A 71,666-nucleotide genomic window follows, 5' to 3' on the forward strand; every position below is an offset into this window, starting at 1 on the left:
CCTTTTACTGAAAACATCACTCAGAAAGAGGGGAGCACCCTGCTCTTTGATATCCATGGAAGCATATGTGGTAGCCACACTTCATACCGCACTTTGGTCAAAAAAGCATTCCAGTAAGGATTCTATTGGCCTACGGTCCTCCAGGATGGTTGCGAGCTGGTGAAACGGTGCGAGCTGTGTCAGTACCATGGCCGACAGACCAACCTACCAGCCTAAGCACTACAAACCATACCACTCTCTTGTCCTTTCACTGTTTAGGGGCTCGATATTGTGGGACCATTCTCCAAGGCCCCTGGCAGCTTCGAATTCCTGTTCGTGGCAGTCGACAAATTCACCAAGTGGATTGAGGCCAAGCCAGTCAGGAAGATCACCACCACGACAGTGATCAAGTTCATACGGGGGCATGTTGTGTGGTTTGGCATCCCAAACCGTATAATTACAGACAACAAGACTTAGTTCGTCAATAGCGCTTTTACAGACTACTGCGAAGAAATCAGGACCAAAATGCTACGCATCGGTGGCACACCCCAGAGTAACAGACATGTTGAGATACCGCAAGGAGTCAAAACCCGAGTCTTTGATCAGCTTCAGGGCTATTCAAGACGTTGGGTGGATGAACTCCTCATAATACTTTGGTCGCTGCGAATGACCCCTAGTAGAGCCACAGCCAAAACCCCATTCTTCCAGGTCTTTAGCGCTAAAATAATGCTCCCCTATGAGATCACCCTCTAGTCTCCTCGATTAACCAGCTACTCGGATGACGATCAGGTGGCTTGATGGGAGGATGACATAAACTTGATCTAAGAGCTCCGCGATCGTGTTCTGATTCGAGTAGCTCGATACCAGCAAAGCCTCAAGCGCTACCACAACCGCAGGGTGCGGGAGCGAACCCTAGTTGTAGGTGACCTCGTCCTAAAGAAAATCCAGAATAAGGCAAGCCGGAACATTCTCTACCCCAAGTTGGAAGGGCCTTACACAGTGGTTGAGGTTACCCGACCTGGTGCGGTCCAACTAGCCATGGAGGACGGCCGTGAATTACACAATTCCTGGAACATAAACCAATTGCACAAGTTATATGTGTAAGGCTGCTCGAGCACGAGCCCATTTTCTCTATTTTGCTAGATTTCTCGAACAAGAGTGGGCTTTCCTCAGCTTGTAAGTTTTTCCGATTCAAAGGTTCTGCCCTACCAGACGCTCTATTTTGCATGATCTCTCGGATAAGACCGGACTGCCATCGACCTATAAGTTTTTCAAAATCATAGGTTGGACTGCCTGGTTGGCATCCCTTCTGCCAACCAGACGGTCAGGGGCTAGAGTAATATTGGATTTGTGCTCCTAGATTATGTTGCTTGTGCACGCATGTTGTGAGCACTAATGTTGTGAGTACCAAGTCGCTTAGGGGGGGGGGGGAGAAAATTGCTGCCCGCGCAATGTCAGGGATGTGGCCAAGATGCCACAACTCTCATTTCGGGTCGAGCGTTGGTTGGCACCGAAGGGCTTGCCATGCTAAAAGCTGTCCCATGCACCATAGACCTAACTAGCGAGCGGTATGGAAAACCTTGACCTCCTGTTGGCATAACAAACAATCAGAGCCTACTCACCACATGGGCACAGGGAAAATCTGTTTAGGAGCAAGTCCTTAGATTGCAAAATGATCTCTCGGGTAACTCCCGAGGGCTAGTTCTAAAAATTTGTTTAGTGTGCCTAGGATCCGAAGACACTTCTTGGCAGTTCGAACCGGACAGTCCAAAGAAGGGAGTGAGCTGCAAAAATATATGAGTCTGCAAGATCATAAAGCTCCTATGTGGTTTTTTGACCACCGGCAAAGCCTTCAGAGATTGTCGGAGCAAGGTCGAGGTCGGGGAACTGCTCATCGATGCAAGCAAGGGCAAGGCAGGTGTTGTAGACTCCGACCTCGAATAGGTGGTCGCCGGTCATCTCGCAAAACCTATGCTCGATCACTCCTTCCTCCTCAGAGGCCACCAAGAGCCTGTCGATGTGACCAGTCACAGTGTCCCCCGGAGTTGTGCAAACTTGAACACCGGCGAACCAAAGCAGCGAGTCGAAGGGGGAAAATGTCTGATTAAGGTAATATAGAAATATGCCCACCGCTGGTTGTTTTCCCTCGTCATATGCTCTAGATCCCTTTGCACTGCCAGCAACTCCTCCCGACTACTTGGCAAAACACGCTGGAGTCAGATGGTCGAGTCTTACTTGGCTAGCCTGAGACTACACGTGATTTTGCTTGTGGGCGCACCTCGAAGATTGCTCTGCAGGTTCTCTCGCTCGACCGTGAACGTAAGTTCACACTCATTCACCGCTGCCTAGCTACGCTAGTCGATGAAGTCATCGATGAGGGTGGTCGAGGGCTTGGAGCAAGCAGAAGGGACAATCAATGCAGGAGCACTAGGACCACGGCAGCAACATAAGCCCATCAAAGAAATGAAAAACTTCATTCAAATATATTACAAGCCTAAGGTACAGTACGATATTTACTATTCGGTGGTTTCCACCTAGAAGAGAGAACCTACGTACTCCACCGGCCCTTGGCACTTCACTTGCAGCCTCGCCTCATCTACAAGACCGGCGGTCACAACACCCTCCTGAACAACCTTGAGGTTGAAGTTGGGGTCACTGCAGTGGTTGCACTGGAGAACATACTCTGCCTCATCTTTTGTTGCCTTCGCCACGTCCTCCGCGATCCTCGCCACCCGAATGCCTAGGAGCCGGGCGAACTTCTCTGCCAAGACGCTGATGGCTTAGGCCCAGCCATGCACGGTCTCTTCCTAGGGCCCGGTGAATTCTATATCAACACTCCTCAAGGGCCCCGGCATTACCAGGAAGGCATCCCTCAGAAAGCCACGGGTTGTCCTCTCGACCTCCAGCTGTTGGGCGCTACAGGCGATAATCTCGACTTTCTCCTGCTGAAGCGCGTGTCACGCCTCCTTCTCATCGGCCACCAGCCTCTCCATCTCAGCGCATCTACAGTCTGCTGCCTCTTTCTCTACGATCAGTTTTTTGATAGAGGTAAAGAGGTTGGTGACCAGAGAGAACGGGTTGGAGGAAGGAGCTGGCGCCACGAGCAAGGCCACGGACAGCTCTGCGGCTGTGGAGGCCTCAACAGCTGAGGCCGACGTTAGGATCATGGTTGCCCCAGGACCTGTAGCATCTTGCCAGGGCGGCAGAGGAGGGTTTACGGCGAGAGGTTTGATGGGGTCGAGGACCTGCAGTGACCACGAATTGCGGAGTCAGGGAAAGAGCTCGAAGTGTCTACGACTAGCCGGAGAGCTTAACACATGGTCAAAACGGTGAGCACAACTCTCATCCTCGTGAAGCCACTAAGAGTAGAGGGGTGATAGCTGCTAGAGAGCCACCGGTGGTCAGCATCCCATGGGCGCATTTGGACGCTTCTAGGGAGGCCGAATCTGCCGTTGATCTCTTCCCCCCTTGCCCTGAGGCTTGATGAGCATAGCCTGGTTGTCCCCGACTGGTTCGAGGAGAGGCTGGTCATCTCTTTGCTAACCGGCACTGCTCGCAAAGCCTCCACCGGTGGTTGATAGTCGACTCTGAGTAGCCTGATCGTCGCCATGACTAGATGTGTCTGTACCGTGACTAGATTGGTTGCTGGCCAGGGTGGTGCCAGGCGATGGAGAGATTGTTTGGGCGCCAGGATTGATGCCCCGGATGACCCCCATGACCTCACCGACTATTAGACATAGGATATTGACCTTAGGAAGATCCTGTAGCGATGCAAACTATGAAACCCTAACTAGGGAGAAGGCTTGGAGGTGCGAATTTTGGGAAAATGCTGAACTTACCCTCCCGAGTCATGCCCTTTTAGTCAAAGGGAGATCGCACAATGGAGGAGCGTCGAACGGAAGGCTATCTTTCCTCAGGGCAGCCAACATTAGGATTCAGACCCGCCAGTCGACGGCCTCGTCAGTAAGATCTAGATAATAGGGAGACTTGAGAGGTCGTGCACCTAACAAAAAAATGCCAGGGAAACGGCTGCGGTATTACCTGCAGAGCTTTCCCGGGAAATGTCGTTAGGCCCGACGTATTGGAATGCCAGATGTGCTCTCCTCCGAAAGGGGCACAACCAGAGTTGGCATTTTTGTCTCTGAGTTTAGGAAAATTTGTCTCACTGCATGGTCCAGCGTCCAGTGAAATGAATACGACGGATGGTCCAACGCTTAGGCAGATTTCACACTGGAGGTGTTTGACTCAGCAGAGAAAATCCATTGAAACACCAGATGGTCCGGCGATGGGCAGCATAGCACACTGGACTAATTTTTTCAAAGATGTTGCAAAGCGTGTCTGGTGTGATGCTATACGCCGGATGGTCCGACGATGGAGGATCTACATGCTGGACTAATTTTTTCAGAGAGGATGCAAAACTTGTCTGGTGAGGATGTACACGGCGGATGGTTCAGCGATTGAAGGTGTACACACCAGAGGGTTTTCCAGGAGTGTGTTAGTGAAGGAAGTATTGCACACGCCCGGATGGTCCGGTGATCAGAGGGCAATACACGTCGGATCACCCAGTGTTCATGATTTTTCTGTGCTGTGCTTTCAACTGAGGATTTTGATTTTGACTATTCTATAATGGAATTGGAGATATGTGTTTGCTTGTCTTATTATGTGTAGGTGATGGATGCAACTTGACGGTCGATGGCGGGATGATCAGGACCAAGGAGGGTGCTTGGTGCCGAACGATCAAGGAGGCTGGGTGCAGTCAAGGGTGTTCCTAGTTGTACATGTGATGATCAAGCAGTGTGTGAGAAGGTGGATGAAGATGGCGTGTTGACAAATTCAAGTAAAAAAGATACCGGTGTAAGTGACAAGGCGACCTAAGGGATCGAGAGCGGGAGAGAGTTGTCGGCGGTCAAGATCGCAATATGGAGTACACGTGTCGACATCGAATCGCTCGCTTAAGGTGTAAGCAAGTGGCGGTGAGTCACGCTTTGAGAAGCGTGCAAGGCAGTTTCGTTGTTTGACCTTAAAACCGTAGGACGGAAGAGTGCACGTGGTATCATCGTGAAGCTTATGTCGAGACGAAGTTAAGTCATGAAGAAACCACGACCGTTCAATGGACGAGGAAAAAGATGGACGAAAATGCTCTCGGTTATATGTATGAGTGTATTGTAAGAGAGTGATATTTTATGAACAATCTAGGAAATTTAATGGTCAAAGAACCTAGGGTATATATAGAGGGGGGCTGGTTGAGCCCTTTTGAGCCAACCATTTGAGAGTTATGTGGTAGGGTTTTAAGAGAGAGATGAGTTCTTAACCTATGTATTAGGTGAGCGTTTTTTTAATTCTTTATAATCTGCCAAAAATAGATTGTACTTTGCAAGTAATGAAGTTTATATTGCCTCTTATGTTTGAGTTTATCTCCTATTCTTCTTCTCTTAGCTCCCTTGTTTTGTCCAGATTTTTTAGTTTTTCTTCGTGATTTTTGTTTTGCTTGGGAGCTGAAAATTTTCAATTACCCTGAAGTTGTTCTTCTTGTTGTTAGAGACATAAAATTCACATACAGGTTGATTTTGAATCTCCCTTACTTCTAGTTTTTTAATTTGAAGAATTTCTTCACTCGATGCCTAGATCTAAGTGCTTCACGTTTTAAGTTACGAGTTTTATAACTACGACTCTTAAAATAATGTTCTATGGAACGTAGTGTTCAATTCCATTCATAAGAGCTATGTTTTACTTACAACGTCACCAAGCGGTTGGAGTAGAGGACGTGGTTGTTCACTGGCATCAACGGTGGTGGAGGCTCTGTAAGCAAAAAATCATGGAAGTTATACAAGATCTATTAGCACAAATTGATTTAACCGAATAAACTAAAACACCCTTTTATGTGTGCATTGCACAACTCGACCATTCATGTGCTATACGGCACAAACCTACCCGTTTGCAAATTAGCGTCTTGCATCTTGGAGGTATTTCTCTCCTATCTTCCTTCTTCCTTTCGCGTTCTCTCGATGATCAGAGAAAAATTACTCTTTTTATGTGCTATGAACATTTGCCTTCTTCTACTGATTATGTGCTAACTATGCATTTTTCTATGCTGCAGCACACACATATATATACTTGATGTGCATGAGCTTCAAAGTCCTCTACGTTTCATCTTGCATGAAAGTGAACATTAATGGTCCAATTTCTACTATGTGAAACTGAAGGGTTAATGTCCACAACAAGCATTATGATCTCTATTGAACAATCTAGTAAAACAGCCATTAGCACTTAGTGTATGCATGCCGATTCCATTACAAATGCTTAATGCATTCAGTTTTTCTTCGAGAAACATGCACAATATACTATTAGTTCTTTTGAAGGGAGAGGAAAGGGTATTGTAACCCCTTGATTCTCATTCTTTAAGTCTAGTAACCATCATACTAAGACCTTTTTCATATAAGAACCATTTTTTCTTCATTAGTTACATGGTACATTTTCTAACATTCTCCCACTTGGCCCATGTGATAACTTGAGTAATTTTGCCTCGCTCCATCGGTATTCTGACACGTAGAGGACCGTCGAGCTCAAGCCTGACTGGGCCAATGGCTACTCACGCCTCTAAGCGGCAAACCTCATCCTCGGCGCCGCCGCCTACGAGAAGGGCCTTACCCATGACCCCAGCAATGAGGACCTCAAAGCAGGGCTCGAGGATGCAAAGAATGTCGTCGTTGCCCACCGCGCAGCGGACCGTTCGGCCCCGACACCATTGGGCAGATGTTCCAGGGTCCCGAGCTGTGGAGCAAGATCGCGTCAGGCCTAGCCACGCACCCCTTCCTCGAGTAGCCTGAATTCATGCAGATGTTGCATGAAGTGCAGAGGAACACCAGCAGCCTCAATATGTACCTCTCTGATCCCCGCATGATGCCTGTGCTCAGCCTCATGCTTAACATCAAGATCCAAAGGCTCAAAACCTCCGAGTCCTCACAGTCTATCCCACCACCTTTTTATTGTAACTTTTTCTATCATTTATGTTACTTCCGCTCTTATTTTTGATATACTTAGATGAGAAAATAGGAAAAAATTATCTGTTTCAAAAAAAAATTAAGATACATATTCACATCATCTAATCGTTATTCTGGATCCTTCGTATACCTAAAGTGCCCAAAGAAGATGCCACTCCATCGTATCGTTGGATAGAATTTTTTCTTTACCTGCTTGACACAATCTTATGCTAAGCACATTCTAAAACTCAGTAGCTCACAACTTCGGGCCGCTAAGAACGTATTCACGGTACTCTAATATAATTTTCGTTGCCTTTTCTCGGTACAAAGCTATGTTCCTGTTTGGAACATAGAAATTCCACAAAGTATTGGTACGGAATGAAAAAATCCCACATTTCGAAGCAGGCCTAAAGCATGGTGAAGGACAAATATATATAAGCTTCGTAGTCATTTATTTAAAGTACATTGTGCGTTGGATACTTAGACTTAGATCTAGAATAATCATATACACAAAACCAAATCGTATCAGGGAGATTACAATCACTCCTAACCAATTCTATCCTACAGTGACAATGTATAATCAGAAATGTTTTAATACTCAATGCAGCTTTCGCCGGCCAAACAACAGAAAACATGATTAAAATTTTAACAAAATTTTACGAATTTCCGGAATTTCATAGGATGACAAAATATCTAATTTTAGATTTTTTTTCACTGATATGTGAAACCTGTGAGGAGCAGAGGAAAAAAGACTAAAATTTTAATGATTTTTACAAATTTTGATCTTTTCACAGTTGAAGAAAAAAATTATAAAACGAAATTGAAATCCGAAAACCACCTCTCCTGGAACGACTACTGGTACGAGACAACAACAAAAGCAGCACCAGCGCCAGCGCCACGCCCCACGGCGACGGCCCCTCGCACCGTACCGGTAATGGTCCCCTGTCACCAGCTCCGCGAGGAGGGACATGAGACCCCCGCCACCAACCCGGCGCTCGCCGCAGCTCGCCACACAGTCCTGCACGGCGAGGATGAGCGGCAGCGGGGCCAGGATGAGGAAGAGCCGGAGCTGGTCGAGCATGCTCTCCACCGCCGACTCGCACCACGCGTACAACGTGGTGGCCGCGAGGAGGGAGACCATCGCAAGGAGGAGGAAGACGTGGACCGACGACTGCCCGACGCCGCCGCCGCCAGCTCCTCGGGCTCGCAGCTGCTGCTGCGAGTAGTTGTAGTAGTAGGGCACCGGCTGGTAGTACGGCGAGTAGTAGCCGCCGCTCGCCATGTCCATGCAAGAACTGATTAATCCTATATAAAAAAAGAAGCTTCTTTCGTTTTGTGAATCCAAACTGGTCTTGTAATTTGCGCTACTTGGTCACTAGCGAGTGCCACATGCTCTGTGTGCGACGAAAGGTGTTTTTATATATATGCGTTTGGCTCGCAGAAGGAAGCTGGAGATGGGGATTCCTTGGGACGAAAACACGAGGGGATTCCTTCACAACGATGCTGACGTGCCACCAATGGAGGCCCAACACGTGGCGCCGACAAAGCGGCGATGAGGAGTGTCATGGACGATGCCGCTTTAGGTGATGGCAAAGCTGGGATCTTCGTCACTCCGTGGAGCTTTGTTTCGGATGATTGATTCGAGCACTTTTGGCACATCATTAGTTCGTGATTATGCACTCCTTTTTCGTGTTAAACGAGCCAATTGATTGCCGGTTTCTTTTGGTCATCAATCACTAGGCGCCCTAATGCAGTGGTTACCTGGGACAACAAGCGCATATCGTGGAAAACCGAGCGTTACTCAGGTGGGTTGGTGCGAGGTTGTTTGTCCAGTTTGTCTGGGTTCTATCTTAGGGTTGCCACTAGACACTGTTAGAATGTATATAAAATAAGTTGTATATTTGGTAGTATATCATTCGATGTATTTTTTCTTAGAGATAATTCTGTTATAATCCTACCATGTATGAGCCACGCCAGAGGCTCTTCCCATCATATAAATAAAGCTATGTCGCCTCCTAACGGAGGTGAGAATGCTCCTAATTTTATATGGTAATTAGAGCATCCTCTTCCATCTACATCTAGGTTAGTTTGTTTCTCGTCATGGCGATTGCATCTTCCTCAACGGTGACTTCTGCAACTTCTATCCTCGGCCCTCATGTGACTGAAAAGCTCACACTGGACAACTATGTCCTGTGGCGTGCGCAGGTCCTTCTTGCGCTCCGCGGTGCTATCCTGACCGGCTACATCAATGGCTTGGTTCAGGTTCCTCCGAAGATCGTTGTCATCACCAACGCTGACAAGAAGGAAGAAACCATCACCAATCCTGAGTATGCGAAGTGGGTTGCTCAGGATAAGCAAGTCCTCACCTACTTATTGAACTCTCTATCAAGAGAGATTCTAACTCAAGTGACAATGTTGGAAACTATGGCTCAGGTGTGGGCCGCAATTCAGGAGATGTATTCATCTCAATCTCATGCGCGGATTGCCAATCTATGGCTCAGCCTCGCAACTACCCAGAAGGGAAACATGACCACTGCTGCGTACTTCTCCAAGACGAAGGTGCTAGGAGATGAAATTGCATCGGTTAGCAAACCCCTTGATGATGAGGAACTAGTGTCTTATATATTGTCAAGCCTCGACATCGACTATAACCCGTTGGTATCCTCTGTTGTCAATAGATTTGATTCTATTTCATTGAATGATCTTTATGCACAGATGATAAGCTATGACACACCGGCATAGGAGGATAATTTTAGTCCTCTGCAAACTCGGTGTCTCGCGGGCATGGTGGGGACTCGCGGGGTCGAGGGAACAATCGTGTCAAACATACGGTTGTGGACGAGGTGGCCGCAACAACAGCGGCAGAGGTGGATAGGGAGGTCCACATGCGACATGTCAACTCTGTAACAAGAGTGGGCACACGGCTTTCAAGTGTTGGAACAGGTTTGATCCAAATTTCCAGCCCAAAGAAAAGGTTGCAGGATCTGCGATGACATCCTACGGAGTGGACATGAATTGGTAAGTTGATACGGGTGCCACTGATCATATCATGGGGGAGATTGATAAGCTAACCATGCGTGAGAAGTACAATGGGCAAGATCATGTGCACACTGCAAGTGGTTTAGGTATGGAGATTAGTCATGTTGGTCATGCTATTGTTCCTACCCCAAGTCGCAAACTTTATCTCAATAATTTTCTACATGTGCCAACTGCTCATAAGAATCTAGTCTCTGTTCATTGTTTGGCAACTAATAATAAAGTCTTTCTTGAATTTCACCCAAATTTCTTTGCTATAAAGGATCAAGCAACGAAGAAGGTAATCCATCTATGCAGATGTGAAGGAGGCCTTTATCCCTTGGTGCCGCATCACTCCTCTGGTCAAGATCCCAATAAACAAGTTTTTAGTGTCATCAAGCTGTCCTCATCTAGATGGCATAATTGTTTAGGTCATACTTCATCTTCTATAGTTTGTCATGTCGTTCAGAATAATTAGTTGCCTTGTTCTACAGAGTCTAGTCTTGAAACTATTTGTGATTCATGTCAAAAATCTAAGAGTCATCAGTTACCATATTCGAAATCTATTAGTATGTCTACAACACCTCTTGAGCTTGTTTTTTCGATGTCTGGGGACTTGCCCATACTTCTGTTGGTAGACATAACTATTATGTGAGCTTCATTGATGACTATAGCAAATACACTTGGATTTACCTTCTTAAGAAAAGATCTGATATTTTCCAAGTGTTTCATAACTTCCAAAATTTTGTTGAACGTCAGTTTAGCAAGAAAATCTTGACCATGCAAACAGATTGGGGAGGAGAGTATGAAAAGTTAAATTTTTTCTTCCAAAAGATTGGCATTGCACATCATGTCTCATGCCCTCATGCACATCGGTAGAACAGGGGTTCTACTGAAAGAAAATATCATGGTATTGTAGAAAAAGGTCTTGCTATTCTTTTGCGTGCATCTATGCCATTAAAATTTTGGGATGAGGCATTCTTAACCGCTACTTATCTTATCAATCGTTTACCTAGCAACGTCATCAATGTTCAAACTCCCTTAGAATGTCTTTATCATCAAACACCAGATTATAGCTCCCTTTGGATTTTTGGTTGTGCTTGTTGGCCACATTTGAGACCTTATAACTCTCGTAAGCTTGCTTTTCGGTCCATGCAATGTGCTTTCCTCGGTTATAGTTCTCTTCACAAAGGGTTCAAGTGCCTTGACATCAAAATCGGTAGGGTCTATATATCTCGCGATGTTGTTTTTGATGAATATGTTTTTCCATTCGAAAAACTTCATCCAAATGCCGGAGCATGTCTTCGTACTGAAATTCTTCTTTTACCCACTCATCTTATGCCTAGTTTTGATCAAGGGGGCAAACAATCTGCTGATCAAATGACTAACTTTCCTAATCCTGGTGTTATTGTTGATCATGTGCCAGGATTGCAGGGACAAAATCTAGTGAAAAATAATGAAGAATTGATGCCAAACTGTGTTGAGTTGTCACAGGAATCACATGAAGTAATAGAGGAATTAGGCGTCCAGGGTTCTAGCACAGAAACTGCTGATCCCGTTGCTCAAGACTCTGTCTAGCCTGCGTCATCTTCGACACACACGCAGACAGGCTCGCAATCTCATGCAGACTCGCATTGTTCCACTTAGTCAGGTACATCGCGAGGTGGAATGCAGGGATGTTCATCTGCCTTAGGTCCAGGAACGGATTCAAGCGCCTCTATACCAGAGACAGTTTCGCCTCCTATACATGTGCTAGCTCCTGCAAGACTATGAACACGACTCTAAGATGGTATTACTAAAACTAAAAATTTCGCAAATGGTACCATAAGGTATGGATATATGTGCACAACAGGTGAACCATGTGATTTGAAAAAGGCCTTAGGAGATCCAAAGTGGAAGAAGGCTATGGATGATGAGTATGATGCGCTTATCAGAAATAAAACTTGGCATCTTGTTCTTGCACATCAAGGTAAAAATCTAATAGACTGTAAATGGATCTATAAAGTAAAGAAGAGAGATGACGGTACCATTGATAAGTATAGAGCCCATTTAGTAGCAAAAGGTTTCAACCAAAGGTACGGTTTGGATTATGAAGATACCTTTAGTCCAGTGGTCAAGATTGCCACTATTCGTCTTGTTTTGGCTATTGTTGTTTCCAAAGGATGGTGTCTCAGACAATTAGATGTACAAAATGCGTTCTTACATGGTGTTTTGGAAGAGGAGGTATATATGAAGCAACCACCTGGGTATGAAGACAGAAGAACTCCACATTATGTTTGCAAGATTGATAAAGCTACATATGGATTAAAACAAGCTCCAAGGGCATGGTACTCACGCTTGAGCTCAAAACTACAAAAACTCGGCTTTATACCATCCAAGTCAGACACTTCTTTATTTATTTACAATAGATATGGCATCTCTATCTACGTTCTTATTTATGTTGGTGATATTATTGTGACTAGTTCATCTGGTTAGGCTTTATCGGCATTGCTCAAGGATGTAAATACTAATTTTGCACTCAAGGATTTGGGAGACTTGCACTTCTTTCTAGGAATTGAGGTCAAGAAAACTTCTGATGGGATATTTTTTAATCAAGGAAAATATGCAATGGAGATTTTGTCTCGTGTAGGGATGGAAGAGTGCAAAGTCTCTTCTACACCCCTATCTACCTTAGAAAAACTCTCTACCTAGGATGGTGATCCTCTTGGCCCTGATGATAGCACAAAGTATCGAAGTATAGTAGGAGCACTTCAATATTTAACTTTGACTAGACCAGATTTGTCTTTTTCAGTAAATAAAGTCTGTCAATATCTTCATGCTCCTACTATGGCGCATTGGACTGCAGTCAAGAGGATTCTTAGATATATTAGAGGTTCTGTAAATATTGGCTTGAAAATTAGAGGATCAATGTCTACTTTGATAAGTGCTTTTTCATATGTGGACTGGGTAGGCTGTTTAGATGATAGAAGATCAACTAGTGGGTTTGCAGTATTCTTTGGACCAAATTTAATTTCTTGGAGTGCTAGAAAGCAGCTCACAATATCAAGATCAAATACAGATGTTGAGTATAAAGCATTGGCTAATGCAACGGTAAAAATTATTTGGGTTCAATCGATGCTTACTAAACTTGGAATTCATCAAAGTCAAGTACCTTATCTATGGTGTGATAACTTAGGGGCAACATATCTCTCAGCAAATCCTATTTTCCATATAAGAACTAAACATATTGAGATTGATTATCATTTTGTGAGAGAAAAAGTTGCACAAAGAATGTTAGATATTCGGTTTATCACTTCCAGAGATCAAGTTGCAGATGGTTTTACAAAAGCTCTTCCAGTGCGGGATCTTCATGAATTTATATGCAATCTCAATTTGGTTAAGTTGTGATTGAGAAGGACTATTAGAATGTATATAGAATAAGTTGTATATTTGGTAGTATATCATCTTATGTATTATTTGCTTTTCTTAGAGATATTCTGTTGTAATCCTACCATGTATAAACCATGTTGGGGTTCTTCCCGTCATATAAATAAAGTTATGCGGCCTCCCACGGGAGGTGAGAACGCTTCTAACTTTACAAACATTTTATTTTTAGCGGAAAGGGTATTCCTTTCCGTAACTAATTGGCAGGAGTTTGTAGTTACTGTCACTTTATGCTTGTCTTCGTCTTGCTTTTTACTATAATACTGCAAGAAAAGTAACTCATAAGATGGTATGGATACACATGTTATCTCGTTTGTTCATCTCTTCCACTTGATATCTATTTATCTATTAATTCTTTTATCTACCTTATAATTTTATCATTATATTTTTAATACAAATTTTAACATAAATAAACTGTCTTCACAGCTTATGCATGAGTAAGAGTTAGTGGAATTTTCTCCGCCAGGTACTGCAACTGCAAGGCGCCAGGGCCGGTACTCGGGTCCTGGCCAAGATGTTAGTACAAGACATGATCGTCAGATGCCCAGGTCAACCACGAGGCGTGCCAAAGAAAAACTCTCACAGTGCAGCGCGGATCTTTTGTCCAAATGCATTTATATACGTGCTGACGCTCGGCGCTGTACTTTGCACGAGTCAGTCCCTGTACACATGGAGAAAATCTGGGTCATATAAATGAAATTTATCAAGCCATTGCTCGTACCCTCTTATTTTTAAGGGCAGAGCAGTGCCATAGAAATTTCGGCACCGGTGTAGCCTGTTACGATAATAAGAGATAGCATTCTGACCATACAATCATCATAGAAATCTTCAGAAATTATATCGTGCGCGCATTGTTACCATTACAAAGAAACTGAATGTCAAATCACAATATCACATGGGCATAACATCCAAGCGTGGTTATTGTATTATGCAGCCCAAAGGAAAGAGATGATTAAAAAAAGAGGCAAGATGGCCCACCAACTATTTGTTTCATCACACAGTACCAGCATATTCACATTCAGCATTTGCTTTGGAGGCATCATCAGACTTCCGTTTGTTTCAACCGGACAAACTGTAGTCGAAATGGTTGAAAGCCCTCGACAAACCAGACCGGCATGACAATCCTCAGAACGAAGTCATAACCCTAATTGATATATACAACACACTGATTCTGATACAACTAATTACAGTCATATACACTGATTCGCACTGGGGCAGAACCCCCACACCCAAGCAAAGTGCAATGCCGAAGCTGAGATGATCAGACAATTGTTTTCTACAATGATCCTTTCCAGTGTCATGATCTGTTAAATTTGGCATCCATATCATCTTAGTCAATCCCCTGAGTCTTCTTCAATTTCGCCACTAGAACCCACACATTCGCAAGCTCTCCTTCCAGGAAGGCTTCCTTCTGCTTCGACTCCTCGATTTTCTTCTGGAGTTCCGCCTCTCTTTGGTCCTTCTCCATAAGCATGATTTCCAGAGCCTGTTCTCTCTCGTAGATACCATGAATGTCTCTTCTGCTAGCTGGCTCATACCGTTCGATATGGCTACCCCTCCTAGCAACCCTTGGACCATTGCTTGCACGTCGTCGAGTTGAATTTCTTGCTGATGCCAACTCACTAGCAAGCCTCTCATTGTGGTTCATGAGTTTGGTGACCTCTCCAGACAGTGCTTTCAGTTCAACGCCTGCAGCTGAGGCCAGGCCTTTCGCGTACATACTTTCCTCTTGCAGCTTCTGATTACGGGCCTCTAGTTGATCTTTGGCTTCAGTGAGCTCATGCAATCTTTGCTTCAGTTCATTAATCTCTGACTGAAGAGAGAACAAAAGTAAAATAAGAGCATGTATATTTTGGTCAACAATCAGTCGAGATACCCCAAAAAAAAAATGTGGCAGGTAGAATTACATTAGCAGCATCTTAAACAATTCTTATCATAAGAAGCAGTACAAATCCGATTTTATGTGCCAAATACCTGGCTACAGCATTCCATTAGCAACACATACAAATTGGGCTAGTTACGGCTAGGAATAACAACTTGTATTCCCTACAAGCTCTGGGCCAGTATATGTACACATGTATAGATGACAATATGCAAAGAATTCCTAATAGTTTGGGATGTTACACAGAGTAGTATATTTATCTAACACTCCTTTCAAACTCATGGGGATCAACCACACTGAGTTTAGAAAGATATAACCTGTGATGGCCTGTACTCTGTGCTTTCATGAAGAAATTAGCCAACTGAAACTCAAAAAGAACCTATTGAAAAGCAATCACCTCATCTTGTACTTGTGTCTGTGTGTAAGAAGCATCAACACCAATATGCTTGGTGAGCTCATGCTTCACCGGATCCCGAGCAATATTGATAGCACATATACTGTCTGAGTAAAGAGGAATAGGTGCAAAAAAAGAAACACCAAAAGTCTCAAGTAACCATTGTAAACTAAGCTCTGCTGTCAACAATACCATGTCTCGCAACTTAGCCTCTGCACTAGAACAAGAAACAACATTCTATTTTTTAGTTTTCCAAGCAATAAGAGAACCACCCAGAAAAATATAGTAGGCAGAAATAGATCGGCTATCAGAAGGATCACTAGCCTAAGTAGCATCAGAATAAGTACGAAGCTATAAAAAGTTAGAGTGTAGAAAGAAAAGACGAGGAGAGATAGTCCCATGAAGATAGCGCAAAACACGCAAGAGATGACTATAGTGGAGCTGAGTGGGAGCAGAAATAAATTGGCTAAGGATGTGCACCGCATGAGAAATATCAGGACGAGTGACACCAAGTTAAACAAGACTCTCAATTAGATAACAGTAGCAAGTAAGATCCACAAGAGGCTCACCATTAGCGGACCGAAGCTAAAGATTAAGCTTCATAGGAGTCTTAACAGTGCACTCATCAGTGAGAGAAGCGCGATGAAAATCCTGAATATACTTCTTTTGGGACAGAAAGAAGCCCTCAGAAGTAGAAGAGATCTCAATCCTAAGAAAATAGCGAAGAGGACCAAGATCGAATATAAGAAACTGATCATTGAGACGAGCCTTCACCAAGGTAATATACTCATAATAATCTCCTATAATAATCATGTCATCAACATACAAGATAAGAAGAGCCCAACCGTAGGAGGAAGTGTGAACAAAGAGCGCATGGTCACGAGCACTAATAGAAAAACCAGTAGCAATGATCACAGAAAAAAAACGCTCAAACCAGACTCGAGGGCTTGCTTAAGGCCATAAAGAGAGCGAAGGAGACAACAAACCATGCCCTCAAGAACAGAATACCCTGACCGTGGGTGTATGTAGACCTTCTCATGCAACTCACTATTAAGAGAGACATTCTTGACATCAAGCTGAGAGACAACCAGCAACACAAAGAGAGTCCAACTGAGACCACACAGCCAACATCTGAGCATAGAACACATCAACTGTGGCATCATCCTGCTGAGGAGGCTGCTCCTGGCGAACAACAAACACATAGAGAGCATCCCTAGAAGGCTTATAGGTCTGACGAAGATGAGTTAACATCTGAAAGGTAGTAGAGAAACCAACAATCTTAGAGAAATCCTAGGCTCCACAATAGCAACCAGAATAACCAGAATAGACGCAGCACGAGTATCATCATCCATCCACTGAGCATAGTCAGACAACCGATTATAGTAGAGCTCCAAAGTTTCCTGATAGGGAGAGAAAATCTTCTCATAGGAAGCGGTGGCGACGTCAATAGCTGATTTGTATCCTTTATCGACAGACGATTGCAGGGGCTCTATCGTAAGCTCAAGGGAAGGCGGAAAAGGGACATCACCAGAGAGAACTCCCCAAAGATGAAACCCCTGCATATGAATGTGCATATGCTACGTGAAGTCCTGGTAGTTGGCGCCATCAAACATCACCGAGGAACTGAAATGGTGCTCAAAGACATCCTGAAGAAGTGACAAACGACGACGAGAGTGCAAAGAAGAAGCGGCGGTCAATGGTGAGAGCACAAAAGAAGCAGCGAGCGCGCAAGCAAATAGCAACAAGCGATGGCGAAAGTGCAAAAGAAGCGGCGTGTTGTTGCATCGCTTTTTTTTTGCCTAATGTCTAATCCTCGTTCTGAGAAGAACAGAGAACCCGCCGAGTCTGGGCGAACCCGTGGGCGGTCAATCAGAGATGCAACGGCACGAACGGCACGGGAGTCGATTCAATCTTCGGAGGGGCACAATATGGGTCGGCGGCGCAGGGAGAATCGACGGCAGACGCACAGGTCGGCGGTGACTGAATCTGTCCAAGTGGGGCGGCGTGGAGGGGTAGGCGCGATGGGCTGGCGTAGCAGGGAGAGAGCGAAGGAGCCGACCGATTCGCTTAGGGTGGTAGCCGAATCGCCCAGCACCAGCGTGGCCGAGCGCTAGGAGGTGGAGGCGGGCGGCTGAGTGCCGAGAGACGGAGGCGATGGACGGGAGGAGGCGGGGCCAAGCGCCAGGAGGCCAAGGAAGGTTGCTGAGTGTTGGGAGAACAGTACATACCGACGGGATTGTAGATCGATCTGTACGAGAGTGGAGAGGCTATATGGACGAGTTGCGGCGTCTAAAAAACTAGCTCTAATACCATGTTAGGAATAGCAACTTATATTTTCTAGAGACCCTGAGCCAATATATATACACATTGACAATATGCAAAGAACCCCTTATAATTTGGGGAACAGAGCAATATATTTATCTAATAGTTACATGTCAAAACTCAAAAGATTAACCCTCTCACATCTGACCAATAGAAATTCCTCAAATCTAGCACAACAAAAACACTGCAGTTAACTGAAATAATTTTGGACTTTAGTACAGAGAAAAGGCAAACCTGCTGTGCTTTTTGCAGCAGTTCATCAGAGACATCTATAGATGATGGATTTCCTTCGTGAACTTGTGATCCAATTTCACAACTTGTGTTCTGCTGAAATATGATGCTTTCTGACAATAAATCATTAGCTTCAAGAGCTTGGGAAAGCTGTTCTTGCAAGTGCGCAACTGTTTCTTGTAATTCCTGGTACTCGCTTCCCTGATAACAAGACAATTCGTAACAGACATAAGATTGGGACTTTCCGCCTTTGTTTAACTTAACTTACAATCAAATTGTTACCTTTTGCTTTAACTGGTCTTGCAATATTCTGTTATCTGCTGTATTCACCTGCAGTAAATACAAAAATAACTTTTACAAATAGACGCATAATCTTAAAATGGCACACAAACAATGCAGAAACAATATTGTTGTAGGATATCCCCAGTTCGCTACCCCATGAGATTAGGGAAACTTTTGGACCATGACGCTGCACTTAAGGGGAAAATTACCTTAAATACCCTTCCATTAGTTGCGTGTGGAAGGCAATAATGAGAATGTCCCGCTCCCTCTCCACTATAATAGTGCTCCCATGGAAGCATTTGGGAGCTTTCGTTTTCTACTCATAGTCTGTACTCTGATTCCTTTGCCTCCACTTCCAGGTTCATCACAAACAAGGGGTGGACCACTATACATTATATTAGTTTCTCTATATGTTATTACCCTATATGCAAGATGGAAAGCTTATTCTTGAAAAGACCTTATTTTCGTCCTGATTCCATTTTTCTAATAAATACAAGTTTAAACATATATAAGAAAATGCATACTCTGCAGAGAATTTCTGCACCTCAAGTTCAAAGGCTTTCTCATTGAGTTGCTCCAGTAGCTCTGCGTGAGACTGCAAAATCATTGCAACAGTTTGATATGTATCACTTCAGAGAAAAAAATAGTTGAAAACCAATTGACTGCAGATAATACTACCAGTGGACGTTCTAACTGATAAAACTTCCCCTTAATCTGCATTTCTAAATATGCTATCCGCTGCTGCTTGCCCTTAATCTCTTCATTGACTTTCTTCATTTCCATCTATATAAAGTACAGTTTTTCAAAAACAAAACACCTATAATAGCATAATGAAACGGAAAGTGCATGAAGGGAGATTACCTCAATATGTCCATTCATTGTGCTTCTTCCAGCTTCCTCTGTGAGGCGCTTTAGAACACTTGTATGGAGTGCAACCTCTCCTAACAAGATCTTCAATTGTTGTCTCAAAAGATCAACATGATCTGTGGTTTTTCTGCTGACCTGTCACCATGACATGTATCAGATGCTGTCATCGCAATTTGTATAGTCTATCTACTCACAAGAATCTAAGCTATTTGTACCCATTAATTGATCAAGATCTAGCATACTTTATATGCACAAATGCCCCACCTGGTAGATAATGGGCTTTTAATCCTTCAATATGCCGACGACACAATCTTTTTTATGGAGCATGACCTCAAAAAAAGCGAAAAACTTAAAGCTATCGCTATGCGCATTTGAACAACTATATGGCCTAAAAATAAACTTTTACAAAAGCGAATTTTTCTTCTTTGGCGAGGAAAAGGATCATGCTGAACAATATATGGATATCTTTGGATGCGCTAAGGGTAAGCTACCCCTGCGCTATCTAGGGATCCCGATACATTATCGTAAGTTAATAAATATAGACTAGAAAGAAGTATAAGAGCGTTTTGAAAAAAGACTAAGCAGCTGGAAGGACAAATACTTAACATCGGGGGGCAGGCTCGTCCTTCTTAACTCAACTCTAAGAAGCCTTCCCACATACATGTTGTCATATTTCTTAATTCCAAGAGGAGTTCTAAAAAGACTTGACTACTTTCGATCCATGTTTAATGGCAAAGTGATAGTCACAAAAAGGAAATACCGCTTGGCTAAATGAGAAGTTCTATGCCAACCCAAAGAACAAGGGGGTTTAAGGATTCTAGATCTAGACATCCAAAACACTGCTCTCCTCTGCAAATAGTTGTACAAACTACTCACTGAAGAGGGGGTGTGGTAGGACCTCCTTTGAAACTAATATCAGGGATCTAAACCACTTATACAAATAGAGGGGAAACCAGGTGATTGAAAGTAAAGCATACCCTGTTCCGATATGGCTCCATTCATATTAAAGATGGGTCAGAAATCAAATTTTAGGAAGATAATTGGTTAGGCAATTCGTCGTTAAGAGACCAATATCCAGACCTATATAACATAGTTCGACAAACAAGATATGATGGCTACCGTTTTATAGGCTTTACCACCAAGAATCATCTTTAGAAGGGACCAGATTGGCCCAAAACAAATTTTGTAGAATGATCTCCTTTCTCGCCTTACAAACATTAACATGACAGAAGAACGAGATGAGTTTCGATAGAACTTAAACCAATCGGGAAGATTCACTGTCAACTCACTCTATAGAGCCCTCGTTCATAGCGATCAACCTGTTAGGAATAGCAACTTGTATTCCCTGAAGGTCCTAGGCTAATATATACACATGTATAGGTCACAATATGCAAGAAACCCCATATAGTCTGAGGATATTACACATAGAAATATATTTATCTAACACAACCTATCCAATATAAACAAATGTGGAAACTAAGATTTCCATTAAAAATTAAGATCTTCGTTTGATACTACACAAATGTGTGCTACTAACAAAGGATAACCTATCTAAAAGAAAATGGCAAGGCAATCAGAAGTGCTGCTTTTGTCACAAACCAGAGACAATTAAGCATATCTTCTTTGATTGTCGCTTCGCTCGTTCCATGGTTTATAGTTCAGATGGCAACAAATCTTTACCAACCACGAAGTGCACCAAGCATGTTTAGAACTTAGCTAAGTGGTCTTAGTAAAAATTTGATAGCTAATATTCTGGTGGCGGCGACCTCTTTTTGTTGGTCGCTATGGTTATGCAGGAACGACATTGTCTTTAATAAACGAAAGCATGTTTCTCCTTTGCAGGTTATTTTTATGTGTACATATTTGCTCCGTACATGGTCGGTGATGCAACTGTTAAGGGCATAATAGTCAGTATAAGAGTTATCTCCTAGTCTATGGTCCCCTCATCCACCTCTATATATAGTGCTCATTGGGTCTCAATGCAATCATCTATCATTTGTCCATCTATACAATCTTAACATAGCATCAAAGCCTGGTTAGGGTTAGGTTAGATCGATCCATTCTCTCTCTCAGCCACATGTTTCTTTCTCTCGTCACCATTGTTCCTCGTCAGTCATCTGCTTGTCGCTTCTCCGCACTCTCCGCCCGCCATGGTCGCATCCACCATTGTAGTTGCACCCGTTTGTCCGTTCCCTTCGCGGATCCTCGTCCGTCGTACATCCTCATGTGTCCACCGTCGAGCACATCGCACACCAATCCGCTGCCGGTGCATCTTCTCCGCTGGATCCATCCTACTTGTTGCCTGCGCGATGGGATCCGGCCACCGCGGGACTGCAGAACTGTCGTGGCCCTCTGCGCCACCTGTTTGCCACCGTTCATCCGTTGTGGTGCCGTCGTCCGCTCATCACGACCCTCTGCTCCGACCGTCCGCCGTCGTGGATCACCGTCGTCGACCGCGTCGTCGCGCAACTCTGCTCCGACGTCGCCCATCGCACCCCTTCTGCATGCCTATCCGGCACTGTCGTGCCGGATCTGTCCCGCCCTATCGTCGCCTGCCATCGTAGTCCGCTACGTCACCTGTCCCTTGTCCTCGTCGCCACTGGCCTGCATCCGTCTGTTCGGCGTCGCTTGATCTCCTTGTGGACAGATCTGGCAGCCTCTCATCGTCTACATGGTCTCCGCAGCCAGCGATGTGCCGCTACCGACTGTCCATCGCTCGTGGAGCCTCTGCCGCTTGTCCGTCGCGGAGCAATGAGGTCGGATCTGCCGTCGCTCTTTGTGGCCCCACCGTTCTGCTCTGCCATCGCACCCGTCTCCGCCATCATGGATCTACCACAGGTCATGGTGTCTCCGGCCTTCAGGTCTGCCGTCATCCACTATCTTTGATCTGTTCCACCGGTCGTCGATCTATACCACTGCTCAGGAGAGGAGCAGTCTAGCCACCGGGATTTGAGCAGTAGAAGTTTGTTCCCCTGCTCCTGCTCACTGGGATTGGAGCAGTTGCGCCTTCCGTCATGGCACAACAGGTCATCCTTTGTCACCTGCTCTTCATCGTCGTCCGTGGCCACCCTTTGTTGTGTGATGTCGCAGAATCGATCATTTGTCAATCTATACAAACTTAACATCATTTGTTCTGCATCGACATTGTTCAAGAGTTGCATGTTCGACGACATCTTCAATATCGGACTTCAGTGTATCATTTTTTTTAAAGTCTAGTGCCTAGTGTCAACTCTTCAAATGCAACGTCATCGCATTCACGTTGAATTTGGGGAGGAGGGGTGTTAAGGGTATAATAGTCAAGGGTATAAGAGTCATCTCCTAGTCTAGGGTCCCCCTATCCACCTCTATATATAGTGCACATTGGCCTCAATGTAATCATCTATTATTTGTCCATCTATACAATCTTAACAGCAACGACAGGAACATCGTCAGTTTATTACATCTGGATGTGCACACTTAGAGTAAGCGGTCAGGGAGCTCTTTACCTTTAGGTAAAGAGCCACCGGGATTGGAGCAGTAGAAGTTCATTCCCCTGCTCCTGCCCGCTGAGATTGGAGCAGTTGCGACTTTTGTCACAACACAACAGGTCATCCTTCGTAACCTGCTCTTCATCACCGTCCGTCGCCGCCCTTTGTCGTGTGCCGTCGCAAAATCCATCATTTGTCAATCTATACAAACTTAATATCATTTGTTTTACATTGACATTGTTCAAAAGTTGCACGCTTCGACGACATCTTCAATATCGGACTTCAATGTGTCATTTTTTTTAAGTCTAGCGCTTAGTGTCAACTCTTCAAATGCAACGTCATTGCATTCACGTTGCATTTGGTGGGGGGTTAAGGGTATAAGAGTCATCCCCTAGTCTAGGGTCCCCCCATCCACCTCTACATATAGTGCCCATTGGGCCTCAATGTAATCATCTATCATTTGTCCATCTATACAATCTTAACAGCAACGATAGAAACATCATCAGTTTATTACATCTGGATATGCACACTTGGAGTGAGCGGATAGGGAGCTCTTTACCTGGTTTGGGTGGAGCTCTAATCTTCGCATTGAAGCTCCACCCTACAATCGACTCTTTGAAGACATGTTCTCTTTTGTTTTAGCTTTGTTCTTGATTTTTTTGCTTGGTTGTGTGCATTCTTATGCAGAAGCCAGGGGTGAACTCTTGGATGTTGTATCATCTTAATGTGATTATGAGAGTTAATAAAGCTTCTCTTTTCCAAAAAAAAATATGAACAAATTTTCTGATTGTAGAAAGAGGAAATCTTAGCAGCATGTTTCCAATTCGATATGCATGTGCCTACTTCCATATTGACAGCTATCCACTGAAAATTCATTCTAGACGGCAACTCAAATTTTTATTTGGGTGTCCCTAATGATATAAATTATTTGAGGCGTTAGATAAACTACTAATGGTAGCTTCTGAAAAAGAAATGTCTTAGGTAGATTCAAAACCTTAAAACCTTAAATGCAGTGTTGTTTTAGCCCCATTGACTTTTCACATTGTTAACTTTCCAGAATATTTATGTGTCATGCATTGGTTCCTATTAGATGTGTAGTAGAATAAATAAAAAGAAAAGATGTGCTCATATCTCGTACCACAGGAGCTTCTTCTCCAGGAAGGCTATCAGAATGAAATTCGTCATGGTAAACACTCAACATATCAGTTGATACGTTCTCAGCAAGCAAAGAATTAGACATCCCTTGTTCTGATGGAAAATTAATTCCATTCTCTGAGGGTGTCGAAGGGGCAGCGAATGCTTTCCTCTGGTCACCATCCGAGCTTGTCTGAGCAGCAGAGCCACCATCATGTTTCTGGATACAGTTCATCATGTAAAGGTCAGTAAGCAGCAGAGTTCTATATACAAAAAAACATGCGACCTGCTTACTTTTTCTATTCTAGTTCCATAAATTTAACACACTTAAAAAATTTACATTAAAATTAAATCTTCATTAGCAACAGATGGTGTCACCTATTAGGCCATGGCAGTATGCCAGTATGGCATGTCGGCTATCAGGTGAAAGGCTACATGTCATGGTTAATATTGCTATACTGAAATTACCAATGCAGTGGATTGTACAGTGTCTGATTTGTATACCCGAAGTTTGAACCAGTTAAGGAGCCCTTTGCGATTCTTCTTCTCCCCTTTGGAAGAAACTTCAAGTGTTTCATCAAATCCTTCCATAGGAACGAATAAATCATTGCTTTCACCCTCCAATATGATATCTCGCCTTCTATGTGGGAGATATGCCAGCTGCAGTTTTAGCAGATAAACTTAGAAAATTAATTCACTAAAACTAATGAATAGATAAATGCAATCTGACACATTACAAAGTTTAGTATTGTTATCTTAATAATCACACCTCTTCTTCACCAAAAGAATGTCTTCTCCTTGGGCCAGGACGTTGGGACAATCTAGGAGTCTGAGTTGCTTTTGTGGAAACCAGGATTAGCTTTGTTAGACGTTGTATCCTCTCAAGCAATGCAGCTTTAGCTTCTTCTTCTTGTTCCAGTCTAGATTGAAGTTTGACATTACCATCTTCTAGCTTTTTAAGCGATGAGGAACGTTGGTTAGGAACTTAGGATCCACCAATGAAGCAATGAAGCGATCATGCAGCATCAGGTAATAATACTAAAGGCATAATGCACCCAGGTAGTGGCAACAGATATGGTAATATTTCCTTCAAAGATTATAAATAAAGTGAAAGGCAACAGAATGCGAAAATGCAATGCATTAAAAACCAGTCACCTTCTGTTTCCAAAGAATGACATTGTCTTCTGCAGCATCTTTTGAAGGAGTGCCAGTAAGTATACCCCTTTTCAGTTGGTCTAGCTCTTCCTTCAATTGGCGAATTTCATTTTGGTACTTCTTTATTAAAGATTTCTCATCCATAATCTACAAACCATGATTGCAAGTCACAAATAATGAGTCAGAGATACAAAATAATATCTTGTAGGGTAATAAGTCGCAAGAAAGAATATGCTAAACAAATATGCAGACACACCTTGTTTTGCGATGCTTGGATCTCAATATGTTTCGCACGGTTGGCAAATTTTAATGTGTTATGAGTCTCTTCTGAGTTGCTTGACGCTGGAGTAACGGTGCATATTAGCTGCACAAAAAGATGTCAAAATGCAAATGCTTGAGACAATAATAACTAATTCTAAGCAGTACTCTGAGAACTAACTTACAGAAACACGTCCTTGACCACTTAAGGATGACTGTAGCAACCGTGTTAATTTCGAATCTCGAAATGGAACATGTGTAGCTTTTCCATCAGTCAGTTTTGATATCACCTGAAATATGCAAACTAACTTCTTTTAACGAAAACAATACAAAAGCACATGGCTGACCAACTTCTTGCAATAGATGAAGACAAAAACTAAACTCAGGTTAATAGATTGGCCAAAAATCATAGGGTAAACAAGCATTAACAAATCACATGAAACAGAAACATTCATGGAACTCTCTTTTTTCTCACAAGTTTCAATAGTTTTCTCCATGCTTACAAATGTCTCTGCTCAGTGGAAAAAGCAATATTGCATACATGGATGTCATTCTTTGGCTTCGGGAGTTTGGATAATGGTATGCATCCACATATTTAAGACTTTCAGTGATCTCTTTTTTGGTTAAACTATGCAATATTAAAGTGAAAAAAAGCAACCTCTTGCATGCACAATCTACACAAATAATGCATAGGCAGCAGCATGAATGGTTTTACAGAATCTTAAAGAATGATTGCATGAACACAGCATCTACTGCACAGCACTAATGGTGACATTATAGGGATGCATAATTTTATACTGATTAAAGAATGAGGCCCACCGTCCCAAGGGTCAGTAAGCTTTTATTGATATAAGATCCTTCCTTCCGGCATACTCCTGTAGTTTCAGCCCTTGAACTCTCGGAACCTGCCAGATCGATGAGGTTCTGCAAATGAGCAAAAAAACTAAGAAACCAACGTATTTTGGCTGCATGAAGACATGGAAGTTCAGATGATGCAACAAATGACGCCAGGTGTAAACGAAATGCAGATGTGTCCTATATCAAGAAACAATTATGAGAGCCGAGCGATAGCTCGGTTGGTAGAGCCTCCGGTTGAGAGGCCGCCCACCCAGGCTTGAACCTGTTGGTAGTGTGAGTACCTCCCTAAAGGGTTCGATACTCCCCTCTCTTAAAACAATATCAGGGGATGTCTTCTCCCCGTGGTCGAGTTTCTTTTAATAAACAATTATAGTGGAAGATGAATGGACAAAGAAAAAGTTCCAAGTGTAAATAGAACGCGGATGAGTAATATATCTGGAATCAGTTACAGTGGTAAGGCTGAGGAATAGACTAAAAGAAACAAAAAGGAAAAAAGTACATTATCCCACCAGCTGTGAGAAGGTAACTGGTTCCCCTTCGCTAGACTCACCGCAGGGGCTGCTCTCTATTGTCTGCATGAAACAGTAAACTAAGTAGTGTTAGATATGCACTCACACTGTTAAATGCAGGTACTTTAGTCCCATAGATTCAACAAGATGCTGCCTTCTATCCATTAATCTCAATGTAGATCTTTTATGCACCAAACAAAAGTGTGATACATAAATTAAAGTAGAAAAACATACAGAAATAGATTTACTCTATGAACATGAAAACCTTAATTCCTCATTACCAGTGTGAAAATTGTATGGCTTCTGCTGCTTAGCAGATTGAAGTTAGTGGATCCAACATGTCTATGCTCTGAAAGTGGAACAAACACATAAACTCTAAGTACATTGATCAAGTGCTCTTAACTTCAAAAACAAAAATGTGGCAACCATCAAAGTCTGAAGTATCATATACTAACAAAAGTAGTTTGGCATATATCAAGGTGCATTTAGGGAAATGCAAATCAATCCGACATGTCTCTTCAATATATAGCTGGGAATTCATGTAGCTAAACACTTACAAGCAGTTTCGGTTTATAACTTAGCACCAAGAGGTCTTACCTTCAATAATGAATGTCAGGACAAGACATAACTCTACATCCAAAATTAAGGAAAATGACCCATTGCAATACTTCAGGGAGTTAAGAAAACTTATGCGATCCTTCAAGCGAGTGAAGTGGACTTTTTTCCAATTATAAAATCTACTCATGCTTCTCTACATTTGTTTAAAAGCATACTGATTCATAAGTAATGAAAAAAGTATACATATGCAAGAGCAGAAACGCTACAAGAAATCCTTTATTGGCTGGAAAGATAATATCTAAATTCCTGTTTTCCACTATCGATCCCCATTGGATTAGGTATTATCAACTAGATAAGGATTTACAGTAAGATAATTAAACATTCTCACATCTTTTTCCTAGCAAAGGGTGCAGTTGGCTATCATAGACATCCTTATGGCTCAGCAACCAAAAGGTCATGGCATTAAATCATGGAAAATTCACAAATGAATCCTTAAGGCTCATATTCTGATAGTCAGGATATTTAAATAAATAAAAACTAAAACATTAAGAAAAAAAATAACCTTCTCCAGCTGCAATAAGGGACAAAGCATGTGCAGGAGACAACACTACTTCTTCTTTTATGCCCTCAACAAATGTTCCCTGAGATAATGAATGGTAAATAATGAACAATCGTTCAAAACAATTATATGTCATAGTCATCGAGATTCCTTTCATGTTCAGCTGCACCCATCGTTATTTTCTAGATATGGAAAACTCTCCACAACTTAAGCAAGCTCGTTGTAAAAAATAACTCGATGTTGAATACAAGAAAAAATGGCTTGCGTTGCAACCTATTAAACATGCACAGCACTACCTAATAACTTAGGTCCTTGTGGACATACGGACAATACTTTTTTAGAGGCAATCCCAGGAGCCAACAACCAGTAGTAGTCCTCAAGAAAACCCAATGGTAGCTAGTTCAAATTTAGCTGTTTGGAAGAATTAATTAATATCACATTACACTTTTGAACTTACCATTGTACAAGTGTGAGTGCATGATGGTAGATTGTAAAGAAGACCGAAGACAAGACTATTACGTGTATAAGACTCAATTACTTAAGGAGAAATTTTGTACCTGAAGATCCTCCCTAACTCGTAAATTCTTCCCTGAAGGGTTTAGTAGATCGTTGACAACCTATAATAAATGAGCTTCCCAATCAATACAATAAAGAGAAGGCAGACCAGAATCATATACAATCAGTTAACTACTTGATGAACTGCAGATATAAGTCAGTGGGTTCATATAAATAGAATGGCATTCAGAGATATTTTCCACATGCCTGCATCACAAATATGCAACTCCTACCATCTGATCAAAATATCAGTAAACAAGGCAGGCACAAACAGCAAGGTTGTATACTTGCCGTAACCAAATTGTGGTACTACAATTAGTTTCTAACCGGTCAACAAGATTTACTAGAAAAAGGGTTACAGTTTTCACTGAAGACCCTGCCAGTGGATAGCTTTGCTGATTTTTTTTTTCTGTAGTTTACTCATTCCATGGTTGGAATGGTGAAAAAAGGTGGTTCATATTCTCACAAGTTATAAGCATTTCCTCTTCAAAATTGGGATGTTGGCGTTGCTGTCTTGCTAGTTGGATGCAAGTAGGTTGGGTCAGGTTGACCTATTGTCTCATCCCAGTTCTTTTCATTTACCAAACATGGGGAGTGGGTCTTGGATAGTAGTGCCTCATAGCCAGTGAAATTACTAGGAGTACTAATTATCAGTAAATTTACTAGCTGTATTGTCAGTATATCTGTGCTTCTAATTCATGTTAATACTGTGATTAGTACTAATGATCAGTAAAATTAGTAGCAGTATTGTCAGTATATCTGTGCTTCTAATTCTGTTAGTACTGTGATTAATGAAATATCTTTACCAACCCTTTTTCACAGATTTGGTAGTAGTAAACGATTTTTTGGAGTACAGGAAAGCTATGAGCAATAAGAGAAGTAAAAACTGCATTAATCTAATGTTCAAGTTTTGATACACTTTATTTTGGAAAGTGAACTTTGGCTAGATTCGCAAAACTTTAAAAACAATCACAGAGTACAAACACAAAAGCCTCCCTACAATATCACTAGGATGATCACAGGAAAAAAGCACAATAAGGAATGCAAACCTCGTTATAGATTTCCAAGTATGATACATGGAGCAGAAACTCTCGATTTGGAGTCTGCAACAAAAAAAAAAAACGTGGGTATAGATGCAAGTGAGTAATCCATCAATCATGTCAAACCAAAGACTTGATTGAAGGTCTGGATGCCAAACAATACCTCTTGTATTATACTAAATACATCTTTCACAGCCAAAGGTATAATCCCTGGGGAACTTTGATCTCCCTGCTCATAAAAAAGCGTATATTAAGGAAGTAAGAAATGTTTTGGGTCATGTACACATTACAGTTCATTCAAAATTAGCAAAGAAAACCGCTATCAATACAAATGATATACTTTAAGGAAAAGGCAGCAACTATCTTGTTTCAGGAAAGGGTTAAAAGTAGCACGACATGTCACTAGATTATCATGCAGAAAACTCTACAAGAGAGCGCTGAGCACATATGATGTTACATACGAAACAAAAGGCCAATAAGGCCAGGGTATCCGATTTATATGCGAAATGGAGACAGAGCATTAAATTGCACCCATGTTTAAGGCTACAAGAACAAGCTCTACATCTTAACAAAAGGCTGAAATCATATCTAAGTTTTTTTTTTGCATGGTGTCCATTGTGAGGTACACTTCAAAGCACAAGCCTACCAATATCATAAGACTCGTAAACTCAACAAAATTAAAATTATCTAGTACAAGTTTATCGCTAAAGTTTCCCACATGCATTGTATGTGTCTTGCCACTGCTTGTAACTCCATATGCAAATATTGTACCTGTGACAGTGAAAGGAAGTGGATGTTGTCAAAAAAATATTATTGAACGATAGATGCAACAAACGTGTAATGACATCCAAAATTCACTACCACAAACTATTTTTAAATCAATTGACTTTCTCATGAATCAGCAAGTCCTTCAAACCAACTGCACAGACCTCAGTGGTGTTCGTAAGATATCCAAAACATTATGTAAACACAATAACGCAAACCAGAAGCAGCAATTTCTTGTAATCATAAGAGACTTTTAGGAAAAAGAAAAACGCTACGTGAACAAGAAAATAAAACTTCAAACCATTTATTCCCTCCATGGCACCACTAACAGCATGCTGAGCTGCGGCATCATATACATGACGTGTTGTTGTAGTTGGTCCGAAGACTCGATCTGGATATGAGTTTCATATTAACCTCTGGTGAAGAAAATTTAACTGAAAAAAAAAACCAGCAAGCATTGTAGCAACATGCATTCTTTTTGGAGTTCTTTTTGCAGCCATAATGTGATATCTAAGTATTGTCATCCTTGTTGAAACCATAAATTGAGAAATATCGTTATCAACCTTAACGAGCTCCTCAAACATTTATGCAGAAAACCACAATTAGTTACCTAGTTATCGATTCTCGCCCCCAAGCGATGCATTCACATGTCACGTTGCTAATACCAAATATTCAGTTAGTCCCACTAGCCAAACTCACTAATCACTCGTTCTACTGGCAGTCTAGTTGTCACACAGACTCACATTTCCACTAGAAACCCATCAAATTTCAAATCAAGCATTATAGATAATAATGCTGCGATAATACCAATTGCGATCAATCCACTCCCCCCCCCCCCCCTGAAAACCCCAAACCGGATCAGCCACATACCGTAGGCGTACGCGATGCCGGGATTCTTCTCGCTCCGCACGATGGTGTCGCCATCCGCGTACCAAGCGATCTCCTCCCCTTGCCGAATCTCCCGCGCGCTTCAACACACACATACAAAACAACGACCCATAATCAATCCGCATTGCCCAAAGCCGAACCCAACAGATTAACCGAACAAAATAGCAGCAAAGTGCAGCGCAGCGGAACCGAACCTGAGAGGCCGGAAGCGGACGGTGACAGTGACGCTCTCCTTGGCCTCCGGCGCGCCGAGCGGGAGCTCCGCCGCGGGCCGCGGAGGGGATGTCGGCGAGGCAGGCTGCGGCGAGTCCTTCCCCGCCGGCGCCACCGCGGGAGAAGCATTCCAATGACGCGACGCCATGGCGACCGCCGCCGCAGGCGAGACCTAGAGGCGCGTCGGCGTGGAGGAGCTCGCCATTGGCGCGCGCGCAGGCTGCATTGGGCTATCGGTGAAAAAGCGCAGGCGAGGCGCGTGTGCGACTCGGTTCCGTTGGGCTCTCGGCTTTCCCTTGGCTTTGAAGCGATGCGGGGAGGGAGGGAGCGGGTGAAAAGCTCCTCCGTTTCCAGAAGGAAATCCCCTTTTGGTTAATTTTTCCAGCCGGATTTCTGCCCTCTTTTCATTGCGGCGGTGCCGTGGTGCGGGAAGGAAGTCTATAGACTTTTCGTAGAAAGATATCAGATTCTGATCTATATTTTTTTTTTATCTAACAGTTGATACATAAAAAAAATAAGAATATATATCGTATTAAGAGAGGAGATCTTTTAAAGAATTTGATCCTATAAAATTTCTTTCCGTGATACAGGATGCAACATGGTGCATGACTAGCCACTGAAGGGGACGAGACTAACGTGTGGAGTCACTATCGGGTGACATGTGTTTGATTCCCCTCCTAATACTAGTCCAACGAATACATAGAATCTCAAAAATAAATTAATTTTATTATCTATACCTATTGTTACTACCTGTTTAGTAATGTAAATATATGATCTCATCTTAATCTGAGAGTGAAGCTCGATCCAAATTTCACTCTATAGTTTGACTCGATAAATACATATTTTGTATCTGCTCAAATAGGTGGATCTATTGTTAGTATCTTAAAATTATCTTATATGAATAATTAATTATAATCTTAACTCTTGTATTCGTTCATACGGATTCAAATTAAATAAAAAAACTCAGTACAAACTATAAAAAAAAATATAACCAATTAAATATTTTTTTAATAAATATAATTTCGCTAAACTTACTCTCTCATTTAGGAAACTTCATCCGGGCCTATGAGTATTTTACGCCGGCTTGGTTGTGAGCCCAAAATGAAGTGGGCACGGCCCAAGCCCGTTGATGATTGGCTAGGTTCTGGTCTGGTGGCTTCCTTAGGGCCTAATCAATAGTCGACCTCAATTTTGCCGGAAGCATACTGCGATTAGGTAAAAATTTCCCTTTTTTGGGAAAAGTAACAGTTTGTTTGAACAAAAGATCAAGTAGCAGTTACAAAAGCTAAATGTAAAGCCTTGGTGTTAAAAATCTTGATATGAAAAGACAGTCTACCAACGAAATCTGTGTTGTTCGACGGAGCAATGGCTTTATGCTCTTTTTATAGTACTATTTTCAGACGCTATTATTTCAAGTTACCAACCACTAATCGCAATCAGGAGGTGTTCCCCGTGTCTTACCTCTACTGAACAAATCATTGAGTGCATGCTACTCTTTCTCTTTTTTAAAACTAAAACAAAGCATTAGCCATGACCGGTTTTATTGGATAAATGTCATCATCCACCATACATGGTCCCGGAGATCTACCAATGAACTGGCCAGATTGAATTATGATCCATTACTACATAAACTTTAATCGGCCACTACCTATCAGTAGCCGTTTTGCTAACATCGACAGTGATAAGGTACCACTGTCGTTTTATAACCACCAACGATGTAGCGAACATAACCCTCTTTAGATATGCATATGATTTTGATGATTAATAATAACATAGTTAATAAAACTAACATGCTTATCAAGGATATATCTTAGTTCTAAAAGTCAGATCGTCCTCCGAGCCAATCTAACCACTAGACTCTAAATCTCTCTGTACGTCGGCGGTCTGATCGCGTTTTCCCACAGTCTGACCGTCACTCTCGGCGGTCTGACCACCCCTATTGTCGGTCCGACCAAAGTCAACTCAGACAGTACCGTTTCAGCGCAGTTCACTGTTTACTAAAACTTGTAATATTCATAATAAATGCTCCGTAACTCCAAAAATTATGAAACCAATTTTGTTGATTTAATAATACCCTAATCTACCTATTAAAAATATCACCAGCCATGAAATAATTAAATACATTTCTGAGATAAATTAATTAGGTTAAGGCTTCATTAATTCACTATTAATTCTTTACGAGTCCAAAATGGGTGAAACCAATTTTGCTAATTTTCTTATGACTTTTTCTATCTAGGAAAAATATTTTAATGCATTATATGGTATATGTTATGGAATTTCCTCATATATGTGTTGTAGCATACATATTTGCATTTCATTCATACTCATCATTGCACGCGGTCTCCCTTTTAGTGAATGAAGAACCGGAGCGTGACACGAGTGTGAGCGAAGGCGGCAGTGAGCTCCCGCATTTCTGTGAATTCTATGCGGGGAGTGTCAAGCAAACCCAAGTGCAGTAAGGCAAGCAACTAACATTATTGCACATTTGTTCAGTTGAATGAAGTCTATAATTGATGAACTATACTTATGTATGTTTGCATGTGTCGAGTCGAGATCGGGTACAAATGGGTAGATCCTATGTTGAATGCATTACTAGTACCTTGATTTGTTGTTCATCCTTTCCTTGTCGCCTTGAGTATGTTGCTGATGTCTAGGTTACAAGTCAAATCAAAATGCTTAGCAATGCATAGATCATTCGGTAGAAGTCGAGGGGTGAATTGTTTCATCATTCGTGAGCATAGACAATATTTACTTTCATAATAATCACGATTGGATATGGGTTGATGATGGTTGGATGAGTGGTGAGTATGATACGAGATGTGAGCGGTGTTAGGGGTGTTATCTGCTCCGAAGGAAAGTCCTGGGGGCAGGCTAGAAGAGAAACCCAAACACCGTAGACTGCTTGCATTGTTTAAACACTGATCGTCGATGTAGTCGACTTTAGCACTTACCTTACTCACCACATGTCGATCTAATAGTAAGGCGAGTCAAATACCTCTATAGATGTGATCATTTGGCAATGAACATCGGCAGTGTGAGCGGGCGGGCTTGTAAGAGGTGCTAGTTTGCTCCGAGAGTAGTTCTAGTACTTCCGCACCGAGCGATGCATGATCCAAATGGTTGGAGCTTATTGATAAAGGTTGACATAAGTACCCTATTGTATGGACCTATGTGGTCATACAAGCCGTATGGTCCTCAAGTCACGTGGGTCTAGAAGTATTCCCTGCATGGTGTAAAAATATTTCAAAATACCACACTCTCAGTCATGAGCATGCTTCTGTCCATCTGCATTGGTCATAGAGTTTTCACTTGTGGTTGATAGTTGGATATGTGGGAGATGGATGAGTTGGTCTTTGTTACATATATGTTCAATGGTTCCAATTATTTATGTTCAGTTGGTTATAGCCGGGTAGAATTATGTTGTTGTTGGCTAAGTTAGTTGCTCACATATATGTGTCTAAGTTGCTTACTGCTTATGTTTAATTTCATCATGTGGCTTTTCCTTGCTAATGGCTCAAAGCATAATCCTTAGAGTCGAGCTATGTGTATGTGCTCTTTATGGTTTAAGTCTTACGAGTACTTTCGTACTCATGCCTGCGTTTTCAGGTGCTCTCGGTGAGGAAGAGCCAGTGTTTGGCTACTTCGTGCATGCCGATCAGGGTGACAGCTAAGAGTAGTTCATCCTACTCTCGGAGATCGTGCTTTTGGGGTGGAGCCTAACGGCATATGGCTCTACTCTCTTTTGTTGTATAGGTTTGTGTTTCCGCTGCATAGATGTTAGTTGTAAATTGGTGTAAATGGTTGCATGGCTAAAGACTTGTAATATAAATGTTAATTACTCGCTCTTTATTAAGCTATGTTGTGATGTGTTATGTTGGAAAGGCATGTGCTCCGATCTTGGGCACAGAACATGTGCCGGGACTACCGGGATTATGTAAATGATCAACTTGATGATTAACTAGAATATTATTTGGACGGTTCCTCTCAATTTATTCCAAAGGAGTTCGCAACTATGAAGGCTGGAGATCTACACGCCGAATGGCCCGATGCCCTGAAGATCTACACACCAAATGGTCTGGTGCCCTGAAAGATATACACGCCGGAGTGTTTTGTGTAGAGAAGAAATGGCTCAGTCGGTAGAGAATGATCTATATGTTGGATGGTCCGACGATGGAGTTGGTGAACACACCGAAATATTTTGTGTTCATATTGAGTTTAAGTGAAGTTCCAACGGCTAGTTTGTGGATGGTGTACACGTCAGATAGTCCGATGAGTACAATGTTGTTTGCACTGGATTATTCGGCATATACAGTAAAGTTGAGCCGTTGGGGCAACAGCTAATTCATGAGGTTGAGGCTATAAATACTCCTCGACTCAGTCATTTGAAGGTGTGGCAATGTGCTGGAGTCCAGGGGAAGCTCATAGACACTTGTGAAAACATCCAAGCCATCAAAGTGCTAAAAGTGATCAACTAAGGCAATTAGCACATAGATTAGTGAGTGATCAGTGCTATTAGGTCTTGAAAGAAGTGTTGCTAGGTGTTGCAACATAGAGAATGGATCAATGAGTGATCCTACCGTGTACCGAGTGGCACGCCGGTATCTTGAAGTCTTGGTGATTCGCTGGCACCTTAGGCCTTAGCGGCTCAAGCTTTTGACCCTTTGACTTGGTGTGGAGCCGCAACAAGAAGCTTGTATGGGGACGCAGAGACCCTTGCCTTAGTGTCTCAAGATCCAAAGTGAAGATAGTGGCAAGTGACCGATAGAGAAGCTAGTGGTGAGGCCTTATCTTGGTGTCTTATCCAGCTTGAGGTCTTGTCTTGGTGCCTCAAGAGTCATGACCGAAAGAGTCTTGGCGACCAGGAGTATATCCTTGGTGGAGCTTCAACATATAGTAGGGGTGGCGTTTATGACATCGGTACCACAAGATTAAAATCCTCTGTGCGTTTACATACTTACAATTTACCTTCTGTCGAGAGTTAATCCCTGACAATACTTCTAGGGTATATCGGACGTTGAGTGTGTGATCGATGTTTTCGGTGTGTGTGTGTATGAACTAAAGAACACTAGGGTTATCCAGGTCCATGCCTCCCGCAGGATAACAGCCCTACATCCCGTGTATTCTTTTATGGATAGTATGAAATTGTTTACAGACGTGTTCCTCTTCTTCTTATAAGCCCGATCCCCATCTATTTATATAGTAGGAGTGATGTACATACAAATAGATCGTGCCAACAGCGTGACCGATCTAACCTTGATGGAACTAGCTACCCCTAGCTAGAGTAGGTATGTAGACCCTACATTGGTCGACCGACCTGCCTTGTCCCATCGCCCCATGCCGCATGGCCACCTGCGATGCCGTCCCATCACTCGTGCGATACCACACATGTTTGTATGACACCATCCCTAGCATTTAATGCTACAAGATGGGACACTGCCCAACTGTGTCAGCCAAGACTTTGTTCGTTAGAGGGGGTGGCTGGAGAAGAACAACACTTGAGTAGATAGCATTTAATGCGACTTGATAGGTTAAGACAAAATATCTATCATACGACTAGTGAGGCTGGTCGCAGAGCTTACCTTCGCGACCAGGAGGCTAGTCGTGGGAGCCTTGCCTGGTCGCCCGATAGGACCACAGTCTTATGAAAAAATCTACCATCAGCTGACACTCCCTTGTGTGGACTCTCCTTGACAGGGGATCCCCTTATTCAATACACCAACAATAGCCCTCAAGCTCTCTAGTAGATGTGGCCGGTTGTGTAGTTCGCCACATGGTCATGGTCGGACCTGGTCACACCACTTGGGCCCCAAGTGGACAAGAGTTTACCCCGAAAGTGATCATCAATACAGTCTTCCCTCGTGGTGGGCCCAGGAAACCTCATCCTGAGGGGAGGTTAAAAGCAGAGAGAGAAAATAGGAGAACGTGGGAGAGAGAAAGAAGGAGAACATGGGAGAGAGAGAGAGACAATGATAGCTGCCGGACCCAAGGGAATTTTCACTTCTCCTACACAACTTTTTGAATTTCGAATTGGCCAGGCCCCACGGTGGTTGATGTACCGCAGTTATCCTATAAATGGGGGCGTCGATGGCTCTTCGCAGATCTTTTGTAATTCTCCAAGCCCCCAGCCCTTGTGCTCAGAGCCCCTCTTCTCCGTTGTCGCCCGTTCTCTCGCCACTGCCTTTGCCACATTCCAATGGCGCCACGCTTCGGTAAAGAACATGACTTCCCTAAGTCCAAGTGCACTACGGCGAAGATGAGGCAGATGCGCGAGAACCATCTTCTTTCCCATCGCATGTCTTTAGGTTAACGCCCTAGGGAAGATGCGCCTACTTCCCATCAGAGGGAGATCGTTATGTGCACCTCCTTCTTCCTCACTGACCTCATGTCGTCCTTGTCTGAATTCTTCACCACCATTATCACCTTCTTCAACATCTTTCACCTCCACCTCAACCTAATTCCATCATCATGCTGAGCATTTTCATTCACATCTGTGAGAGTTTCGTAGGGGTCGAGCCGTGCCTCGATCTTTTCATATTCTTCTATACGGCCAAGTTATAGATCGGACCTATGGGTTTTGACTCCGCGATGGCATCATGGGCTCTTACCTCGAGATGGGTCTCAAGTCGTCGTGTTCAGCCTAGAGGGACGAGTGGTTCTACCTCCAGACATAAGATTTTTTGGACAATATCCACTTGCCAACCAGGCCGATGCAAGTCACTGAGAATTGGGGGAATGCCCCTACGGCAACTCCAGAGCTACTGAGCCTCGCATCTCAAGTTAAGCAGCTCACGAACACCCAAATGTTAGGATCAGACATTGTCCAAGACTTTCATCAAGCGCCGGTTGTGCCCTTGCGGAGGAGAACATGCCCGGCCTACCTGTACTCTAAGAGTGAGGATGACACCTGGGAGAGCTCCTCTGGTAATGCTGCAACCGTTTTCATGGCGCTTATTGCTAATCGTGCGATATCTTAGGTATCACTTTTATTCAGATCTCCCCGACAAGACTATTAATTCGCGGGTCAAATTCCTAATGGCAGCTGCCCCGAGGAAGAATGGCCCTTCGTGAGAGCTCCACCACTGTGTGACCTCCCTTGGTCGGAGAGGGCTTGGGTCAGATTGGTATGTTTGGCCTTTTCCCGAAAATTTCCACCTCCAAGCCTTCTCTTGGGCCAGAATTTCACGATTTGCGTCACCACAGGGTCTTTTCGAGGTCGATGACTTACGCCAGGTCATAGATGAGGTCACAGTGATCACCTAGGAAGTTGATCTTATTGTCCGCATGTCCTCTCCACCACCCAGTGTCGCTCTAGGCGGCCATCGACCTAGTCGTGAAGCCAACCTAACTGGCCATGGAGGTGACCAAACTGCTCGGAGAGAGGTACCGATCGTGGGCAATGGTTCTGGGAATAGCACTCATCAGCAGAGGGTCGATAAGCACTGTCCCGATCATCCTAGCTCCGACCAGCCTCGCCCCGACTAGACCGGGGGTGATCAAGCTACCATCAGCCAAGTGTCCACGCATGAGGGGAAGGGACTGGTGAAAGACTTGGGTTCAATGGGAACATCTAAACATATCCATGGGACTTCGATCCCTCGCGGCTCATCAGTGGCCTTGGCTTCCCCGCCCAGCGGCTTTACGAGGATGAGACTTGTGCTCACTCTTCCGCCGACGCGGTAAGTTCTTTGGTTAGGAGTGGATCCTTTGAGCTCTTCCTTAACTTTGTGTCTCATGGTCGTTGCAGGTCGTTAACCCCACCTCTGGCCCTGGTCGTGCCTCATCCACCTACGCCTCAGCAAGGCGTTCTCGGGCCCTAGCCAGGCATAACTCCACCACCGGGAGCATTGGTTTTGACTTTCGAGCATGCAAAGCTAGTCGTAGAGCCCGTTCCGGCCTCTGACATGCTCTCCCTTGTCGACCACTTCCTTGCTTCCATCCTCAAGCTTATTGCTGAGAAGGAGGTGGCAGACGGGAAGTGTGCTGAGCTGGAGAAGCGGGTGGCCGAGGAGAAGAAAGCGCAACTTCTGCTTCAATAGGAAAAACACCAAGCTCCAATGGGAAAAGGATGTGCTCACTACTGAACATGCTGAACTTAATGAGAAGGTATGAATGACCCATAGTATTCATGAGGAAGACTTTAAGGATATTTGGAGGCCCTTGAGGAGCATTAGGCTGGACGCCCTCGACCCGAAGGATGAAAGGACTGCTGAGGGTTGGGCCTTCATCCATGTCCTAATAGAGAGGTTTGCCTAGCTCCCAAGCATTTTGGTGAAGAGGACGTCAGAGAACGTGGTGAACACGATGAAGGCCATGGAAGAGGAGTAAACCTCAAATTGTAATTTGGGTTTGTATCTTGTTTGAAAGAGGCTTTCAATTTTTCTGATGAGCTTGTGCTGTTATTGTGGTCGTAGGGTTCCTGAAATGACTGAACCACTTGCCCACTCTGAGCCCTTGACCACGCCAATAGACGGAGTGCAATCAGAGATGTCGAGGCAACTTGCTCGCTCCGAGCCCCTAACCACGTACTCACTACTTTGCCGACCAGTGTAGTCAGGAAGTGGTGGCTGAGTGTGAGCTTGGGTTCACGGTCGAGCGAGAGATCCTGCAAAGTGACCTCCGAGGTGCGTCGATCTTACCACCACTCAGTCACGTGTAGTCCTAGGCCAGCCAAGTGAGGCTCGACCAGCTGACCCCTGTGAGGTTCACAACCTATTTGCTTTGTCAGCTTTTTGGGAGGAGATGCTCGCGGTGTGGAGATACCTGGAGCGGATGACCAGAGAGAGTGACCAGCAACGAGAATACTTCTATGAACACCTCAGAGGACCACAGAGGAGCTCGGCACTCTTGTAGACTCATTTCTATACGCAGCTTGCTTCCTCCTTTGGACTGTCCAGTTTGACCCGCTGAGGGGCATCTTTGGATCCTAGGGATACTAAATGAAAATATTAGAAATAGCCCCTAGACAATACCTGAGCAATTTTGTAATGTAAGGACATGCTTTTATGTAAACTTTGCATGTGTTCAAGTGGCGAGTAGGTTCTGAGTGCCTATTACAATCAGGGGGACCAAGGCTTTTGTACTTCTCGCTAGTTAGATTCGTGGTGCCTAGGACAACCCTTAGTACGACAAGCCCTTAGGTGGTAACCAATGCTCAACCCGAGTTTGGACTTGTGGCTTCGAGGTTGTTACCCCTAGCCACCCATATCCTAGAAACTGTGCGAGTGGCAGCTTGAATCCCCTCTCAACGATTTGGCACTCACCATAAAAATGAACATGCAAAGTAACTAGTAGTACGGGAAAGCAGGGAAGAAGGACTATATCTAAACTGCTCTAGCCCCCGATCGCTTGGTCGGCGGAAAAGCTACCGATCAGGCGATCGAGCTCTTAAATCAAAAACACTTACAATCTATTAGCAAACCGCTCTCATCCGGGAAATCCTACAAAATAAAGAGTCTGATTATTGAATTGGAAAAACTTATAAGACTTGATTCCACGCTCGTCCCGGAAGATCCTGTAAAATAAAAAAATGCGTACTCGCGCTCGACAGCCTTATACATAGAACTTGCACAACTAGTCGATGTTTCAAGAATTGTGCATTTCATGGCCGTCCTCCATGGCTAGCTTGACTGCACCAGGTCGGGTAACCTTGACCACTGTGTAGGTCCCCTACTACTTAGGGGAGAGCTTATTCCAACCCTCCTTATTCTGAACTATTCTTAGGACTAGGTCGCGTATGACCAGGGTCTGCTCCTACACCAGGTGGTTGTGGTAGCGCCTGAGGCTCTGTTGGTATTAGGCTGCTCAAATTAGAGCACGATAGCGGAACTCTTCGATCATGTTTATGTCATCCTCTCGTCGAGCCACCTGGTCACCATCTGAGTAGTTGGCCACTCAAGGAGACTGGTGGGCGATCTTGAAGGGGAGCACTACTTCAGCGCCACAGACCAGAAAGAATGGAGTCTCGGCGGTGGCTCTACTAGGGGTCGTTCGTAGCGACTAGAGTATTATAGGGACTTCATCCACCCAACGTCTTGAGTAGCTCTGAAGCCAGTCAAAGACTCAGGTTTTGACCCCTTGCAATATGATCCCATTCGCCCTTTTGACCTCTCCATTGCTATAGGGGGTGAGCCACCAATGTGAAGCATACTTTGGTCCCAATCTCTTCGCAGTAGTCTCGAAAAGCGCTATTGGTGAACTAAGTCCTGTTGTCTATAACTATGCAGTTTGGACTGCCGAACCACACTACCAACCCACGTATGAACTTGATCACTACTGCGGCGTGATATTCCTAACGGGCTTGGCTTCGATCCACTTACTGAATTTGTCAACTGTCACAAACAGGAATACAAAACCGCCATGGGCTTTAGGGAACGGTCCCATGATATCGAGCCCCTAAATAGCGAAAGGCAAAGAGAGTTGTATGGTTTGCTGTGCTTGGGCTGGTAGGTTGGTATGTCGGCTAGGGTACTGACATGGCTGACATTGTTTCACCAGCTCACAAGCATCCTGGAGAGCCGTGGGCCAATAAAATCCTTGCCAGAACACTTTTTCGACCATAGTACGGTATGAAGCGTGGCTACCACATATGCCTCTGTGGATATCAGAGGGCAATGTGCTCCCCTCTTCCTGAGTGATGCATTTTTAGTAAAAGGCCCTTGCTCCCTCTACGATAAAGGCGTCCCTCTACCAGGGAGTATTTACGGGCTTTTTGCGTGACCTTTTCTCTTAAAACATCATCATTAGAGACTGCTTAATTCTAAAGGTAGTCCAAGATCTAATCCATCCATCTTGTACCTAAATCAATCAGAGTGACCACATGATGGCCACCTGAGGTCAACGACACCAAAGAAGGTATTGCCTCAAATGGTGTTGCGTCTGGTGCTCTGTTCCCAAGCAGAGCTTCCCCTTCACCTCGATCTAAGACTGCGATGGATGGTAGTGTGAGTCTTTCTTCAAAGACTCTGACCGCGACAGCTTCACGAGAAGAAGCTAGATGGGCCAGCTCATCAGCTAGAAAGTTGTCCTTGCGAGGGACATGTCTGACCTCAAAGCTGATAAAGCGTCGCTCCAGCTTTCTCACTTCAAAGAGGTATGCCGTCATTGTTGGATCAGACATTGAAATTCCTTTTGCACTTGATTCATGATCAGTAATGAGTCCCCAATCGCTAACAAGCATTTTATCCCAAGCGCGAAAGCAGCTCACATTCTGGACAAGAGGCCCTCGTATTCCGCAATATTGTTAGTGGCTGGAAAACATAATTGAACTACAAACCTAAGGATGTCGCTAGTCGGTGAGTTCAAGACCACTCCAGCTCCTGCTCCGTAACACCCGGTTTTAAAGGAACAAAACCAGGTACAACACATGTATGTCAGGATCAAGTTTCATATATGTGTTACATCATCAGGGTATCATCACAGTGCCATTATTACAATAACGTTACAACTTATTACAAAAGGACCCAAGGGTATAGAAGAAAAACACAGCGGAAAAGAAAAATCCAACATCAGAGGGTCTTCCTTCTTCCACAAGCATCAACCGGGGGCACACCAGCCTAGAAAAGGAGCTTTGTGTCGAAGTCATCTCCATCGAAGGATAAAGCTTTATTGATGGCTTCTAAACAGCAGAAGGATGCAAGCAAGGGTTCAACATGTGTGAGTACATAATGTACTCTGCAAATGTAGGAAAGCATGATATAAGGCTTAAGTCAAGAAAAGGTTAGATATTGGTTAACTGCACAAAGCAACTATGACTTATAGCTCCTACAACAGCCATCCTATTTACTAAGTGAGGACAAAACTATAACAAGAAGGATAACTCATCGGATTCCATCCGACTACCAAGATTCACTAGGTAATTCCATTACCCGGCTACCTAACCAACCATACCAAAACCCTGATCCCAACTAATCAAGAAGAAGTCTAAGCCCTCTCTTAACCATGAGCATAGCTGATCGATCAGTTTGATACCCTGTAGAGTTTGCACAGCTTTCCCCACGAGTCATAATTCTCGTGTTGCTTCACACATCCGGGGTGTAGAGTCGGGGTCTCACTACAAGACCTTTACAAAGCTTCCGCCAACTTATAGGCACCCACTAAGGTTTCACCGCTAACAGTGATTTCATTACTGCAGAAGCCCTCTCTTGTGCCACTCAACAGTCCACTGATGCCCACAGAGTTAGAGGGGTGGCTAATTAGTTGATCAGACCATACCCATATAAACCTCATGGTCTTGCGGTTTAATTTGGTTACAGACTACAAGAAACGGTCCTTAGGATCCCCCACAGGAACAACCACAAACTAACTGTGCATTTTCCGCACATGTGCATTCCCGCACTATCATCACACAACCATCATGTTTGGATCCCTATACCATGTTGCTATCAAATTACCATACCTGGTTCTTATTGCATAAACATTAGTCAAGTTTAACATTTTCCCTGACTATGACAACAACTAGCATATCTACCTTTCATTTCCCATGACTCATCAACGGCGACAAGGATAATTGCACAGAATCTAGTAAACCCTAACACGAGATTCTAATTTAGACAAGCATGCAATGAAGGATAAACTACTAACATATAAACTTTAAAAATATGAGCAAGATATTCAAGGACACTTGCCTTCAGCTAAGGATTGCTCGAAGATTTCAAAATTTTGATCTTTCAGGTTCACAAACTACTCACCTCCTAATGGACACACCAGAAAAGCATATAAGGAAAAACCACTAAGAACAGTACAACAAACAGTACTAAAACTAGGTAATATCCCTATAAAAAGATTCTACACACTGCTACGAGAGTTTGAGTGCAAAAATCGCCTAAATCAGAGCTACGAGCAAAACGTTATAAGAATTTGTAGTTCTAGGGGCTTTTCTGCAAATTTTACTTAATTTCAGAGAATAAACTGATTAATTTTTATACTCAAGTGCATGCTAACGACAGAATGTGAGAAAAGAATTACTTTTGTATTAAAAAAGGAAAAAGAGTAATGGACCGGGTCCATGGTTGTGAACCGAAAGGGGGTCTCGGTTCACCGGTCCACTATGGACTGATGGCACTGGCAGGCTTGAGCACGACAGCGGGGCTGCCGGAATGGCACTTCGGCGGCCGGGCTTCACCAGTGAGTGGTGGAAAATGGAGAGAAGAAAGCAGGGATACTCACTGAGGGGTCCTCGAAGGCGGAGAGAGGCGATGGACGGCCGGTGACGGCGAGAAGCGACCGGCGGAGCTCGAGCACGGCGCGGGCGGCCTCCGATGGCAGAGAGAGGTCGATGACAGGCACAAAAGAATCCACAAGCACTTGTGCACACAATGAGGGGATAGGCCTTGTCAATGAGAGCCCGACGACGGAAAATAGATGCAACGGAGCCACTCACCGAAGATGTGGAAGGAAATAGCGCCGACGGTAAAACCGAACGAGAACACGGGTGTGAGAGGGTGGAAAGTGTGTGGAAACTCACCAAGAAGGTGAAGGGTGGCTTATATATGCGAGAGGGATAGCTGATCGGCTTGGGCTCAGAGAAATGGCCATCGACTCCAATGGCCATAATGGTGGCGGTTTCCGCTTTGATTGAGCAATAGTGAGGGGTAAAGAAGGGGGGAACGGCCGGGGACACTTGATTGAGAGTTAAGGCACTAATTCTGACCATTTTGGGGAGAGGAGAGGGCATGGGGAGGCATGGCAATCATGGCAGTGGCGGCGAAGGAGATCGAGCTGACAGAAGCTAGAAGGAAGGGAGCCGGCTCGGGCGGGCGGATGGTGTCTCAGTGCGGTCCCACGCGACAGAGAGAGAGGCAGGAGAGAGACGGCTCCGGCGTGGGATAGGGCAGCTCAGCCCAACGCGCGGGAGAGGGAGGGGGCATGGGGGAGTGGCTAGGCCAGGCCCAAGCAGAAGAGGGAAGTGGAAGGTAGCCTGAAAAGGAAAAAAGAGGAGGGAGAGAGATGGGTCTTGGGCCAGGTTGTGAAGGGTTCTGGCCCAAAAAGGTTTAGGGAAAAAGAAAAGACTTTTCATTTTAACTTCTAAACCGTTTTCCAAAAGCGCTTTTAAATGGCGTCTTCTAGCGAACTTTTGCAAGCATTTTTTACTTATAAAAACCTATTACAACTACTACACACGAATGCATCAAACATGAATATAACCTATGGCAACTTAAATTTGGAATTAATTTCTATCTACTTTAACAAAAATTATAACTTCGATTTAATTCCAGCAAAATTTTAAACTATTGCAAAAATTAAAAAATTTGGGTGTTACACGCTCCCTTTAGCTTAAACGACCCATCAAAGTGCTTAGTCCAGTGCTCATCTATCTATGGTTGTTGTTCTTGCTCGGGCTCAAAGGATGAATGCTCGGCCACAAAATCGACCAGCACTTGAGACTTGATAGCCATTCGGGGGACGAGCTGAATACCGAACTCCCCGAGCTCTACTGCCCACTTTGTTGTTCTTCTTGCTGCATCCCTATTATGGAGAATTTCTCTAATCAGGAGCAAGGAGATTACCTTGATTTTGTGGGCCTCGAAGTAGTGTCTGAGCTTACGAGACTCCATCAACACGGCGCATAGTAGCTTCTGAGTCGTGGATACCGAGCCTTTGCGTCATGTAGGACCTCACTAATGAAATACATTGGTCGATGTAGACCTTCTCGTTCCATAACCAGGGCTATGCTCACAACCTATGGGGTAGCTGCAGTATAGAGCAAAAGCTCCTCATATGGTCGAGGAGCGGTTAGTACAGAAGGGGATGAGAGTTACCTTTTGAGATCCCAGAAGGCCATTTTTGCTTCTGGCATCCACAAGAAGTGGTCGCTTTTCTTTAGGAGCTTGAAGAGCGGCATCCCTTTCTCCCCTAGCGTCGAGATGAACTTGCTCAAAGCTGCTATACACCATGTTAGTTTCTAGATTTCCTTTAACCTGGTCAGGGATCTCATATGGTCGATGGCTATGATCTTGTCAGGGTTTGCCTCTATTCCTCGATTAGATATGAAGAACCCAAGCAATTTCCCTGATGAGACTCCAAACGTGCACTTCTCTGGGTTCAGCTTTATGCAGTACTTCCAAAGGTTGTCGAACGTTTCTTGGAGGTTCCCGACCAGGTCATCCTTGGTCCTACTCTTAACGACCACATCATCAACATATGCCTCGACGTTTCTACCAAGTTGTGGTTGAAGAATAAGCTGAACACAATGCTAGTAAGTGGAACTGGCACTTTTTAAACCAAAAGGCATTTTTACATAGCAAAAGACCTCAAAGGGTGTTACAAAAGTAGTCTTCTCCTCATCTTCTCTATACATGCTAATCTGGTGGTACTCCGAATGGGCATCTAAGAAGCTTAGAAGATCACTGCCGGCGGTTAAGTCAACAAGCTGGTCGATTCGAGGTAGAGGGAAGAGATCCTTCGGGCATGCCTTGTTGAGGTCGGTGAAGTTGACACACATCCTTCACTTATAATTGTGTTTCCGGACCATGAATGGGTTAGCCAGCCACTCTGAGTACTACACCTCTTGGATGAAGCCTACTTCAAGGAGCTTGTCGATCTCCTCCCAAAGTGCTTCTTTTCAGTCGGGTGCAAACCGACGCAACTTTTGCTTTACTGGTCATGTGTCAGGTCATACCGACTACTTGTGCTCGATCACGTCCCTAGGGACTCCAGACATATTGGACGGATTCCACAAAAAGATGTCCACGTTTGCCCGAAGAAAAGTGATGAACCGAATTCATATTTGGGGTCCAGGCCAACCCCAATCTGGACTGGCCTAGATGGGCCAGAGTCGTCGAGGTGAACAGCCTTGAGCCGATCTTCTAGACTGGCGATGATGTGGACTTTCACCGCACGACCACTAGGCCCGGTATTCTCGGGCTATGATCTAGGAGTCATCTCGACCATGTCGAGACTCCTCTTATCGTAGTACAAGGCCATATTTACATTGCCGATGATATTGATGGCTCCTGTTGGACCAGGAATCCTGATGACCTAGTAAATGTAGTGGGCAACGACTATGAACTGGGCCAACGCTGGTTGCCCTAGGATAGCATTATAAGCGGTCTCGATGTTTGCCACATCGAATAGGACATTTTTAGTCCTGAAGTTACTCAGAGAGCCGAATGTAACAGATAGCTCGATTCACGCCAATGATTTTGCTGAGGAGACAGGGGTGATTTCGAAGAAGGGAGGAGAGGATTTCAATGCGCTCTTTGGAATCTGCAAGGCGTCCAGCGTGTCGATGAAGAGGAGGTTGATGGAGCTCCCTCCATCGACCACTACATGACCCAGATGGATGTTCTGCACCGTTGGATAGACCACAATACGGTAGTGACTAGGGCATTTTACCTGCGTAGGGTGGTTGTCATGGCTGAAAGTGAGGGGTAGCTTTGACCACTTCAGGCATGGGCTTAGGTCTGGAGTGGTCGCCCACACCTTATGGACCACCAACTTGTACTCCCTATTCAAGGAATACGTTGTGGCACCCTCGAAGATATGGTGGACCATGTGATCGGCCTGCTGGAAACTCAACGCCGACTGGTAAGGGTTGGCCCCATCCTCACTATCATCGTTGCACGTGGGCCTATGCTCCCCAAGCTCCTTGTCGATGATTCCCCGCACGACCTTACATTCGGTCAGGTCGTGGGCATCGGTACGGTGTATTGGGTAGTAGCCTCAACCCTTCCTTCTGTCCTTTTTCTTGAAGCATTAGTGCGGTTGGTCGATCTGCTCAACCGTTATGACGTCAGGTTGTCCTGCCTTGCGTTTGTTCTTCTTTTTCTCCTTCCGGCTAACCCCCTTGGAAGAGGCAGGCTGGTCGGATGGCGGATGTGGCTTTGCATCGATATTATGCTCTCGGGCCTCGATGGCTACTCGTAATTGTCAGCGAGCTCAAAGAGCTCGGTACCGCTTCAAACTTCCTTGGTGGCTAGCTTTTTGACCATCTTCTAGTCCCTGACCCTGCCTCCGAAAGGCTATGACTACGAACTCACTCGTGATCCATGGAATGGTATTTCAGCGTTCAGTGGAACCAGATCAAGTCTCATAGCGACTCTTCCTGTCGCTACCTCACCTAATACATGTCATCCTCAACACTTGGCCGGGCATAGGTCCCCTACAAGTTGGTGAAAAATTGGTCGCACAAGTCCTCCTTGGAGTGAACTGACCCATGGGGAACGTTCATAAGGTATGACCGAGCTAAACCGATCAAGGAGGTTAGAAAATAGTTGGCCATGACTTTCCTGTGACCTCCCGCAGCCTGCACCATGGTGGTATAGATCTGCATGAACTCCTCAAGATTGGTCGAGCCGTCATATTTCTCGGCTATGAACGTCCGAAACTTGTTTGGCCAGTGCACCTCTTAGAGCCAGGAGGATAGGACGTTGCACCCCGTCTATTAATGGGGAGTCGCTCGCTGATGGGAGGCGGCACGTGCTCGAGGAGAGAGATGACGTTCTCATGGCCCGGTCGATGGGTTGGAGGAATCCAACATCACCCTATGAAGGGAAGGTGAGTGGTAGGGCTGCTTGCCCTTTTCCAGCTCATGCCGAGCGCTATCTCCCTGCTCTCGGTCGACCCTCTAACCCTGGATCATGGCGTGGAGGTCGTGTTGGAGAAGAGAGTTGTGTAGGTTGGTGGGTTAACTGTCCTAACATGACAGGGTCTCCGAGCATTTCCTACTGTGGAGGGAGCACGAGATCTTTCATGTCGCGGGGCTTGCTGCGAGTCTTGGTGATTGTGACCTCCATCAGCCAATGCGATGGATGTGGCATTTGTCGCTACGGTTTGATGTTGGGCGGTCTCAACTAGGTGGCTGAGGTTGCACAGCTAGGGGGCAACTAGCGAACCCTCCAGTACTGCTATCAGTGGGTGGCTAAGAAGCATTCGCACGGTCTGTAGATTTTGTGCGGGTGTCATGGCCTCTTAGTCAAGCTACCGAGCACGGAGGAGGGGAGCCCCTAGCGCCCACATGGTTTGACGGCCTAGGAGACGATGCTGCCACAGACTACGCCCTATGCAGGAGTTCCTCTGGATAGCCCTGGGGGCTGTATCGAAGTGCCTCCCTGTTCGGCGCTGGGCCGGGTTCCCTCTGAGCGCAAGGCCTAGGGCTCATTGATAGTACCCAAAGCACGAGGGCTTCCACTGCCCCCTGCTACATGGTCAGCCATGCAAACTTCACATTGAGTCTCGAAGCCTTCGGACTCCGATTCAGTGTCCCATCCTTGGAACACACCGGGCTCATCTAGGTCGTACCCCATGACAAACACCTCCCGACGACCAGAATCCTCAGAGCAGGATTCAGCGGTTGCCGTGGATCCAGCCATGGGTAACCCAATCAAATTATTAGCACTTACTAAAATGCAAAAACGTGCCCCTCTACCTGGCATGCCAACTGTCGAGAGTTAATCCCTGACAATACTTCTGAGGTATACCGAGCGATGGGTTCGTGATGGACGTGTTCGGTGTGTGTGTGTGTGTGTGTGTGTGTGTGTGTGTGTGTGTGTGTGTGTGTGTGTGTGTGTGTGTGTGTGTGTGAACTCAAGAACACTAGGGTTATTCAGATTCAGGCCTCCCGCATGATAATAAACCTACGTCTTGTGTATTTTTTTATGGATAGTATGAAACTATTTACAGATGTGTTCCTCTTCTTCTTACAAAACTGGTCCTCCTCGATTTATATAGCAGGAGTGGTGTACATACAAACACACTGTGCTAATAGCATTACCGGTCTAACCCTGATGAAACCAACTACCCCTAGCTATGGTAGGTATGCAAACCCTACATTGGTCGACCAGTCTGCCATGTCCCGCTGTCCCACGCTGGATGCCCACCTGCGACAACGTCCCATGGGTCGTACGACGCCACACCTATCTGTATAACGCCATCTCATAACATTTAATGCTACAGGACGGGACACTACCCAACTGTGCCGGTCAATACTTTGTTCACTGGAGGGGGTGCCTGAGGAAGGAAAACACGTGAGTACATAACATCTAATGCGGCTTGATAGGTTAAGATGAAATATCTAACCTTCGACTAGTGAGGCTGGTTGCAGGGCTTACCTTCACGACTAGGGGGCTGGTTGCGAGAGTCTTGCCTGGTCGCACGATAGTGCCACAGTCTTATGAAAAGAATCTACCGCCAGTTGACACTCCCTTGTGCGGACTCTCCCTAACAGGAGACCCCTTTATTCAATACACCGACATCTTCCTAGAGTAGCTTTGCTAGGATTGGTTATAGGTTGCAAAACTCTTTTGATCGAAAGAGTAGACACACGAGATAAACCTAGAGCACATTTAGATAGAAATTGTTATAGGATTATCTTGTGAAGTTTTTGGAGCCGGTTAGTTTTTTAAACATCCAAATTCACCCCCTCTTAGGACGTCCTAATGCTCACTGATCCTTTCAATTGGTATTAGAGTCTCGTGCTCTTGATAGGTTTAACTGCTTAGAGTTGTGACGTCCGGGGTTGGAATGGTACCCATAGCACTCCACACTTTGACAACAATAATTTCCCTCGATAGAAAATCTTATGACTTGTTATTTGCAAGCCAAAGGTTTACATGTTTGGAGAGTCATCGAGGAGAGAATGAGGCCATGTCTCACAAACAAGGAGAGACAATGCGATGCATTGGCAAACAGTATCCTTTTATCATCTTTAAATATTGATGCATTCAATTGTGTTTATTCTCTCACTAATGAACATGATATTTGGACTAGTCTCATTAAAATACATGAAGGCACAAAGGATGTGCACAATGAAAAATATCATGTGCTAGTTTCTAAGCTCAATAGTATCAAACAACTTGCCCATGAAAGTGTTAATAACATATACTCACGTTTGAATATTCTTGTCAATGAGATCAGTGGGCTATGTTTGAAGCCAACTGAAGATGATCAAGTGGTGAAAATAATATTTTAAACCCTTCTTCCAAAGTAAAAGTTAATAGTCTTCATCATCTACGACAACAACGACATTGCCAAGATAACTCCAAACCAATTACTCGGCAAGATCACTGCCCAGGAGATGACTATGAACAAAGGTGTGGAAGCTTCTTCCTCATGCGACACTAAGAACATTGCTCTCACCAGCAAGCAAACACCATGCTCACATATGAAGGCAAAGATGAGGAGACAAGAGCAAGAGTCAAGCTCAAGTTAAGATGATGATGATGAAGATGAAGATGAAGAGAGCGATAAAAAAGATGAGGAAAGCACCTCAAGTGATGAAGAGATTTATTCCAAGGTCACTAAGCTCATCTCACAACTGGAGAAGAACATCAAGAGGATTAATGACAAGATTGAGTATCAAATCTCTATAAAAGACTTGGTCAACATAATTGATCATATCAAGAAGGAGACTATGATAAAAAACAAGAGTGAGATAAGGGGAAGAAGCAAAAGTATTTGAGAGCATAGAAAGATGGGTAAGTGAAGATGTAGATTTAAGCTTAAGTGATGAGAGCTTCTCCATCCACTCCTCCAAGAGAATCTCTTTCTCAAGGTCATCATCATGTAAGTCATCACACAAGTGCTTTATAGCCAAAGAAGATCTTCTTGAATTGATCAATGAGCAACAAAGGGCCTTAAAGAAACAAGCTATAGAACTCAAGAAATTCAATGCCCTTAATGAAATTCATGCTACTTTTATTTCTAATTATAAACAAATATTAAGCAAATTCAAATTTCTAGACAAGGAGCATGAAGAGCTTAAGGCAAAATTTGAGGGCATTGAATCTAAATCTAAGGTCCATTTTAAGCAATCTATCTCTCTCTTTAATTTCAATCCTAAGGTAGATGCTTCCACCTCTTGTGATGATTTAATTGATTATTTTAGCTCACCCCTTTTCAATGAGATATGTATTGAGAATGTTGTTATAGAACCATCTAATAAACTCATTGCATAAGAAAATGATGAGCTCCAGCAAGAAGTGGAAAGCCTCATGGAGGACTTGGTAAGATTAAAAGGCAAAGAACATACCCAACCTCCTCAAGATAACCGTGCCAATATGGTGAATAAACTTGCGGAGGGGTCCATCGTGACATGCTTCAAATGTCATCAAAAAGGCCGCAAGTATTTCCAATGCAAGCAAGTTAAGAAGAAGACCAAGGAGAAGAACACAATGAACATCTCTAACAAGACCTCCAACCTCTATACCAAACCCAACTACAAGATCAAGACCAGGGGGGTGAATTAGTACACTTAGAACTATTTCAGCTCCAAAAATAACACAAGATAAACCTATATCAATTCCTATCTAACTGTGTTGTAGGTTTATCTAGTATGTCTACTCTACCGATCAAAACACTTGCAACCTATCTAAAAGGTAAATTGCAAGAATGTAAATACAAAAACGTAAATAAGGTAGAGAGAGCAAACTCGGCACAAGGAACTTTTTCCCGTGGTATCAATGGCATGAATGACACCCCTAATCCATGTTAGAACTCCATAAAGGATATGCTTCCAGTCGGCACCCAGTCACAACTATTGAGCTACCAAGTCACAAAGATAAGGCCTCCACCGGATGGGCCACCAAGCCACCAAGGCAAGGTCTCACCACTAGCCTTTCTTATAGTTTCTTGCCTCCATGATCACTTCGGAGCTTGAGCCACCAAGGCAAGGGTCTCCACGTCCCTGCACAATTGCCTTGCCGCCGCTTCACACCATGTTGGAGGGTCAACAAGCCTACCGACGAGTCACCAAGACTCTAAGGTATTGACGTACCACTTGTGTCGGTGTATCAAGAACCGGGGGTCCCTGAGTCCCGAGGCCAGGCCAGCCATCCGCCATGTGTCGCCATCCCGTGAGGTCCCTCCTGCGGGGTGAGGAAAGTTCAAGTCCCGGGAGAAGGTGCTCGGGGCCACAGTCACTGGTCCCCAAGCACCCCGGCTCCCCGATGATCCACGGAGTCTAAGTACCGGAAAGAAAGTGCTCGGGGAGGTGCCCGGTCACCCCCGAGCGCCCTAGTCCCCCGACGATCAGAAGAGCTAAGTTCCGGGAGAGAGTCCTCGGGGCTGCATATGGCAGCTCACGAGCGCTCGGTTCCCTGAGGGTTCGCTTAAGAGTGCTCGGGGCTGTACGTGGCAGCCCCCGAGCACTCGGTTCCCCGAAGGATCGTGCGAGAGTGCTCGGGAGAGAGTGCTCGGGGAGGTGAACAGTACCCCTGAGCACCCGGACCCCGAGGACAAGGATAGGTATTCTCGGGAGAGAGTGCTCGGGGAGGTGAACAGTACCCCCGAGCACTCGGTGCCCCGACGACCCAGAAAGACCCCTGAGGGAACCGCCGATGAGGTGTCAATCAGTCAGAGGTCGAGGCTGCATTTAATGAGTGTGCGTGGCCTGACATCCCCAACTGCTCCCACCGCAGTGTCAGTTCCTGCCATGTTTTGGCAGAGAGGCGTGGGGCTATTAATTGCACGGGTCCCGTCCTGTATCATCCGGCGTGTCTCGAGATAACATCGCCAGGATCAAGGCGTTCCGTCTGCCGCTCTGCTGTGGCAGGGGAACAAGACAGGGCGGGCAAGCTGGGTTGCTCTGCGGCTGCCCGGTGAGCCCTCCAGGGCGTTTATGGTGATAGGTGATCGGGCGTGCGGCGTTTTTTCCACCCCCGGTCACTTCACCCAGAAGAAATGATAACGCCCTTCCCAGTCGCGGCGTCTTGGAACTTGTGCCCCCCTCCTTCCCGTTCGGGGCATGTCTCAGCCGGCGAGTACAAAAAGAGCCGGCACACAGAAGAGAAGGGATAGGGAATTCGAGCAAGCCAACAATCCAAGCATCGAACACAGAAGCACCAAGAACCGAACCATAGACCAACTCAAGGCACAGTCCCTGCCCAAGAACAAGGAGCCTCAAGCTCTTAGTTAGACAAATATTCTTGTAACCAGCAACATCCTTGAGGGACTTCCTCAGTTCAGTTATTACATCCATACAGGAGTAGGGTATTACGCCCCCGTGCGGCCCGAACCTGTCTAAATTCCGGTGCATTTACTTCTCTTTGCACCAGATCATCACCCCACCCCTCCGGCCGTTGCATTTACTCTCATTCATTTCTCCGACGAACTTATTCAGGATCATCCCCCCGGCCGAATCTCTAAAAGGGGTCTCTCGGGATCCCTGCGACAGGAGTTAATCCTCCGACAGCTGGCGCGCCAGGTAGGGGGGAACATCCCTGAATCTGTTTGTTTGTTTTCTTCCACAGAAAAAATGGCCGGTGGACACCGCCTCCAGCGTTCCGGCTCCAGTTCCAGCGAGGAAATGCAGCCCCTCGCACAGGAGGCCCTAGCCGCTGCTGCGTCCCAGCAGCAGCCGCGATCTGCACGCGCGGCGTTCCTTTCCCAAGGGGACCAAGGCGCTGGGCCCAGCAGGGCCGCCGCCGCTGCCGGCGCACCATCCGACCCCCAGCAGGTGGTCGAAACTCCGGTCGCCAGGTCCGCCTCTGGACAACGCCGGGTGCCTCTTCGGCGTAGGCTCGCTTTCAGCGAGGCCGGCCCCGGGAGCGCGCTGCTTGCGGCGCACGCTCTCCTCAGGCATCCGCCTGTTCAGGCGACTCCGGAAACCCCAGAAGGCCGCTGGATCCAAGAAGCCGCTGTCCTGGTCGGCACCGCTCGCCGCCAGGTGCTGGCCGAGAATTCTCGCGCCACCACCCAGCGTGGCGCCACCCGAACTGACCCATCAACGGGCAACGTTCGCACAGGCCAGGGGGCCTCCAGGCGGAGCGCCACCCCCTGGCCCCGTCCGAAGCCCAGGACCTCCGCTTGCGTCTCAACGAGCGGAGGGGCCACGAAGATGGGCGCGTCACTCTCGAGCGCCAGCGGGAAACCCAGCAGGAGGCCGAGGCTGAGGACCAAGATTTCTCTTTTCCGGCCCACGATCGTCAGGATTCCCCGACTCGCCGGCATTCTCCACCAAAGAGCGCCGCCCGTGCCACAGGGTACGGCACCGGCTGCCGTGCCTTCTCTAGTGAGCTCCGATGGGTCAAATGGCCCTCCAAGTTCCGCCCTGAGCTGCCGGAGAAGTACGACGGGTCCATCGACCCCGTCGAGTTCCTCCAAATATACACTACGGCCGTCCAGGCGGCCGGAGGCAGTGAAAAGGTGATGGCAAATTATTTCCATGTTGCCTTGAGGGGCTCCGCCCGTTCTTAGCTCATGAACTTACCCCCAGGATCTATTAGCTCCTGGGATGACCTCTGCCACCAGTTTGTGGCTAATTTTCAGGGCTCATTCACGCGCCCCGGCTTGGAGTGCGACCTCCATGCCGTCAAGCAGCAGGAGGGGGAGATGCTACGGCGCTTCATTCAACGTTTCAGCCAGGTCCGCAACACCATTCCGCGGATAGCCCCCCACGCTGTCATCGTCGCCTTCCGGCAGGGCGTCCGCGACAAGCGGATGCTCGAAAAGCTAGGTACGCACGAAATCGAGACCACTGCGGAACTCTTTGCACTGGCCGACAAGTGCGCCAAGGCGACGGAGGCCTGGGCGTGGCATGCTCCACGCCCCGCCGCCGACCAGCCAAGTTCCTTCCCGCTCTGACAGGCGGGAAAGAAAAAGAGAAGAAAGCGCGAAGCCGCTCCTGTCGAACCGGCCCAAGAGCCCGACCGTCGGCAAGAACACCGGGCGGCCGCCGACAGACGGCCCGCACCCACAAGGGCCCCGGGCAGGGCCCCTCCTCGGGCTCCGGCTCCCGCGAGGGCCCCGGCACCTGCAAGGGTACCAGCTCCCGCAAGAGCCCCGGCACCCGCCCGGGCTCCTGCTCCAGCAAGGGCCCCCGCTCCCGCGGGGCCCGAGCTAGGCAATGGTGCCCCATCCACCAGACCAGATGGCACGATCTCACGGAGTGTCGTACGGTCAAAGGTCTCATCGAGCAGCGCCATCGGGAGCACGACGAGTCCCGCGGGGGAGGCGATGCTGAGGCCGCCCCTGGCAACGCCGAGCTCGGCTTCCAGGAACCCGAGCATACCGTCGCTTTCATCGACGGAGGTGCCTACACGCCTTCCTCGCGGCGTGGCATCAAGACCATGCGGCGCGAGGTGTGCTCGGCAACCCCGAGCGAAGAGGCCACGAGGCCCTTGAGATGGTCGGACGCTCTGATCATGTTCAGTATAGCCGACCACCCCTCCAGTACTGCAGGCGTGGGGCGACTACCTTTGGTCGTGTCCCCCACCATCTGCTATGTCAAGGTCGGCAGAGTGCTGATCGATGGGGGCGCAGGCCTCAACCTCCTCTCCAAGGAGGCCTTCGAGAAACTGCAGGTCTCCTCCAGGCACCTAAAGCCGTCGCTTCCATTCTGCGGAGTGACACCCGGGCACTCCCTGCCCCTCGGGCAGGTCGAGCTACCCGTAACCTTCGGGAGTCGGGACAACTTCTGCACGGAAAACGTCCTCTTCGACGTCGCGGAGCTCCCCCTCCCCTACAACGCCATCCTCGAAAGTCCGGCGCTCGCCAAATTCATGGTTGCTGCGCACTATGCGTATCTCACGGTCAAGATGCCGGGCCCAGCAGGCCCCATCTCTGTGACCACCGACTCCGGCGGCGCCGTTTCCTGCGCCGAGCAGTCGTACATGGCTTTGGTCTCAGCCCAGGCCGAGGTCGAAGGCTGCACAGGGGGCCCGGGACCCTCTTCATCCAAACCCCGACTCGCCGCCGACGCCTCTGTTCCTACGAAGGAGGTCGTGGTGGGTGAAGGCGCCTCCCAGGTCGTCCGCATCGACGGTGACCTGGACGGCAAATAGGAAAGCACGCTCGTCACCTTCCTCCGGGCTAACGCCGACGTGTTTGCGTGGCAACCGTCCGACAAGCCCGGGATCCCTAGGGAGGTGATTGAGCACCACTTGGCTGTGCGACCGGATGGACGCCCGGTGAAGCAGAAAGTCCAGCGGCAGGCGCCCGAGCACCAGGAGTTCATCCGGGAGCAAGTCGGCAAGCTCCTCAACGCCGGATTTATCCGAGAAGTCCTCCACCCCGAATGGCTGGCGAATCCAGTTATCGTCCCGAAGGCCAACGGCAAGCTCCGCATGTGTGTGGACTACACCGGCCTAAATAAGGCTTGCCCTAAAGATCTTTTTCCCTTGCCCCGCATAGATCAAATTGTAGATGCAACTGCGGGATATGATCTTTTATGTTTTTTAGATGCAAACTCTGGATATCACCAGATTTGCATGGCCGTAGAGGATGAAGAAAAAACTGCTTTTACCACCCCGATGGGGACTTATTGTTATATGTCAATGCCTTTTGGGTTGCGCAATGCTGGGTCTTCTTTCCAACGCGCTATTCGTATCACCCTTGGTTCGCAGATTGGTCGCAACGTCGAGGCCTACATCGACGATCTCGTGGTCAAATCCCGAGACCGCGCCACCGTACTCGACGACCTTGCCGAGACTTTCAACAGTCTCCGCACTACCCGCCTCAAGCTTAACCCCGAGAAGTGTGTCTTCGGGGTCCCTGCGGGCAAGCTCCTCGGTTTCTTGGTTTCCAGCTGAGGAATCGAGACCAATCCAGAGAAGATCCGAGCCATCGAGCAGATGCAACCCCCAGCTCAACTCAAGGAGGTCCAGCGTCTCGCCGGCTGCATGGCGGCCCTCGGTCCCTTTATCTCCAAACTTGGGGAGCGGGGGCTCCCCCTTTTCAAGCTTCTGAAGAAGACCGGTGGCTTTGACTGGACGCCGGAGGCCGAGCAGGCCTTTCGCGATCTGAAGAAGTACCTCACCTCACCGCCTGTGCTAGTGGCTCCATCCGAAGGTGAGCCACTACTACTCTACGTATCGGCCACTCCTCAGGTCGTAAGTATGGTGCTGGTGGTGGAACGCGACGAGTGCGCGGGGCCAGGTGCTGGGTCCCAGCTCCCAGCCGCCTCCGAGCACTCCCTCGTCCTCGCGGCTCCCCCCGAGCAGGGGGTCGAGCCCGAGCACTTGGCTCCCCTCGAGCGGGGGGTCGAGCCCGAGCACTCGGTTCCTCCCAACCAGGGAGTAGAGCCCGAGCACCCAGTCAACCCCGACCACGCCGCCGAGCCTGGGGGCTGTGATAGCCCCTCGGATGAGGCCGCGGTCCGGGCCTGCCGGGTACAACGACCGGTGTACTTCGTCAGTGAAGTCCTCCGGGAGGCCAAAACAAGGTACCCCCAGGCTCAGAAGCTGCTCTACACCGTGCTCATCGCTTCCTGGAAGCTGCGCCACTACTTTCAAGCGCACAAGGTCTTGGTGGTTACCACGTATCCACTAGGACCCATCCTCCGGAACCGAGAAGGCACCGGGCGTGTCGTCAAATGGGCGGTGGAGCTGGTGGAATTCGACCTACACTTTGTCAGTCGCCAGGCGATCAAAAGCCAGGCGCTCTCTGACTTCGTGGCAGAATGGACACCCATCCCCGAGGTCATCCCAGAAGAGATTTCTGCACATCTCGGGCACGATGCGCCCGGGTACTGGATCATGCACTTCGACGGTTCCCTCTCGCTGAAGGGCGCGGGGGCCAGAGTGGTTCTCACCTCCCCAATGGATGAAGAGCTCCGGTACATCGTGCAGCTGCAGTTCCGCCCATCCAACAACATGGCGGAATATGAAGGTCTCGTCGCTGGCCTCTGAGCCGCGGTGGGCCTCGAGATTCGTCGCCTCCTGGTCAAGGGAGACTCCCAGCTGGTGATCAACGAGGTATCCAAAGAGTACCAGTGCACGGATCCTCAAATGGCGGCGTACGTGGCAGCAGTCAGGAAGCTGGAGAGGCGCTTCGATGGCCTGGAGTTGCGGTACATCCCTCACCGCGACAACACTCTGGCCGACGAGCTCTCCCGCCTGGCCTCCTCCCGTGCGCGCGTCCCTGCCGGAGTCTTTGAAGAAAGACTCACACGACCTTCCATCCTGCCTGCCGAACAGGACGAAGGGGAAACCTCGAACTCAATTCAGGGGACCCCGGTGGTGCCCTCAGTGGGAAGCCCCGTCAGGGTGCCACCGTCCGACGAGTGCGCTGCACTTGCTGAATGCATTTGAAAGTAGAATCGGGATTCCATCTAGAGAAAGGTACCGCCGCAGCCATAACATCGTCTGGATCCCTGCCTTATGTTCTCAAGATGCCTCGTGGATGGACGACATCCGAGGGTACTTGAAGGAAAAGTTCCTTCCCGGGGATGAGGCGTCTGCTGAAAGAGTTGCTCGGCAGTCCAAACGCTATGGCATAGTAGATGGGGATCTCTACCGACGTAGCGCAGGCGGTGTCCTCCTGAAATGCATCTCCCGGGCAGAAGGCGGCGAGCTCCTCACTGAGATCCACGAGGGCGAGTGCGGTGGCCATTCATTGTTCCGCACGCTGGTCGGGAAGGCCTTCCGGCAAGGTTTCTACTGGCCTACAGCCCTCCAGGATGCTTCCGAGCTGGTTCGGTGCTGCAGAGCGTGCCAGTTCCATGCAAAGTAGATTCACCAGCCAGCTCAGGCTCTTCACACCATCCCCCTGTCATGGCCTTTCGCGGTCTGGGGGCTGGACATTCTGGGTCCATTCCCCCTAGCAATCGGGGGCTATAAGTACCTCTACGTCGCCATCGACAAGTTCACCAAGTGGCCGGAGGTAGTCCCAGTCATCAAGGTGACCAAGAACACAACGCTCTAGTTTATCCGCGGCATCACCAGTCGCTTTGGTGTCCCGAACTGGATTATCACGGACAACGGCACCCAGTTCACGAGTGCCCTATTCGGGGACTACTGCGAAGACCTCGGCATCAAGCTCTACTTCGCCTCCGTCGCTCATCCTCGGAGTAACGGGCAAGTTGAACGCGCCAACGCAGAGATACTGAAGGGCCTCAAAACCCGGACCTATGACATGCTCGTAAAGCACGGGAAGGGATAGGTGGACGAGCTGCCCACCGTGCTATGGGCTAACCGGACCACGCCAAGCCGCGCCACAGGGGAAACTCCATTCTTCCTCGTGTACGGCGCTGAGGCGGTCCTCCCCTCCGAGCTCACCCTAGGCTCCCCTCGGGTGCATGCCTATTCTGAAGGCGAACAGGAGCAGCAGAGGCGCAACGACGTCGACTACTTGGAGGAGCACCGGCGGCGTGCCGCCGTCCGGGAGGCTCGTTACCAGCAAAGTCTGCGGCTCTACCATCAGCGCCATGTCCGGGCCCGGTCTCTCGAGGTGGGGGACCTAGTTCTCCGACGCGTCCAGTCACGCGAAGGAAAGAATAAGCTGTCCCCTATGTGGGAGGGTTCCTTCACCGTGATCGGGGTCCCGCGAGAAGGTTCTTTCAGGCTGGCTGCAGAAGATGAGCAACCGCTCCCCAACCCATGGAACATCGAGCACCTGCACAAGTTCTACCCGTAGATGGCCATGCTCGCGACTCAGGTCAACCAGGCCAGGGGTTTCCCCCCTCCGAAGTTGACCGGGGGCTACCACTAGCTGGGTAAGTCACCCAACCTTGTAAAAAAATTGTCAATTCAGTATGAATGTTGAAATACAATTATGTGTCAATTTCATTTTTCTGGATTCCATATGTTTAATCTGTCTGGTGAGATGCTCGATTGTGCGAGAAAAGTTCGCTCTCTCATTTTCCCCGCTGATAAAAGAATCCCGATCGGTATGCGCGCGGGCAGTTGCCGCTGACTTACGTCCGATGTGGTAGGCTGTGGTGTTCGGTGTCGTGGCAGATCTCCGGGCACTACCGAGTCCCTGGGTGCTCTGGGTAATCCTATCACTCGAGCTGCTCGAGTAGTCCGAAGCCCAGGCCCCAGGGGCGGGCTCTCGGTGCTCGGTCTGGTCTGTCATACCCGGGCGCCACCGAACCATAGGACCTCTGGGTTATGCCTCTGCCTGCTCTTGTCCGCCGGTCTGGGTATTCGAGAAGTCTCGGGTCGAAAACGAGAGCAGTCCATAACTAGTACCGCACTAACAGAGCGCACCAAACAAGGATTTTCTCCATTCTCTCTTAAGTCACAGATCAACAATTAAAGCAAAGGCAGCTCGATCGCGAGGGCCTCGATGCCTAGGTCGTTGCTCGGCCCCAAGGGTCCTCGGGTGGTCCTACCGCTTAAGCATGAGTGGTCGAGATCACCCGACCACGGGCTCCTCGCGCGCCCCTTGATGCTCGGGCGTCCCGGCTGAGGGAACCAAGTCCCCAGGCACCCCGAGCTCGGAGCGCACGCCCCTCCTGGATCGGTTGGCCGAAAGGCCGACAGCTGTCCGGTGAGTGGTTAAATTCAGATGAATTTACGTTCAATAATATTTTGTTCCCGAGTCGTCCTCGGGGGCCCTCGTATTCTAATCTGCCCGGTGAGATGGTCTCCTCACGCATAAAACCCTACCGTGCGTCCACTTTTTCCTAGAACGACAGAACGGTCCGTAGAAAGGTGTACCGTACGTGCGGTAATGTCCGATCGAAGTCTTTCGTAGTGGTCGTGGTGTTCGGTCCGCTTTTAGGGCCCCGAGCACTACCGAGTCCCTGGGCGTCCTGGGTAATCCTATCGCTCGAGCCGCTCGAGTAGTCCGGAGCCTAGGCCTCAGGGGCGGGCTGTCGGTGCTCGGTCCGGTCCGTCTTAAGCCCGGGCACCACCGAATCATGAGGATTCTTGGTCACATTCCCGCCCGCACGTGTCTCCGGTGCTGACTGAGTGGTCGCAAGATGGAAAAGTGTTCACCGGTCATGGCGTGTTCCATGCTGGATTGATCTATCTCCCAAGTAAGGAAGATCGTGTCTTTGTCTCTTGACTTAGTCGATGCGGACTCGCGAGGGCTCGGGGGCTGAACGCACCGAGAAGGACGATCGGGACGACTTCATTCTCGGGGATGGAAAGGTCGAGGTCGAACCGACTAAGTACTACCCGGGGCATCAAGGCAAAACATCGAAAGAAGCACTAAGTACTCGAGAATATCGGAGTTGCGAGCCCAAAGAAAAGCTTCCATTATATTTACAAGGGGAATACAAGCGTTTCTAAGGGATCACTCCCGTATTTACATCAAATCAAAGACAAATGAAAGAAGAAGAAGCTACAAAAAGCCTAATCGGAGTCGGCATCGGAGTCGGTGTCGGAGTTGTCACGGCCACCCCCGGGGGCTGGCGGCGGCGGTGCCTCCCGTGTGAAGCCGGCCGCCACCTCGGCGGTAGTGCTCTGAACCACTTCCCGGGCGGCCTCTCCCTCGGCTTCGACTACTCCTTCCCGAGCTGGCTCCAGCGAGAAGTTCGAGTCTCTGCTCCGGTAGCTGGCCAGGACGTGCTCGGCCACCGCTTGGGCCAAGCCGCGTCCTTCCCGGGCGGCAAGCTCCTGGACGGCCCAGGGCAGCGCCTCGAGGCGCTCGCAGACTTGCTGGAGTCCCAGAAGTATCGCCCGGGGGCGTCGCCCTTCTTGTCCATGACGAGTCGCCCAAGACCGGCCCTCGCCATGGACCGCCGCATCCGCCGGAGTGTGTCCTCCAACATCTGCTGCAGGTTAGCCCGCACGGCAAAGGCGGCCTCGAGTTTCTCCTTCGCGGTCCGCAGCTGCTCCTCGAGACCCTGGCCCCCGGCCGCGCCAGAACAGCCGGCGTCGGGTGCAGGACCGGCGGCTTGCTTCGCCTGCGCCACCAGTTCGGACAGAGCCCGCTCGCGGGCGGTCAGCTCCGCCTCGTGCTTAGCAATCTGCTCCTCCCTGGCAGCGGCGGCCACCACCGTCTCGGCAGCCTCACCCTCCCGGCGGGACAGCAAGTCCTCCCGGGCGCCCAGGTCCGCCGCCGTAATCTCGGTGTCGAACTCCCGGATGGCGACGTCCTCCTCCCAGCGTCGGAGATCCCCTTCGGTGTTCTGGAGCTCCGCTGCCCAACGCTGGAAGTCAGCGTGAGCCTGGTCGACCTCGCTCTCCCGACGGGTCAGGTCAGCTTCGAGGGCCTCCGCCGCCCACTCGCGGCTCACGACCGCCTCCTCCCGCTCCTGTGCCCACCTCTCCCTGGCAAGGGCCTCGGCAGCCTGCTCCCATGACGCCTCAGTCAGGTGGGCGGCGTCTTCTCGCTCCCGCGCAACTTCCGTGTGGGCGCTCTCCAAAATTTCCCGCTCCCGCGCGATCTCCGCGCGGGTATCCTCCAAAAGCTTCTGCTCCCGCGCGGCCGCCACGTGGGCCTCATCCATGGCGCTTTGTTCTTCCTCGTTGGCGGCGCGCGCCGCGACGAGCCGAGCTTCGAAGGCGCGCCAAGCCGTCGTAAGCCATGCCCTCTCCGTGGCCAGCGTGGCGCGCTCCGCCTCAAGCTGCACCACCTCCCCGTCCACCGCCAAGCCCAGCCGCTCAACCGCCACCCGGACACTCTCGATCGCGACCGGGAGGGGGTCGGTAGGCTGGCCGGGCGCCGGTTGGGCGCTGGGTTCCCCGCGGGCCTCCTCCGGGGGTTCGGGGTTCCCGAAGGTTGCAACACCATCATCCGCCCTTGGCTCGGCACGCCCGGGGTAGGTTCGACCTGCGCCGGGCGCTCGGGGGACGGCTGCGTCTCCGCCTCTACTGCCGCGTCTGCCGGCGCCCTCTCGGCCGCCGCGTCCGCCGGTCCCAGCAAGGGCGTCGCGCCTGCTGTTTCCGGCTCTGCCGCCGCGTCCGCCAGTTCCGGCACGGCCGCCGCTTCCGCCGTCCCCGCCCCGACCGCCGCGTCCGCTGGTCCCGACACGGCCACTGCTTCCGCCGTCCCCGCCTCCATCGCCGCGTCTGCCTGCCCTGGCTCCGCCGGCCGGCTTGGCTCGGGTGCTGGCGCCGGCGCTGGCGCTTCTCGAACCTCGGTGGCACTCATAGGCGGCCTGCAGGAGAAGAGTGAAAAATCAAAATCAAAATTTAGTTCGGGCGAAGCGCGCCCAAGAAGGAATGAAAGGCAAAACTTACGTGGTCCTAGTCCCTCGGTACTGCCACTTGGCCGCCGGGATCCTGAACTCCGGGCCCGATGGCGCCGGCCCGGAGTCCTCCCTCATCCTCTTTCGCCGGGGGCTCGGCGGGGCCGCCGCGCGGTCTCCGGGCGCCGGATCAGGCCCCATCCTTACGAGGCGCGGCTCCAGAACCGGGAACGCCGCCATCGCCGATGGCAACGGCGGGGACTCCGGCACGGGAATGAAGAGCCGGGGGCGCTTCCCCCGGTCCCCTGGCGCCGCCGCCGGTCCGTTGTCGGCGGTGCCTCCTCCTTCGGTGCGACGGCTGCTGCCCGCAGCGGCCCCACCGCTGGCCGGTGGCTCGCCGCTCACGGCGCCCAGGCCACCGGTCCGCATCGGACTGCTCCCCCCCCCCCGCTGGCAGCCTCATCCAACCCTGGGAGCTCGGGGGCCTCGGGGCTCCGGCTCCTCGGCCGGTCGATGAGCCCCTGGGCGTCGAACTCTGGGAGCTTCGCCTGAATCGCCGCACGCTCGGGGTTGGCGCAGAGCGCCATTTCCCTCCACGGGAGCTCCGCCCGGCTCGTGTCCTCCACGCCGATCACCACCCGAATCATGCCCCTCATATCAGCCGGGCCTAGGTCCCAGCTTGCGCCGATTTGGGTCCGGGTGATGTCTTCGGGCCCGGTGTAGAGCCAGCATGGCCGGGCCCGCTCCCGTAGGGGCGCCAGGCGGCGGTGCAGGAAGTCCGCCACCACCATCACCGAGGTCAGCCCGGCGTCGCACAGGAATCTGATGCGCTCGAACACCGGCTCCAACCTCGCGTCCTCCGGCGGCGGCGCCTCCCACGTCGACTTCTGGGGCTCCGCCGCCACCTCCAGTAGGGCGAGACGGTCGTGGGGGTCGACGTCGACGAAGAACCAGTCCCGCCGCCACTCCTCCCATTTGCTTCGTAGCACCTGGGGGATGTACCGCTCCCCCATGCCGTTTCGCAGCCTAAGATTGCAGCATCTCGTGACGTCCGCCGTGGAGTACCCTCTCTTTTTCCCGGCTGATCGCAGGACGAAGAAATGTCGAAGAAGCGTCACCGACGGCGCCACTCCCACGAACATCTCGCAGAAGTGCGCGAATACCGCCAGCACGACGACGGAGTTGGGGCTCAGGTGCACCAACTGGACGCCGTAGGTGTCGAGGACTTGTAGAAAGAATGTCGAGAACGGCGGCACCAGTCCCGCTGCCACGAAGGATGTGAACAAGACGATGCGCCCGGGGATGGTCGTCGCCGGCGGGAAGTTCGCCGGCGTCACCACCGAGGCCCCCTGCTGGCCCTTGGGGACCAGCAGCTTCCTGACCCTCTCCGCCGCCTCCTCATTCTTCAGGCGAGACTCCGGCAGTACGCTGTCCGGAGTCCTGTCGCGGCGGCTTCCCCCGGCTCTCGGCATCTCGTCGGAGGGGAAGGTTGTCTGGGTGGAGGAGAGGGAAAGAGAGAAGCGCTCTGATCGCCTAAGGGATTCTAAGGGCTCAGGAGCGCGAAGGAAGCAAGAGCAAGGTCGCAAGATGGCGTAAAGAGGGGGGCGGATCGTTCCCCTCCCCCTCTTATATCTCAGAGAATTCAAACGTCTCCTGCCAACGGCACACTTGGCGGGACGGTTTCCTCGGTCGACGCAACCACCAGGCGAATCTCCCACTGGTCGTGCGGTGTCAGCGGCTACCAGGCGTATTTTTCTCGATCTGCGCGGCAGCCGCGCGTGCCGCCCGTCCCGTTGTCATGCCCTTCGGGAGTTGTGTGGACAGCGCGTCCATTCGTCTCCCCGTTGGGCCGTACCAAGGGCCCGAATCTAAAGGGCCACCTGTTGAAAGCTTGCCACGTGGCATCCACGACAGCCCCGGCCTCGTTCGCGACGAACGGCCCATCCGCAGTCTCCGTGCCGTCGCCTGCCAATAGGCCCGGGGGCTACTGTCGGTGTATCAAGAACCGGGAGTCCCTGAGTCCCGAGGCCAGGCCAGCTATCCGCCACGTGTCGCCATCTCGCGAGGTCCCTCCTACGGGGTGAGGAAAGTTCAAGTCCCAGGAGAAGGTGCTCGGGGCCACAGTCACTGGTCCCCAAGCACCCCGGTTCCCCGATGATTCGCGGAGTCTAAGTACCGGGAAGAAAGTGCTCGGGGAGGTGCCCGGTCACCCCCGAGTGCCCTAGTCCCTCGACGATCAGAAGAGCTAAGTTCCGGGAGAGAGTGCTCGGGGCTGCATGTGGCAGCTCACGAGCGCTCGGTTCCCCGAGGGTCCGCGTAAGAATGCTCGGGAGAGAGTGCTCGGGGAGGTGAACAGTACCCCCGAGCACCCAGACCCCGAGGACAAGGATAGGCATTCTCGGGAGAGAGTGCTCGGGGAGGTGAACAGTACCCCCCGAGCACTCGGTGCCCCGACGACCTAGAAAGACCCCTGAGGGACCCACCGATGAGGTGTCAATCAGTCAGAGGTCGAGGCCGCATTTAATGAGCGTGCGTGGCCTGACATCCCCAACTGCTCCCACCGCAGTGTCAGTTCCTACCATGTTTTGGCAGAGAGACGTGGGGCTATTAATTGCACAGGTCCCGTCCCGTATCATCCAGCGTGTCTCGGGATAACATCGCCAGGATCAAGGCGTTTCGTCTGCCGCCTTGCTGTGGCAGGGGAACAAGACAGGGCGGGCAAGCCGGGTTGCTCTGCGGCTGCCCGGTGGGCCCTCTCTACGTCACCCGTCGCCAGGGCGTTTATGGTGACAGGTGACCGGGCGTGTGGCGTTTTTTCCACCCCCGGTCACTTCACCCAGAAGAAATGATGACGCCCTTCCCAGTCGCGGCGTCTTGGAACTTGTGCCCCCCTCCTTTCCGTTCGGGGCATGTCTCAGCCGGCGAGTACAAAAAGAGCCGGCACACAGAAGAGAAGGGATAGGGAATTCGAGCAAGCCAACAATCCAAGCATCGAACACAGAAGCACCAAGAACCGAACTATAGACCAACTCAAGGCACAGTCCCTGCCCAAGAACAAGGAGCCTCAAGCTCTTAGTTAGACAAATATTCTTGTAACCAGCAACATCCTTGAGGGACTTCCTCAGTTCAGTTATTACATCCATACAAGAGTAGGGTATTACGCCCCCATACGGCCCGAACCTGTCTAAATTCCGGTGCATTTACTTCTCTTTGCACCAGATCATCACCCCTACCACCGGCCGTTGTATTTACTCTCATTCATTTCTCCGACGAACTTATTCAGGATCATCCCCCCGGCCGAATCTCTAAAAAGGGGTCTCTCGGGATCCCTGCGACAGGAGTTAGTCCTTCGACAACTTGGTACAAGGTTGGATCACTCATTGATCCACTCTCTAGGTAGAAATCACCTAGCAACACTCTCTCTAGGCCTATAAGTATTAAACAATCTCTAATCTTGTGCTTAATCGTCTTGGATAATCACTTTAAACACTTTGGTGGTTTGGATGTCTTCTCAATTATATATGAGCTTCCTCTAGATTCCAGCAGCATAATACTCCGAAAAATAAAATCACTCAAAATCAAACATAATACTTATGAAGTATGATTATGCTTAATTATGTGATTATGATTTCATGATATGACAGGTATTGTATCTTACATTATTTACGCCTTAACCTACCTGGTACTAGGACTCATTGTGGACTGCGCATGCAGCCATGTTTATGGTAAGAGACTATGATCAACTACTCGATACAACGATCTATTAGTAGAAATAGAAAGAATTTTGCTAAAAAAGAAATGCACCATCACCATCTTTGAATAGAGTGTTTTCTACGGTAGCCCCATGAATAGCGCATAGCAGAGCCTATTTGCATTAAAAAAAATTGCATTAATTTTTTTTTTTGATTCTAAAATCGTCTTCGGCAGCTACCGTATCTCTAGAGTCAATAATTTTCTATGAGAAACTACTGAACTCAATCACTAAACCCAGCTCACGTACCGCATTAATGGGCGAACAACCCAACCCTTTTATTTGATGTAGGATTTCACTAATAATGTTTTTAAGTTGATTTGGCGACCATCGTTGGGAGGTCATAGCAGGGCAGCAAGTGGAAGGTGCATTAGGTTTTCTCGGGTGCTCATCCTAGGATTATTAGAGCCATCCTCATCCCTCTCTAAATGATGTAGTCCTCCTAGATGATGTTAAGGTATGCCTATTTTTCAATTTTTATATAAATAAATGATGAAACCATATATGAATAATGAACTGTATGTTAACTATATATAATATGTGATGATTACATGTATGTGAATCATATGTGCGAATCATAAGTGATATGTGAACCATATATGTTATTTCTTGTGTGAAATTATCATTATCGATTTGAGCCACGAATCGGTGGAGATAGTGGTGATATCACTGCCGGTTAATGTTATGAACAAACAATGATATTGAGGGATATCACTAGCGGTTCGTGGCTAAAACCATAATGACAGTTGTAACATCATTGTCTGTTTATGGCTAAAACCGACAGTGATATCACTGACAGTTCAACTCAAACTAGTAATGACAGTGGTGATATCACTGCAGATTCGTGATTAAAACCAATAGTGACAATGCTAACATCATTGCCAGTTGGTGTCTCAAATCGGCAATGATACTAGGCTATCACTACCATTTGCGAAACCAATAATGATAATCCTAGATTAACATTGCCGGTTGTGCAGTACCGATTTAAAAAAAGATATTAATAGCTGTTCTGAATCAATACTTATGATAATTTCTATTGTAGTGGTCCTAACATTTAAGAGCGCCTTTTTTCCCACTCTTTATGATCGAGTGTCAGAAGTCTTCGATCTCTTTTCGTGAGCGTGAAGCGTACGTAACGCCGACAAGACCGAGAAAAATTGTTTTAGTCATAATCTCAGTCGGCCAAACACGATCCATCAAAGCACCAGACATGATTTTACAAAAACTCTCTTTTACTTAAAAAAAAAACAGATCGCTATCAATTTCCCGCATGGTCTATTGCCAAGATGAGATGCAATCATGCAAGTTGCCACAAAGAGAGGTGCAGTGAGTCCTAAAAACAGAGATAAAGAGGTGCAGTGCAAGAATGTAAAAGGTGGTGTGCTCGACCTCCTGCTGAGGAAATAGACTGAGCACACATAGGATCCAGGATGCTAAAAGAAAATAAATGTTGTTGGGCCATATTCTTGGATGTAAATGTGGGCTAAAATGTTAGCCCAAACTCCATTTTGCAACGTAGGCCTTGCCTCTCAGAAAAGAAGGAAACGAAACGTGATAAACAGCAACCTCTGAGCTGAATCAACGTCAACCGAAGCAAGGACGACGGCGCAGATCAGAGAACCAGACCGCGGGAGACGAGTTGCCAGTGTCCTCTGTTTCATGCTTTCTTCCCCTGCGGCTGTGGCCTGGGGGCATCGGCATGGGCGTACGATCGAGCACGTGAACCGCGCAGCGCTCGTCGATCGTCCTATGGCAACCGCGCTGTCGTCAGCCCAAGCGCACTCGTACCGCCAGCCGGCTGCAGGCGCGCGCCGCACTTCCCGAGGCGTTAAGGCCGGCACGTGCATGCCCCCATTGATTTCATAGGGTGTGTTTGCTTCTCAGTATCACGAGCATTCTGATATATGATCGGAGTCTGATAGATGTATTTCTAAATCGAGCTTTTCTGAAGTCTGACTAGATAGATGTATTGTATCGTTATAATCTATTTGTTAGTTTTAGTGTAGAGTCATTGCAGCTATTAATATAGACAACTAAATATTTTTATATGGTCATTACATCTATCTATATAGACAACCAAACACTCTTCCTTCTAAAATCATTATATCCGCTCAGGTTACTTCTACTCGTTCAGGATATACACTATATCTCTAGAAAATCCTATTGAGGAACATCTGCTACCAGGTGTAGTCCAGAGATTTCAACGATAAATAATCACACAAATAGGCGACACAATATAAGTGAAAAACTTTCTCTATTATTCATCTGTGTTCTACAATAGGGGCTTCACCCTTATATTTATATGGCTAAATCCCTAACAGATAGAATTAATCTCCAAGAGATAAAGACCTATTCCGATAAGATCAAACTCTAAGAGATCGAGACGGGCTCAGATTCTGTTGTAAAACTTCAGGTTTACCTAATACTCCATCTTGTGTACTTCTGCGAAATGTATATATCTCATCAAAACTCCTAAAAACCTAGTGAAAAAAATTAAGAGAAAAAGTTCGTAGCTCGCGACATGATCACATGAATTGCTTTATTAAAAACCTTAACATGAGAAACTCAAAAAAAAAACTCATTTAAGAGAAAAAGAGTACAATCTACCTAAATATTTCATATAATTTTCATGATTAGCTTTAAATACTTAATCTTCTTGACTAAGATTTAATTCTTCATATCGGTATTATATAAAAATTCTCCCTCTAAAATAGGCAACTCTCTACGCCTCATCATCCCAATGCTAGATATATCTTTCAAAACTAGATATAGGGAGAGACTTAATAAATAAATGTATAAGATTTTCACATGATTTAGTATGCATTAACTTTATTTGATTCATGAGCATAAAAGAACTTGGGGTTAATATGTTTCGTTAAGTTAATTTTTACGTATCCCGATTGTACTTATGCAACATATGTAACATTAACTTTATAGATAATAGTGAGGGTATTAGTAATGTTCAAGCCACATGACTACTAGATATGATCGATCACTCTTCTAAGCCACGCGCAACCACGTATATTCCCGTGTGGCTTCATATAAAGCTATTATTTTTGAGTGATTGATCGAAGTAGATACACAACTTTACTTTGACGATTTCCAGGATATTGCAGATCCACCACAGAGGAAACCATAGTTAGTCTGTGATTTCGCTATATGTGGGTCTAACAGATACCCAACATCTACGAATCCAACCAGACTTAGGTTATGATTCTTTCTGTAGAATAGACCCAGATCTTTGCTACCTTACACGTAACGCAGAGTATCATTCATGCCTTTCCAATGCCTTTTAGTGAACTCTACACTACACCGTGCAAGTAGGTTCACTGCAAACACTATGTCTATTCTAGTGTAATTAGCCAGATATGTTAGCGTACATATTGCACTTAAGTATGGGAATTCCAGCCTCAATACTTCCTCCCCTTCTTCTCTAGATCTATAGGGATTTTGATCTGCTTGCACTGACCTTCTGATCATAGGGATTTTAGCGGAAAATGATTTTCCAAAACGAAATCGCTCCAACACCTTCTGAGTATAGTTTGACTGGTGTACGAAAATTTTATTTGTCATATGCTCTAGCTGTAAGCCTAATCAAAAATTTGTTTTATCCAAATTTTTCATTTCAAATTCAGACTTCAAGTACGAGCTTGCTTCCTTTATTTCTTCTTCTGTACCGATGATATTCAGATTATCTACATATATAAATATTATGCAAAATTCATCCTGGGACCTTCTTATGAATACAAAAGGACAATCCGTGTTATTTGTGTAGCATAGTTTTCCGAGAAATTCACTTAAATGATTGTACCATATTCTACCTGACTGTTTCAACCCATATAAC

At 47.4% G+C, this 71,666-nt stretch overlaps 2 protein-coding genes and 1 non-coding gene across 5 annotated transcripts; 1 reads left to right on the forward strand and 2 right to left on the reverse strand.

The window, feature by feature from the left end:
* Positions 1-2,936: 2,936 nt before the first annotated feature.
* Positions 2,937-8,329, reverse strand: LOC133927561 (uncharacterized). The gene is made up of 2 exons (XM_062374025.1): positions 7,909-8,329; positions 2,937-3,224 (listed from the first exon to the last, which is right to left on the reverse strand). The coding sequence occupies exons 1-2, from the start codon at positions 8,245-8,247 to the stop codon at positions 2,937-2,939; spliced, it is 627 nt and encodes a 208-aa protein (XP_062230009.1). The 5' UTR covers positions 8,248-8,329.
* A 1,222-nt stretch (positions 8,330-9,551) lies between these two features.
* LOC133927882 (small nucleolar RNA Z247) lies at positions 9,552-9,690 on the forward strand. Its single transcript, XR_009911378.1, has one exon. It is a non-coding gene; the product is annotated as a small nucleolar RNA Z247 (small nucleolar RNA).
* Positions 9,691-14,245: 4,555 nt separating this feature from the next.
* On the reverse strand, positions 14,246-31,681 carry LOC133926473 (kinesin-like protein KIN-7D, chloroplastic). 3 transcript variants are annotated; one of them, XM_062372431.1, is made up of 23 exons: positions 31,316-31,677; positions 31,104-31,201; positions 30,535-30,624; positions 30,187-30,239; positions 29,632-29,697; positions 29,478-29,531; positions 28,431-28,490; positions 27,877-27,955; positions 27,038-27,105; positions 26,757-26,819; positions 26,209-26,313; positions 25,575-25,679; positions 25,388-25,495; positions 25,132-25,278; positions 24,746-24,928; positions 24,481-24,636; positions 23,981-24,196; positions 19,370-19,510; positions 19,187-19,291; positions 19,053-19,103; positions 18,509-18,556; positions 18,230-18,427; positions 14,246-15,210 (listed from the first exon to the last, which is right to left on the reverse strand). In XM_062372431.1, the coding sequence occupies exons 1-23, from the start codon at positions 31,480-31,482 to the stop codon at positions 14,728-14,730; spliced, it is 2,844 nt and encodes a 947-aa protein (XP_062228415.1). In that variant the 5' UTR covers positions 31,483-31,677; the 3' UTR covers positions 14,246-14,727. The 3 variants fall into 3 exon arrangements, with proteins under 3 accessions (XP_062228415.1, XP_062228417.1, XP_062228418.1); XM_062372433.1 differs by lacking the exon at positions 14,246-15,210 and having other exon boundaries at positions 18,351-18,427; positions 19,033-19,103; positions 31,316-31,679; XM_062372434.1 differs by lacking the exons at positions 14,246-15,210; positions 19,187-19,291 and having other exon boundaries at positions 18,351-18,427; positions 19,033-19,103; positions 31,316-31,681.
* Positions 31,682-71,666: the final 39,985 nt, after the last annotated feature.

Source organism: Phragmites australis, chromosome 8 (assembly GCF_958298935.1).
Source record: "Phragmites australis chromosome 8, lpPhrAust1.1, whole genome shotgun sequence".
Lineage (NCBI taxonomy): Eukaryota > Viridiplantae > Streptophyta > Magnoliopsida > Poales > Poaceae > Phragmites > Phragmites australis.

Bases quoted from the DNA above. Each gene is read 5' to 3' on its own strand.
- LOC133927561 (XM_062374025.1), bottom strand. From the start codon at position 8,247: ATGGACATGGCGAGCGGCGGCTACTACTCGCCGTACTACCAGCCGGTG. The intron at 3,225-7,908 runs GTGACAGGGGAC...TGGTCACTGCAG, and splicing joins TGTCCCTCCTCGCGGAGCTG to GTCCTCGACCCCATCAAACC.
- LOC133926473 (XM_062372431.1), bottom strand. From the start codon at position 31,482: ATGGCGTCGCGTCATTGGAATGCTTCTCCCGCGGTGGCGCCGGCGGGG. The intron at 25,680-26,208 runs GTGGGCCTCATT...TGCATATTTCAG, and splicing joins GCTTACTGACCCTTGGGACG to GTGATATCAAAACTGACTGA. The intron at 24,197-24,480 runs GTATACAAATCA...AACTGTATCCAG, and splicing joins TTAACTGGTTCAAACTTCGG to AAACATGATGGTGGCTCTGC.